This window comes from Martes martes (assembly GCF_963455335.1).
Source record: "Martes martes genome assembly, chromosome: 1".
In the NCBI taxonomy this organism is placed as follows: Eukaryota; Metazoa; Chordata; class Mammalia; order Carnivora; family Mustelidae; genus Martes; species Martes martes.
Window position 1 is genome coordinate 5,825,863 of NC_137888.1, and position 72,089 is coordinate 5,897,951.

Consider the following 72,089-nt stretch of genomic DNA (forward strand, 5'->3'; position numbering starts at 1 on the left):
TGTAAATATACAATCATGCCATCCGCACATGATAATAATTTGCCATTTCTTTTCGAGTGTTTATACCTCTTATTTCTTTCTCACATCTAATTTCATTGTCTAGCACCTCCAAAACAGTATTCACTAACAGAAGTAATAGTGGGCATCCTTATCTTAATCCTCCTAGCAACATCAGTTAATGTTTTACTATTAAGCATGAAGCTAGCTTTTAAGTTTGAGATGTGTATTTGTTTATCATGTTGGGGAAGCATTTATTTAGGGTACTTAGGGCATCTTAAGTTGGGTCAGGAGTCATGAAAACTTTGTCAGGAGTAATAGATACGGAGATAGGAATTAAGCATAGAAGCAGCCTGACCATTAACTTATTTAATCAATATTTATTGAACAACTACTATTTCCTGGGAACTCTTCTGGGCACTGAGCAGTAGACAAAACAGTCAAAAGACTGCAGTCATGAAACACACAATTCAGTGGGGCAGTCAGGCAGGAGATAAGCTAAATAACTATAATATATATTATATCATATGAGATGTGCTATAGGGAAAAATAAAGTGGGAAAGGAAACAGTAGTGTTGAAGTATACAGCAATCCATAAACAAATGAGTGTATATAAATTAATACTGATTCAAAATGTTTAACACTCTTCTGTATAAATGTTCATTTGTGAGATCTTGACATTTTCCTTTTGTGATATTCTAGGTTTTTTTAAATATATTCTTTCCTTAAAAAGAGACCAAAACATGTCAAAAAATACTGCCCTGGAAACCTCATAAATACTACAGTGTGAAGAACCCTCTGCTCAGAACATATCGTTGATCTTCATACATCTTAGGAACATTTGATAAAGGACAGCAGGTATGTATTAATTCATTTTAAAACACTTTAGCATATTTTTTTGGTCTGCTTTTGTGAAAAAGCAGAATTGAAGGCAATGACACAAAAGTATAGTTTCAGAATGATTCAAATGTATGTCTTGATCTTGAACATTCTTCTTTCTTTTTTTTTTAAGATTTTATTTATTTATTTGACACAGAGAGAGAGATCACAAGTAGGCAGAGAGGCAGGCAGAGAGAGAGAGGGAAGCAGGCTCCCTGCTGAGCGGAGAGCCTGATGCGGGGCTCGATCCCAGTACCCTGAGATCATGACCTGAGCTGAAGGCAGAGACTTAACTGACTGAGCCACCCAGGCACCCCAAACATTCTTCTTTCTAATTCTATAACTAAACGAACATGATACATGAATATATTGTTCTGCTGGGCAGCCATCCCTTTTTGCAGTGCGTTCCAGAAAAGCATATCATCAGCTGGATTACATTTTTTCAATTTAAACGGTGTTTTTAATTGTGGGTTGTATTCATGAGTCATAACAACAAAGAAACCACTGTAACCCTGTTATGATAGAAACAGTGCAATTATGCTTCAACGGTAATCAAACAGGCACTTTATACTGTAAACACTAGTCCGTGTTCAAAGTATAAATGTTGCCAAAACCTGAACTATACAACACCATAAACTGGTATATCAAAAACTAGTCTGCTCACTCCATAGTAAACACTAATAACATAATTACTAACTACTTATTTTTAAATTCTTGAAGGCAGAAGTTTGCTTTCTTCATAACCCCAGTGCTTGGTAGATACTAAATAAATGTTCTTTGGGGTGCCTGGGTGGCTCAGTTGGTTAAGCAGCTGCTTTCGGCTCACGTCGTGATCCCAGGGTCCTGGAATTGAGCCCCACCTCAGTGTCCCTGCTCAGCAGGGAGTCTGCTTCTCCCTTTCCCTCTGCCCCCCTCCCCCGCTCATGTTTTCTCTCTCTCTCTCCTCTCTCCAATAAGTAAAACTGGAAGGAAGGAAGGGAGGGAAAAGGAAAGAAAGCGGGAGGGAGGGCGGGACATCTGAGTCACACTCAAGGGGAGGGGATTACACAAGGACATGAATATCAGGAAGTGGGAATCAGTGGGAGCCACCTTGGAAACTACTGTCCACACCGAGTACATTTCAAAGACAGCCTCAGAACGGTCTGTGATGACCCCTTCTTCATCACTGGAGGCACTGGAATGCTCCAGTACTCCCTAGGGTGGAAAAGTGACCATGTGGAAGAATCACCTGATGGTTTCCCCCCGAATGAATGTCCACAGTTAGATGATCATTATCATGACAACAGGAAGGGTCCTGACAACCAGTGAAGTGGACTTCCAGTCTTCCAGATGTGCCTGACCACCCTTTCCTAAGCCAATACCATTCCAACTGAATCTAACGAGCTTGAAGTGAGTCTTAAGAGAAGGATTCAGGAATAGAACTGGTTTGGGAAATTAAAGCACAACTTCTTTGTTCTAACCTATAGTTCCTGCTTGTACTGTACAAGGCAGATGTCCACTGCCTGAGCCTGGGTGGCAAAAGGGTTTCCAGGTGGATGGATATTCCCTAGGCTTTCAGCAGGAGCCCTAAATGGACTTCTCTCATTCCCTGACTCTCTCTGCTTCTCCCCTTTATCTCTTCCCTCTCTCTCCTGATAACTTCTCCCTTCCCATTTTTCCCCTCAATATTTTCCTTACTTCCCTAGATAAATAATGAATAGAAGGGAACTTCCTCAGTCTGATAAAGAAAAACCTACAGTAACATCACACTTAATGGTGAAAGACGGGACCCTTTCCTTCTCAGATCCAAAACAAGACAAGGACATTAACTCTTACCAACACTTGTAACCAACATTTTACTGGAGATTCTGGCCAACTAATCAGGCAAGAAAAAGAAATAAAAGGATCCATGTTAGGAAAGGAGAATTCAACTCTCTTTACAGATAACATCATTATCTGTGATAGAATCTATAAAAAAGCTACTAGAACCAATAAGGTTACACAATGCAACATCAATATGCAAATATCAATTGTATTTCTGTGTACTAGCAGCAAATGGAAATTGAAATTAAAAGATAATACTACTTAACAATACCAGTATAATAGCAGCTATCATCCAAAATATGAAATATTGGGGCACCTGGGTGGCTCGGTTGGTTAAGCCTTTGCCTTCAGCTCAGGTCATAATCTCAGGGTCCTGGGATTGAGCCCCACAAGGGGTTCCCCAGTTGGTGGGAGTCTGCTTCTCCCTCTGCTTCTCCGCCCCACTCATGCTTGCTCTCTCTCTCTCTCTCAAATAAGTAAATAAAAATCTTTTAAAAATATGAAATATTTAGGGATAAATCTGAAATAAAAAGATATAAGAGATCTATGTACCAAAAATGACAAGACATTGCTGAGAGGAATTAAAGATGGCCTAACAAGCCAGAGGTATGGCTTGACCGTGGATAGAAGACTCAATTTTGTCAAGTTATTTGTTCTCTGTGAATTTATCTATCAACTCAACATGATCCCAGTGACAACCCCATTAGACTTTTTGAAAGAATTGACAAGCTGAATCTAACATCCCCATGGAAACTCAGAGGACCTGAATAAAATAGCCAAACAACTTGGAGAACAAAGGACAGAGTTGGAGGACAAATGCTCTCACATTTCAAGATCAATTATACAGCTGCAGCAACCAGAACAGTGTTGTACTGGTGTAAAGGTAGAGAACCAGAGGAGCAGAGCAGAAGAGAGAGCACAGAAATAGACCCGTGTACAGACATCTCAGTTATAAAGATGCAGATGCAGGTCGGTGGGAAAGGGCTGGTCTTTTCAAGAAATGGTGCTAGAACAATTGATACCCTTATTTAAAAAATAGGAACTTTCATCGATTTCTGATCCATCATAATTAACTCAAGATGGATCAAAGTAAAGCAAAACTATAAAATTTCTGGGAGAAAATCTTTGTGCCCTCCAGTTATGTAAAAATTTCTTAGCTGTAACACCAGAAGGATCGTTCATGAAAGAACAAATTGGCAGTTGGGCTTCGTCAAAATTAAAAACATCTTCAGAGACTTTTAACGGAATGAAAACACAAGCCACAGATTGAGAGAAAGTATTTGCAAATGTACATCTAATAAAAGACTTAATGTCCAGATTATAAAAGAGCTCCAAAAAGTTAACCATAAAAAAACAAGCAACGCAATCGAAAAACAGACAAAATATTTGAAGAGGCATTCCATCCATCCCTGAAAAAAAGAAGATGTTAGGATGGCAAATAAGCACATGAAAAGATGTTCAATATTATTTGTCATTTGGGAAATGAAAATGAAAATCACATGGGATATCACTAAACAGACCTATTAGGTTTTTAAAAAGAGTGACCATATCAAGTGTCAGCAGCGATGTGGAACAGCAGGAACTCTTAGACACTGCTGATGGGAGTGCAAAATGGTACAGCCACTTTGGAAAACAGTTTGGCAGTTTCTTAAGAAGTTAAACATACACCTACCATATGCTCCAGTCATTCCATTCCAGGGTATTCACGCCAAAGGAAAGAAATCCTACGTCCATATGTAAGACTTGTGTATTAATGTTCATAGCAATTTTATTTGTAATAGGTGAGCAATGAAGAGAGCAGAAAGGTCCATCAGCAGGTGATGAGTAAACAAACTGTGGTATAAGTCACATAATTGGATAGTATTCAGCACTTAAAAAAAAGAATGAACTCTTGATATACCTAGTAACTTGGATGAATCTCAAAATAATGATGCCAAGTTAAAGAATCCAAACCAAATAGAAGTGCACTGTATGATTCCATTTATATAAAACTGTGGAAAATGGAAACGTAGGGAGGCAAAATATAGTCGGTGGTTGTCTGAGGTAAGGGTGGGGAGCAGGGAGCATCTGGGGAGAGGAATGACACAGGGGCCGAGGGAAACTTCTGGAGACAGTGGACGTGTCGACTCTCTGGATGTTGGTGTTCATCTCCCAAGTATATGCACGTGTCTATAATGATCAATTCAGACACTTCAAATATGTGCAGTTTATCACATGTCATTTGCATACTGTGTTTCTATATATGCAATAAAAGAGGTTTAAAAAATTATATCCAAATGACTTATGATTTAGTTTTCTTTTTTATATTTCTTATGAAATATATATATTTAGTTTTCTTATGAAATATATGCTGTCAGTATGGCAACTATGTTGACCTATTGGATGCATTAAAAATGATCATTTAAATCATTTAATAAACTCGTTCAAGTGCTGGTACCATTGCTACTGAAATGCTTAATATGAAACCGTCTGGTCCCCATTTTTCTTATGATGTGTTTTTATCCAAGACTACTATTAATACTAAGAACAGTTATCTTTCTATTTATTATGGCAGAAGGAAGTACATCAAGTTTACCTAAAAGCTGATATTAATAACACTGAAATTAACAAGTCCTAGTAAATCCCTGGGCTGGCCAGGTCACATTGTGGCTTCACTAGGTTGGAAACACTCTGTCTCAAAAGAACATAGCACTATGTAAAGCATTTATGACAACTTTTAAGTTCAGTAAATTCTAAAACATCTTACAGATATGGATTGAAATCATAGTTTGTGTTTACATCAGGCCGACATAGGTAATCTCCTGACCTCAGGGCCCTTCACCTGATCAATGCAAAATCCCTTTTACTACATAAAGTATTTGTGTCTTTTTAATTATGAGGCAGTGTAGATCAATGAACCCAGTAATTAATCCGAAGTTACTTAATGTTTTTTATCAGTGAAATAGATTAGGTTGTAATAGTGACCAACAGTAGACTGACTGTGCCTCATACCATGTACTATAGGAATGTATTAAAGGGGCACCTGGGTGACTCAGTTGGTTAGGCATCTGCCTTCGGCTCAGGTCATCGTCCTGGGGTCCTGGGATCGAGCCCCATGTCGGGTTCCCTTCTCCTTGGGGAGCCTGCTTCTCCCTCTCCCTCTGCCTCTGCCTGCCGCACCCCTTGCTTATGTGCTCACTTGCTCTCTCTCTGTCAAATAAATAATCTTAAAAAAAAAAAAAAAGCAAAACTGACAGTACATCCACTAGATAATTGGTGACAACAAAGAATTTTCTATCCACCCATCCCACACACACACAAAAAGATTTCTCTATAATAAGACCACATTTTGCATCCCATGAAAACTATATCTATTGCATTAATGAGCAGGAAATATTAATAGACAATTTTGCTAATATGGCACCTTCTCATTGGGACATTTTTAATTGTCTGAGATTATTTTTTCAAGCGTGTTAAGGGAGCTACAATTCAGTCTCCAAGCCATAGAGACCTTGCAAAATAGAGACTCACAGGAGACTCTGTGCAGTGGAACAATTCAGCCATCAACAGAGGCTTATGGTTCTTTCAGTTCTAAATGAGGAGGGCAATAATGTCTTCAGATGCACCTTCTTTTTTACAGGTAACCTATAAAACCTTCCATTAGAGTACATTTTAATCTGGTAGAATTCTTTTTTTTTTTACCCTCAAAATGCAGTTCATTGAATAAAGCTGAGAAGAGCAGTAAACAGACAAAAAATGCGTCACCTAAATAAAAAAAATTCACATATTTACAAAGTTCAGTAACTGTTAAGTTTTCACATGCAGAAGTTAATGCACAGGAAATGTTATGCGGGGCTCGATCCCAGGACCCCGAGATCGTGACCTGAGCTGAAGACAGAGGCTTTAACCCGCTGAGCCACCCAGGCGCCCCTAATCTGGTAGAATTCTTTTAAGAGGTTATTTAGAGATATTAAGGCTTATTTGGCTCCAGTGGATTTCCATTAGAATTTTTTCCTTTTTTTTCCCTGTGATATCAGTGTTTATTAAACAAGGAGACCAGGATGGCTAGCTCTCTGCTACATCAGACATGGGACAATCAAAACTCATTTTAGCCCTTTGGAAGCATGTGATTCAGAGGGAATTTTTTTTTTTTTAATGTAGATGGAGTGGAATATAAGCACATTGTCAAACCTCAACATTCTAATCCAAGAATGGAAAAAAATACTCCAGTACCCTAACGTTCCATTCATCATCTCCCTGTTCCTGTCATGTTAGATTCTAAGTGAGTTGCACTGATTAACCTGAAAAATTAAGGGATGAGTGATAATTTTCAATATAGTCTCAGATTTGGGACTCAGCACTATAGGTAAAACAGGAAAAGCTGACTAGCGAGTTTTTCCCATAGGCCTGTCACAGGGTTTAAAATACCTGAACATTTTAAGGTTGCAGTGATACATAGGTTGGGTCAAATGATGTCCATTTGGGGTCACATAGCATGGCATAAGTGAAAAAACTTTCAAGGCCTACAGACCCGGATTCAAAACTCAGTTGTCCCAACTCTAGCTTTGTGACCTTGGACAGGTTATTTCTAGCCTCAGTGCGCTCATCTGTAAGATAGGGTTACTAGTACCCATTACACAGGACTGTCCTCATGATGAAGTAAGCTACTGTATGTAAGCTCTTACCTCTGTGCTTGGCATAGAGCCTACCGTAGGGATAGTGGTGATCATTATTCAAGCATTTACAAATACTGATCGTGTGGCAGCACTCTGCTGGGCCTGAAGTTACAACAGGAACAAGACAGTCTCTGTCTTCAGGGAGTTTTCAGTCAAATGGCTTTAGTCAAGCAGTTGTTCCCAGTAAAATAGTCGATGGGGAAATAGACTGACTCGTGTTTGCATCTCTCACATAAAGACACAGGGAGTGCCCTGGAGAATCCAAGCATTTGTCCCAGAATTACTTGTCCAAGAGGGAACTAGTATTCATTGATTGTGAACTACATGACGGGTACCGTGATGGGTAATTTACAAACACTGTCTCATTTCTCCCTATAATAACCCCATGGAATCAGTGCTGTTATCACATTGTGTAGATGGCCAAGATCACTTAACTGATTGACAGACTGAGGTTCGAACCCACGCTGGTATTCCTTTACGTTGTCACCTTCGACTGTCGCACTCCCACTCTTGTAGCTGTTGAACAATTTGTGACTGTAAATGAATCACAGTCTTGAATTAAGCCTGTATCCTATGATACTGGAATGGCTTTCTCAAAAGAGTGTTACAAGGAAGGAGGAGGGAATCTTTATAAGGCTTTAGAAGGAGAAGTCAGCCAAGAACAACTGGTCAAAAATTCTCACAGATTAGCTTCTTGCAATGATGTGGATTTATCAGGATGGATGGGGGGAGGAAAGTCATGAGCAACAAGGGGTGAGGAGGAACTCCTCCCAGGGACAAGGACAGGCAAGGCTATGAGGGCCAAAGGGGAACATTTTGGGGCCTTCAGGATCTCGTACACTAACATCTTGTTCTCTTCTTAACCATTTGCAAACATTGAAAAGTAAGGATCTTTGCCTGTGCCTCTGTCCACTGTTACACAGGAGAATGGGTCTGGAAAGATTGATTCTTTGCCTTAGGATGTGTGGTGTTTGCTGTTGTGATGCCTAATGAAAAAATTCCTGACCTTGAAGGGGGAAAACATGAACAACTGTTTCACCCGTCTGAGCGTGTCCCTTTCACATGGCCTGAGCCTGTCCCCTTCACATGGCCAGGAGTAGATGATGTGAACGCAGCTTGTGGGAAGTAAAAACACTCGTGAAAGATTAAGAACAGTACTAATGTTAGTAGGATTATTGGGGCTAAGATTTCTGTAGTGGGGAGATGGTGAACCGCCTCCTGTATTCCATGAGACAAGGAGAAAGTTTGAGAGTCAAGCCAAGGCAGAAAGAGGCAGAAACTGATTTACGGGAAAAAACCAAAAAACTCTTAGTAGAGAGGACGTTAGATCCCTATTGGGAAGGGTCTGATGGCAGCTAATTTCTCTTTTGCTTTCTTGATAAAACAGAAGAATTGGGGGTATTAAGTGAAAAGAAAGTAACCCTTGTTAAGCCCCTGGGAGCTGAGTTCCTTTGTTTCGAGTGCGCTGATCCAACATCCCATCGCGACATTACTGTGCCTTAGTGCAGCGACATTACAGAAGGGCACAGAGTCATCTGGTGTGTAACTAAAGCCAGCCTTCTGGAGGGCCCATGTTTGGGGTCCTTCGTGTTTGATTTCATATTGTCTCCATTTTAAATTCTCACTTCAGATAACGCAGGACTTGCTTATCAACAGTATCCAAAGTCTGTGTGCAAGGGCGCCAGGCTGCGTCAGTCAGTGGAGCGTGCTACTCTCGATCTCAGGGTTGTGAGTTCGAGCCTCACGTTGGGCATAGAGAAATTACTTAACAAAAAAAAAAAAAAGTTTGGGTATGTTGGAATCACTCTTTCTAAATTACCGTGGCTCAGGGCTATGTGAGAAACTACGTACAGCGGCTGTCCTGAGCGATCTTGGAGCTGGACTCATTGCACCTCAGAGAGCTAACTTTCCTGTGAAATTTGTGTTCTTGGGGAGTGTGCATTTAACTGTGGGCTGCCAGCTCTCCCAGGGCCCTTCAATCAGAAAGGAAGGAAGAAGTATTGCTGACCTTGTGGGGCACATGTAGGAGAGCTTGTGTGAAAGATACTGTCATCCAGCCTTGTTTGTCACACAAATGGCTCAGCTCAGTCAAGTTCAATACTACTGCCTAGGCTCTAAACCAAGACTTTAAAAATAAAGTGGAAGTAAAATGCAGTAATCTATTTTTCACTGAATGTTAATTAAGCAGGGTGCCAAGAACAAAGTGCCAAAGATTTATCTTAGCTACATGGACCCTGAAACAGTGTGTGAAAGTTGCTTTGGGGAGTAATTCACTGAACTAAAACTTTCATGACCTAAACATTCCTGAAGAACTACTGTGTTTAAATCACCTTGTACGGTACACAATTTGAATCACACCCACCCAAAATAAGAGAGACTCTGTCTAGGTCTTAATTAAATTAAGTTACTCAGCCATGGACTTCGGTTATAAGGACTTTGGACTATGTGGGATCTTTGGTCTCTGATGAGAAACTAGGATCACTTCATCAAATTTCATTTCCATCTTCAGTTTTTAAACACATTTCTTTGAAGTCTGCCTTACTTTATTCTTACTTAATTCCCAAGTAAGAGTTTCTTTTTTTACATTGAATAGTTAAGTTTGTAATAATTAGACAAACTCAGTTTTGATTTTTCCAAATCCATTATTTGTAAAAGTCCAGTCTTTATGTAGCTGCAAATATAGGCAGTTCGTTATTAAACAAATGTGAACTTTCCATTGGGTAGGTTGTCTTCAAAAAGCCTCCAATACTTGGATGATTTTTCCATGCAAATCAGCATGTTTTTCTGACTTCCTTCTGTCATCATGTAACATATAATCAGGGAAGCTATTTTCATGTTATAATAGTCTAAATAAAGCACAGAAAGGAATGCAAATTTTTTAAAATTAAAATATAAAAAAGCCTTATAATTATGGATCAAGTGTACATCCTTGGGACTCACCATTACTCTTAATTTTAGAATGAATGTGAGCTCTAGAGAAATACTAGGTTAATTAGTTGTATTCTATATTATATGTTTAACCTCAAAAGTGTAATTTCATCACTAATAAATAAAAGTGTGTGCATCTCTACAAGTATGTCTGGCTTTCCTCAGTGTTGCCCTTCATACCAGCCACCCACGCCTACCAAGTACTGTCATTTTCTTCAAGGCAAAAAAATTGTCAGCATTCTTAAAGAATGAGGATGTAATTCAGTAATTCATAAATTGTTGTCATTGTTGTTCTCTGATATGAACTTTATCTTCCATTACCTGTGAGTATAATCTCACCAAAGTTTGGTCTCAGGGGCCTTATATCTTATGTGGAGAAAATATAAAAGCCAAACTGAGATTTTTCCAGAAAATAACCTGAAAGGAATGTATTGTTTCCCTTTCCTAGTCCTCCATTTATAGTTAAGTATGATAAGGCATACGCTCATTTTAATGTCAGTAGCTATAAATCTAAAAATACTTTTCTTCTGTCAGGTTGTTTACTATGTCTCTGCCTGGTCCAGCAGAAACAGACATAGATGGGCAGCTCCCCGGTGCGGCATTAGGACCTGGTAGGCTGGCCGCTGAGTGCGGGGGCAGCCCAGGCACAGGTGACTGTCCCAGTGGCAGTCCCAGACACGCCTCCGATAGGAGTGTTGACTATAGCAGATCGCAGTGTTCCTGCAGAAGTTTAAGTTCTCGCTGTGATTACTCAGAAGACGTTCTCTCTGAATGTTCAGAAACTGCTCTTAATAGAAATTATTTAGAGAAGTCCGTGATAAAAGAGAAAAAGGACGAGAAGAAAAAATACGTCTCTAAAATCTCCCAATCTAAAGGTAAGAAGCAGCACTTTCCAAGTAAGACCAAGTTTCTGTTTCTAATGACATTTTTATTTAATGCTCTAGTATTTGAAGTAGACCACATTCCATTTTATTGTCCTCCCATATTTTAAATGTGTCTGTATAAGTGAACTTTTGTAGAAGGAATTAGGAAATAGAGAAATTAAGAATCATGACAAGACTTTAAGAATTAACTAATTCTTAATTAATTAAGAATCATAACAAAACTTTCAGGAAGTTAGGCTGAAAATGTAAATCCTAGCCCTCTTGCCCAACCTACCCTCCTGGAGCCCACTAGTGAGGCTGGTTCCATTTTTAGTTAACAGGTGGCCTCGTTACAGATACTTGGATCTCACTGGCTTCTTGCCTTTCATCTCAGCTGAAGAACCAATGTTTGAATTGCCAATGACATGTAAAAACCTGTTTCAACACCCCAAGAAGATGGGCTTCAAGTCCGGTGAGGCAAAGGTCATCCTTTGAAACAGGGGTGGTTCCAAAGGCTGTTAATAATGTCATTCCCTCGCAGACTGTCAGAGTACTGACACCATCCATTCCTAACTGTCCAAACTGGAAGGAGCCTTGTGATATCCCTAACCTCATTCCCTGCCTCCCTGCCTGGACCGTGATGACTCCCTTCCATTTTAGGCAATTCTGGGCTTATAAATACCCCTAATAGAGAAATAGCTGAAACTCTCTTCCACTGTGACCACCAGAACTGCCATCAGTCAACAACTGGAAAATACTTTAGCATGTAATACTATATGTGGAACACACCTACCATCACCTTTACCCCGTATCTCCTACCCCCAGCCTCCTGTGACCAGGTGTGCCTAGGACTCCCTGTGCTACTTCTGAATCGTCTTCAGGTCCCCTTCTTCTAAGCTGTAGGATAGCGATTCTTAATCTAAGACCCATGTCTGTGAGTCCCATGCAAATCTTTGCAATTTTTTGTGTGTCTATTTGCATTTGTAAATTTTTCTAGGGAGAAGGACCCAAGAGCTTCTACCAGATCCTCAAAAAGCTAAAAGCCCCTTTCCCAGAGAGGTGGGAGCCTTACACTCATGGGCAAGGCCCTCGGTAGGAGATGAAAGGTCCAGGTCCTCTCACCTAGGACTCTGTCAAAAGAAGTCTGTTTGTGGCATTTGGAAGAGATTATCACAACAGAACCCACCTCATGGGTAGACTCCATGGTTATAATCCCTTATCCACATTTGTAATTTACAAAACTCTGAAAATCAAACATTTCCTATATCTGTGGTACCCAAACTGATTCGGCAACAAAAACCTGATTTGGACTAACATGAGACTGATCTTTATTCATTTCACTTAGTGTGAAGAGTCCTATATTTCACAAGAATATTCTTTGCTTAAAGTCTGCTGTCCCCAACCCTACAGGGAGTACTATGGAAAAGACTGTACATGCACCAGAATAATAATAATTCAGAAACAGTCTGGCCCCAGGGTTTTATGACAGGGGTCATGGCTCTATACACTACATTTTATATCGATTCTGCACTTTTGTGGGGCTGCATGAAAGGCAGTTAACATTTATAAAACTATTTCTATAGGAACTGAACTTTGGGTTCTAAGTGCCTGATAATTTAACTTTTAAAAATTGTTTCCTCATTTATTCCACAATTATTTATTGAGTGTTTTATGTCAGATACCTTGTCATAAATTGGGGCCCTTCATTAAGAGTAGTTTTTTTTTAAGATTTTATTTATTTATTTGACAGACAGAGATCACAAGTAGGCAGAGAGGCAGGCAGAGAGAGAGAGAGGAAAGCAGACTCCCCACTGAGCAGAGAGCCCGATGTGGGGCTCGATCCCAGGACCCTGGGATCATGACCTGAGCCGAAGGCAGAGGCTTAACCCACTGAGCCACCCAGGTGCCCCTCATTAAGAGTAGTTTAATCATTAGGCCAAATCTGCCTCATTGTATGAAATGAGATAGAAATTGTAAGAGATACTTAACTCTAGCAAACAAACTGAGGGTTGCTGGAGGGGAGGTGGATGGGGGGATGGGGTAATTGGGTGATGGGCATTAAGGAGGGCACGTGATGGAATGAGCACTGGGTGTTGTATGCCACTGATGAATCACTAAATTCTACCCTGAAATTAATAATACGCTACATGTTAACTTAAAAACAAAAAAGAATGAAATTGTAAATTTTGTCATTCTTACATGTGTAGGTTAGTGTAACGAGATACAGAATCATTAAGGACTAAACCCTGTTTCAACTTTCCATAACCTTAATTAGTATACAAAATGCATAATATGTATAGAATGAATTTATTCTATATCATTCAAACACAAGTGGTATATTTACCTTCTGAAGGAAACAAGTCTGGTTCATCCTCCCCCAAAGACCCACTAAGGTAGGCAGAAAATGTAATCTCGGGCAGGTTTAGGGGGTGGAGGGAGGGTGGGTAGCCTTAGACAGATGAGAACACCAGAGAAGGGTTTCTGGTCCTTCATTCTCATCACTTATGTGCTCCTTGTCCAAGCACATTGGACATCTGGTCCTTCATTCTCATCACTTATGTGCTCCTTGTCCAAGCACATTGATCACTAAGAGGCTGATACTTTCTGTTTTCAAAGTACCCATACTCCGTATGCACACTTCCTCTTGGGGCCTTGGCCAGTGCTCCCAGGGCCACAGAGATTCATCCCAGGCACCCACTCCTTCTAATTCTGCCCTCCCATCATGTGAGCGTAGCATACGACAGTGACAGAAGTCTCCACTGCCCACAGAACCCACCATCCGTCATCCTTCTAGTCAGGGAAATCCTTCTCTCCACCAGGTCACACCACCCAAGAGTGTAAAATATTCTAAGCTGGGAGTCAGACTTCCAAGTAGGGCAGGTAGGACCTGACACCCCTGTTGTAATCCAGCCCGATCCACATTGTCTGGGTCTGGGGCTCCCCTAGCCAGCACCCAAGGCATTAAAGTGCCTGGCGTCCTAGTAGGGGTCCTAGAGTCAGCCCTCCGCTTTCCAATTTTCAGTGTACTCAAAAACCTATTCCAAAATACTCAAATATCCAACCAGAGCCCTTACAAAATCATTCCCAGTGGGAGGATAGTTGTAAAGACAGTCCATCGATTATTGATATGATGCGGATGCTATGATCATTGTCACCGTGTAGTCTGTCATAGTCACAATTAAAATGCTTTATCCCCGAAAGCACCCTCAGTTTCTGCTGGCTCACTTTCATCGCAGGGAGAACCCCCTTTCCGCCACCCATACCAAACATGTTAAGCTGAGTCTCAGATGAAGTGTCCACACTTGGGCCAATAGCTTAATGTTCGGACTCCAGTGACATTGGCCACTGAGTGCTTTCTCTCTCCGGGATGAAGACCATGGTTTTTTTTTAGATCCTAGAATCTAGTTTCAGTCTCTCTCAGAATGTAGATACAATAATACACACGCACACACACACACACACACACATGCAGTGTGCACATATATGTACATAAACGTCATGCAAATGCACGTACATATGGGACCTGGGTTCTCCGTCTCACCACTCACTAGCTGTGTGCCCACCAGTAAGTGACTTCACGAAGCATCGGTTTGTTCATCTTTAAAAGGGGATAATAACGCAATGACGTTATGTGTACATTTGACATACTCAGCGCAGTTATATAAGGTTGGTGCTTAGAAGTTGGGTGCAATATTATTTAGATACATTTTGTTTAAAATAGACTTCTGAATACAAGCCAACTAACTACTTCCTTTTAAGTCCAGTCCAAAGTAACAGGGAAAATTGTCTATTTTGGACTTACTGAGAGATGGAATATCCATACAATTCCTCTAAGAAGCTCAGTGGCTTTCTAAGGGTTTTTTTGAATATATGAGATCTTCATATGTAACACTGGACTCTAAGGTTATTCTCAAATTGCCTTATAACATATTATCAGAAGGGTTATATCAGAAAATCTACATAAAACATTTAGTTCAATGCTTAACACAGGGTAAGCCCTTAGTAAATGATATCTATTATTATGGCTTTTAGTATAGCTTTAATAATAGAAATAAGCATGAGTTTTCCAATCAAAGAAGACCTGGTTTTCAATCCATGCTGTGTGTCTTTGTGGTTATGGAACCTTGGACAAATGACTTACAGTCTTCAGCTGTTAAATAGACTCCTGCTGACCCTGAGGGAGGTATCCCGCATATGAAATCCCTGCCCTGGAGCATGGCTATTCATTACATGTGTTCTTTCCCCCTCTAGTTTGCCTGTATACGCGTGCACGAGTGCGGGGGTGGGGGCGGGGGGACACATATGTGCATATCTGCACCCGTATGCATATTACTAGTAACAAACTGGATTGTCTGCTTACACAGGCCAGAAGGAAATCTCAGTGGAAAAAAAGCACAGCTGGAGTGCACCACATTCACATTCCCGAAACAATATGATTACCCAAAGAAGAGACGCTATGACTCACCGCATGCTGTCAGCAAGGCTTCATAAGATTAAAGAGCTAAAAAACGAAGTAGGTGATATCCATCGTAAGTTGGAAGTCACAGTCCTAGAAAACCAGTTTTTGAAACAGCTTCAGCTTAGGCACTTGAAAGCTATAGGGAAATATGAGAATTCACAAAATAATCTACCTCAAATTATGGCAAAACATCAGAATGAAGTCAAAAATTTGAGGCAGCTACTTAGGAAATCCCAGGAAAAGGAAAGAAGTGCATCTAGGAAACTTCGAGAAGCTGACAGTGAGCTGCTCAAGACTAAAGATGCCTTGCAGGCCCTGCAGAAACTTTCTGAAGACAAAAACCTTGCAGAGAGAGAGGAACTTACTCAAAGATTGTCTGTTCTTACAACAAAAATGGAGGCAAATGACAAAAAAATACAGGTCTGTATTTCAGAGGCCTAGAAATTGTAATGTTCCAAAATGGACATGGAGAAGGTGTATGTGCATCACGCTTATGCCTGTGCAGTGAAGTATTACTAGCTGCTTTGCTGGCGGGCCACACCGGTGATGCTGTCTAAGGAGGGGGTCAGGGCCAGGGGCAAGGGGAGATGTTCCTTCTGTGGTCTAGAGAGCTCATTCTGTGGCCGGGCTCGTTTGTCTGGAAATGACCATTCTCTAAGCTTGTTGGTGTGCTGGAAAGGTTATTGGGTTGGTTTGGGTTGGGTTGCGTTGGGTGAAACCTCTTAGAAGCTAACCTTCTACTTTAAATTGTTTATTAAAAGCCTACTTTCCTAAAAGCCTGCCCCCTGCATCTTTCCCACCCCTCATATTCCCTGGTCAGTTGTCTTCTCACTACCGCAGACATCGTTGGTATGTTCGAAACAGAAGTGTTTCCCGGATAATGCTCCTGGGAACAGGGAGGGGAAAGGAACCACAATCATTGACATGAACGCACTGATCTTCCAGAAGGCACATGGTCATCAAAGGCTCGGGGACTGCACCATAAGGGATGATTTGGGGGAACCCTCTGATTCTACTGAGAATTCTGCCAATTTTATTTTAGTCCTTGGTCTCTATGGACAAACATAAATTTTTAAAATTTACTGTTTAATGCCTCATTATATGATGGTAAGAGGCCAATTTTTTTTACGAACTTGAAATAAGAACATATCGAGTTCATTTCATGTACTTTATCGGTAATTTCCTCTTTGGTAAAATCCTCTTCTACTTCGAAAGAGAATTTTCTCCCATAAAATGGGTGTGTGAACTCCAGAAAATGAGCAGCCTCATTTTCAGTAAGGTAATTCATAATCCAAAGTTCTATTATTTGACCTTCTAAGTAATATTGGACCCATCTTAGCACATGCCCATCAGGGAAAAATAAATGTATTTTTATCTACATATTTTTACATATATATGCTAAGTAGTTCATGTCTTATGTCTGTAACCAAAATCAAAAAGAATTCAAGAACTATCTTCTTATCAGATGCACTTGGTCATATGGGAAATTATGTTTGGTTGTAGGGCATTTGGTGGTTGGAGAAAATGTTTATGAGCCAACATGTAGTATTTTTTTTAATGTTAATAGTTTGGGGACTAGGGTTTTTAGGATTATTTCATCCTTCTAGCTTACCATGTCACCCACTTTTCTTTAATGAGAAAGTATTAATACTATAATGGGGGAAAAAAGAAAGAAAAGGCCTTTTGGCCAAGCCTCTGTCAAAGTCCAGACCAAAGAGTTCTGCAATAAAATTATCATGCTGGAGAGGATGGAGAGGAGGTGCCCACAGACCTGTGAGCCCTGAGTGCCGATGGCCGCGGTGCCGGCAGAGATCTCCTGGTCTTAGAATTCCTTCCTCCTTGAGGGGCTGGGGTGAGTCTCTGCAGGAGCTTCCAGGGTCAGTCAGCCGAGACTCGAGCCCTCACGCCTGCCCTCCAGCAGCTGAAGCTTGACAGAGCTCCTGAGTTCACTTGCCCCACTTAGCAGGTCTCCTCCATGTGAGCCCAGCCACTTGGGTTGAGTTTTAAAGATGGCATTGGTTGTATTTATTCATTTTCAAGAAATGTTCAAAGTTTGTTTGTATTTTCAAATCAAATTCCAGAGTGTAAAAAAAAAACATTAGGTTCAAAATATAGTGATTCTCTAGAGTTGGGATCTGGGGTTTTTTGGCTTTTATGTCTGTGTGTGTGGTTATATTTAGTTCTAATATATGACCCCTGTAGCAGCCATGCACTAAAATTGTGCTAAAAATTCACACTTCTCATTAATGCAATTAGTGTCATTACAATTGAAGTTTTTTTTTAAACAATACTACATTGGTGACAGAAGAGTTGAAATATATACTGTTTTCAGAGCTTGGAAAAACAACTGAGGTTGAACAATAGAGCCTTTAATCGGCAGCTGGCCATTGAGACCCGTAAGACGGTAACCGCTCAAGCAGCTACAAAGACCCTGCAAATGGAAATAAAACGCCTTCAACAAAAACTTAAGGTACTTCTTTTAAAGCAAAATGTAACAAAATTTGTGAAATTCTGCTTCCCAAAAATATCAGAACTATTTTTTAAATTATTTAACCTCAAGAAACAAAAAACAAACAAACAAACAAACAAACAAAAAAAGAATCTATTTCTCAAATTAGCTTTTTGTCCCTGCAATCATATGAACAGATAGAAGATCTGAAATCACTCGGACGAGTCCCCAGCCTGGTGCATGTGTGCTGTAGGAGAAGAATTAAACCTCTCAGCTATTCTTTAACAAAACTTCCTGTTAACATTCTCATTCCATCACATGAATTAATATTATTACGTTTTGCTATCATTTTAATGGAAGCCAAACTAAGTTTTTTTTTTTAATTACCTTTCATCATTAAAATATGGTGAGTAATTGTAGTGGCCCACAGATTTATTTTAAAGTCTCTCTTGGCAATGTTTGCAAACCAGTTCTGTTTCATCTGGAAAAATGAGATTGCCTTTTATGATTCATGGTCGTCCCTGGTAATGACCCAAGGAGAAAAGGAATAGAAACTTTAAAGATGTTTTAGTGTCCTGACTGCCTCAGTCACTTTGGCTGCATAACATATTACTCCACAATTTAGTGGTGTAAGAAATGAGAATACTAATTCTGTTCATGAATCCACAATTTGGGCAGGGCTTGCTGTTAAGAGCTCATCTCTGCCACTCTTGACATCAGGTAAGGTGGTTCAAAGATGGGGGCTGGAATTCTCTGAAGTCTCACACATATGTCTGCAGTTGGTGCCAACTGACAGCTGAGATCATAACTGGGGTGTTGGCCAGAACGACCCACATGTGGTGTGGGCTCCCTCACAACATGGCAACTAGGTTCCAAGGAGAAGAGTGCAGAGATACAGACAGAAAGAGAACCAGTCACATAGCATCTCTTCTACCTCATTCCCTTTGTCAAGGCAGTACAAGAGGAGGAGCAGTGGATTCGTGATGGGGAGTCACAAGGTTCTGGAAGAGCATGGGACCAGGAATGGGATCAGAAATATTGCTGAACCAATTTTAGGAAAGTGCAGTCTGCCATATTAACATAAATCATTAATACCTGAGTTTGGGAGAGCATGGCCCCAAAGATCAAAATTTCTCTTTCTGTACTTTGAAACTCATTTTCTTCTCTTTTCCTTTTTTTTTTTTTTTTAAGATTTTATTTATTTTTGCGCAGGAGAGAGAGGGAGATGGCGAGCATGAGCGGGGCAGTGGGGCAGAGGGAGTAGCAGACTCCCAGCCAAGCAGGGAGCCCAGTGTGGGACTCCATCCCAGGACTCTGGGATCATGACCTGAGCTGAAGGCAGACACTTAACCCACGGAGCCACCCAGGTGCCCAGAAATTCGTTTTCCAAGTCATCCAACAACAATTCTAGACTCTGCTCCATTTCTAAAAGTAAGGGGATAGAATGTCAGTCTTCCACTCCCAAATGAGGTACTGCACCTTCAGCCTACATCCGGGCTACAAGCTCACCCCTGTCAGGGTGGCATTGTCCATTAAGATATTGTTTCCTGGGGCACCTGGGTGGCTCAGTTGGTTGAGCGGCTGCCTTCGGCTCGGGTGGTGATACCCAGGTCCCGGGATCAAGCCCCACATCGGGCTCCCTGCTTGGCGGAGCCTGCTTCTCCCTCTCCCTCTGCCTGTCACTCTGCCTACTTGTGCTCTCTCAAAATCTGTCAAATAAAAAATAAATTCTTAAAAAAAAAAAGGTATTATTTCCTGTCTTTTGGAAGCCATCTATCCTGATCTTAATATGGTTCTTCACCATGACCCAACTTCCCATTGGACTTTGACCTGATAGCCTCTGAGCTTGTGAATAGTCTTTCCTATAAATATTCCCCAAACATTCCATGAGCGTTCCTAAATGTGGATTTTCCTTCTTATCGCTTCGCTTGATTAACTGATTGACCTCAACTACACAAGTGTCTTGGATGGCGTTCTGAGCCTGTCGTCTTTGATTCTGAGTCCAGCTCTGTGGAGGGCACCCCAGACTTGAACATTTGCTCCAAGCCTGAGGGAAGACTGTCCTTCCCACGACTTCCTTTTGCCCCCAGCCAGCCCTGCACCAGCCACCTGTCAGTCCGCCGTTCTTACCCACCTTCTTCCTGCTCTCTGCTGCTGAAGCACATACTCCACCCTCCAAGGAGCCGGACCAAATCAAAAGAAAAAACTGAATTTTCCAGACGATCAATGCTTGCCCCTCTGATCATTAAAAGCTTTCTTGTCTTAGCCAGTAGGGGTAAAAAAAAAAAAAAAAATTCTAAGATTTCTTCTACACAATATCCTTCTTAAACATAATATCCAGAATAAACTTGACCAATTTTTCATGGTAACAAACTGTCCCCATCACTGTTCTTTCTTGCTAAATGCACTGTTATCACAATGAGAAAAAAAGAAAAAGAGAAACATACGGTAACATTTTTGCTCCCAGAAACATAATTTCTGGAAAAAAGACTAACATTCTCCTATGTTATCCTCTGATAGCAGATTAATTTTATGATTAAAATAAATACAAACCCTGCCCTCTCCCGTTCAGATGTGCAAAAATACATAATGTTTTTTATTTTCTATAACTATACTTCCTCACGAGCCCCATTCCCACAAGCGGGAGGTGAAAACAGGGACAGATACGGGGATTAAACAAAAGCTTGTCTCCGTCTGTTCCAGTTAAAACCGGTCCTAGTTTAGGTCGTCTCTGAGGCTTGCAGCAGTTTTCCCCAACCCCGTCTCCCATTTCTCAGTGGAGATAGCATCTGTGGGGGGCGGTGCCCCCTTTCTGTTGGGAAAAGGAGAAAGAGGCCCCTGACCCTCTGGAACCTCTATACCTAGTTCTACTGAGAAGTGACTGGTCTTAACTAGCCAAGCCCACGGGATCTGCCTGGTGTCTACTGAATGGTGAAACTCACAGCCTCTTCTCCGCGGGTCAAATCTTGGTGATCTTCATTTGTTGTCTGTTGATGCCAGTGCCTTGAGAGCCATCGGTCACCTGATCCTTGGCTAGAGCATCGGTCCTAAAGCATGTGCTGTGGGATCACCTGGGTCGGTAACCTTGAGGACTGGGGAGCCGGTTCCCTAGCTCTCCACGCAGCTCCCCTCTGTGGGGTCCCACTCCTTGTGGAAGTGAGGGAACCACTATCTTCTCCCTTTGCCTGGACATTGCATTTCGCCCTTTCCACTTAGCACTTGGCAATGCCATGTTACTCTAGCTCCACGCTGATCTGGGGGCCTGATGAAGAGGTTTGAATTGCCTGGGCCATGCCAAGGCTTCCTGTGCTGAGAGTTTCCCAAACTCCAGAGTTGTTGCTTCACCCCCTTAATATCTCTGAGGGGCACAGGGAGACCAGAACCCCATCCAATCTCTCTCTCCCTCTCTCTCTCCCCACCATCTCTTCCCCAACCCTTCCCTCGGCCTCTTCCTCCAGGCTTTCCTGTCTAATCATGCAGTAGAAGACACCCTTCACTCAGATACTCCTTTGATTGTGGTTTTGGATAAACTCGGTGGTCTTGAGTCTAACGGGCTTGCCTCTTGATGCGTGTGTAAGAAGAGTGTTTGGTGCTTAATGAAACCTTCTTTCTTTTTTTTCCTCAACAAGCCAGGATTTCATACCTTTTGCTTTGCCAAGACTTTAAGAAGTCAGTACTTTCTGGGCACTTGGGTGGCTCCGTCGGCTGATTGTCCGACTCTTGGTTTTGGCTCAGGTCGTGATCTCAGGGTCATGAACAAAGAGTCTGCGTGGGATTCTCTCTCCTTCTGCCCCTCCTGCTTCTGCTTATGCTCACTCACATGCACCCTAAATTAAACAAATCAATCTTTAAAAAATAAAAATAATAAAATAAAAAGTCAATGTTGAGATTTAAACCTGAACAATAATGTCTTTGTTCTAGGCTTTACCCACCCTGCACGTACTGTCTAAATGCCGCCCTGTCTAGTAGAACTTCCTGTGATGGTGGGAATGTTCTGCCTGCACCACCAAACAGTGTGGTCACTAGCCACAAGCAGCTACTGAGCATTGGAAACATGGGTAACGGGACAGAGGACCGAATTGTTCATTTCATTTTAATTAGTTTAGATCACAACATGGCTAGTGGCTGTATTAGACCATGAGAAAAAAACCAGCAAACTTCACAGCACAGACCCCAGGGACAGAAAAAGTACAGTGAAGGAAGCTGCCTGGGGAGAGGGGGGTGGGGTTATGGACACTGGGGAGGGTATGTGCTATGGCGAGTGCTATGAAGTGTGTAAACCTGGCGATTCACAGACCTGTACCCCTGGGGCTAATAATACATTATATGTTAATTAAAAAATTTAAAAATTTAATTAAAAAAAAAAAAGAAAAAGTTGGCTCGCAAAGCCCTCAGCAATATTGTCTCCATCACAAATTCTGTTGCTCTGTTAAAAAGTACTTTTGGGGGGTGCCCGGATGGCTCAGATGGTTAAGTGTCTACCTTTGACTCAGGTCATGACCTCCGGGTCCTGGGATCGAGCCCTGTCAGGCTTATCCTGCTCAAGGAAATTCTGCTTCTCCCTCTTCCTCTGCTTCTCCCATCTGCTGGTGCTCTTGCTCTCTCTCAAATGAATTAATAAAATCATAAAAAAAAAAAAATACTTTTTGCTGTCAGGAATGATATAAAGGTTATGGCCGATTTCTGTTTCTGCTAGCCTCTGCAGATTTTATTCGAAGAATACTGAGTCCACTTAAATTGTTTTATAGAAGAAATCAAGGCTGAAAATAGCAAACATTTATAGAAAATTTGGTATTGTGGTTCTCTTTAGGAGAAGGATCGAGAACTTGAAATTAGAAACATCTATACTAGTCGGATACTTAAAAATTTACATGACAAAGAAGATTATCCAAAAGGTACACTTTAATTATTTTTGGTCCAAATCTATTTTTAAGGATGTAGTCATGTTTTTCTACTTTATATCATGCAAATAATGGATATTTTAAAAATTGTTTTACTAGGTATTGAAACATTTTGTGATTCTAGAAGAATAATGAGCTGTGGGATATGGTCGAAGCAGTAAGAGGGCAAAGACACGCCCTCCTGTCCTCCCAGCCTCTGCCAAGTCCCCGCATGTCCTTACTGCAGGCGGAGCAGGAGCCCCACTTTCCAGCTGGGAGCAAAATGTCTGCCAGACAGTGAACTAAGCACATCTGTTGGCCAGTGTGTGGGTTTTTAAAATCATCATTTAGGTACAATTTGCCTAAGTAAAATGCACCCATTTTAAGTGTGCATTTCGGCGGGCTTTGACAAAAGCTGATATGCGTGTGACCAGTACCCCAGTCAGTAGAGAATCTTCCCCCTCCTCCTGAGGCAAACACTGATTTCCTCTGTCAAAGCAGCTTCCTTCGCCCACTCTGGAACTTCCTGAGTGGAGTCATACGGCAGGTGCTCTTCTGTGTCTGGCTTCTTCTGTTCAGACTAATGCTTTTGAGACTCACCCATGTTGCTGCTGCCATCATTCGTTTGTACCTTTTCGTTGCTGAGTAGTATTTTCCCTTCAAGACAGGTCGTACTTATCCACCCCTCCCCCAAGATCTGACAGCATAAGACTGCTCAAAAGAGGTACAATAGGAACATTCACCCCTGGTTTGGTAGAAAAAGCCACTCCGTGCTTACTTTTTTGTTTTTTGTTGCTAGTGGTTTTTTTTTTAACTGAAATTCAATTAATTAACATATGGTGTATTATTAGTTTCCGAGGTAGAGTTCAGTGATTCATTAATCTTATATAACACCCAGTGCTCATTACATCCTAAGCCCTCCTTAATGCCCATTACCCAGTTACCCCTTCCCCCCCCACCCTCATCCCCTCCAGCAACCCTCAGTTGGTTTCTTATGATTGAGAGTACCTTATGATTTTTCTCCCTCTCTGATTTCATCTTGTTTTATCTTTCCCTCTCTTCCCCTATGACCCTCTGTCTTGTTTCTTAAATTCCACATGAGTGAGATATAATTGTCATTCTCTGATTGACTTATTTCACTTAGTATAATACCCTCTAGTTCCATCCAAGTCATTGCAAGTGGCAAGATTTCATTCTTTTGATGGCTGAGTAGTATTCCATTGTATATAAATACATCTTTTATCCATTTATATGTTGATGGAAATCTGGGCTTTTTCCATAGTTTGGCTATTGCGGACACTGCCGCTATAAACCTTTGGGTGCAGGTGCCCCTTCGGATCACTATATTAGTGTCTTTGGAATAAATACCTAGTAGTGTGATTGCTGGGTCATAGGGTAGCTCTATTTTCAACTTTTTGAGGAACCTCCATACTGTTTTCCAGAGTGGTCGCACCAGCTTGCCTTCCCACCAACAGTGTAGGAGGGTTCCCCTTTCTCCACAACCTCGCCAACACCTATTGTTTCCTGACTTGTTAATTGTAGCCATTCTGACTGGTGTATGGTGGTATCTCACCGTGGTTTTGACTTGTATTTCCCCGATGCCAAGCCATGTTGAGCATTTTTTCATGTGTCTGTTGGCCATTTGGATGTCTTCTTTGGAGAAATGTCTATTCATTGTCTTCTGCCCATTTCTTTATTTTTTTAATTTTTTATTTTTTATTAACATATAATGTATTATTAGCCCCAGGGGTACAGGTCTGTGAATCATCAGTTCTGCCCATTTCTTGATTGGATTATTTGTTCTTTGGATATTAAGTTTGGTAAGTTCTTTATAGATTTTGGATACTAGCCCTTTCTCTGATAAGACATTTGCAAATACTTTCTCCCTTTCTGTTCGTGTCTTTTGGTTTTGTCAACTGTTTCTTTTACTGTGCAAAAGCTTTTTAACTTGATAAAGTCCCAATAGTTCATTTTTGTTTTTGTTTCCCTTGCCTTTGGAGACATGTCTAGCAAGTTTCTGCACCCGAGTCACAAAGGTTGCTACCTGTGTCCTCCTCTGGGATTTTGATGAATTCCTGTCTCAAATTTAAGTCTTTCATCCATTTTGAGTCTATTTTTGGGTATGGTGTAAGGAAATGGTCCTTCTTATGTATGTGGTTGTCCAATTTTCCTAACACCATTTGTTGAAAAAACTGTCTTTTTTCCATTGGATATTCTTTCCCACTCTGTCAAGGATTAGTTGACTATAGTTAAGGGTCCATTTCTGGGTTCTCCAATCTGTTCCATTGACCTATGTGTCAGTTTTTGTGCCAGTACCATACTGTCTTGATGATTACAGCTTTCTGATACAGCTTCAAGTCCAGAATTGTGATGCCACCAGCTTTGGTCTTCTTTTTCAACATTCCTTTGGCCATTCAGGGTCTTTTCTGGTTCCATACAAATTTTATGATTATTTGTTCCAGCTCTGTGGAAAAAGTTGATGCTATTTTGATAGTGATTGCATTGAATGTGTAGCTTGCTCTAGGTAATATAGACATTTTAACAATATGTGTTGTTCTAATTCAGGAGCATGGAATGATTTTCCAGTTCTTTATGACTTCCTCAATTTTTTGCATGACTGTTCTATAGTTTTCTAAGTACATATCCTATGTCTACTTGGTTAGGTTTCTTCCGAGCTATCTTACAGTTTTTGGTGCAATTGTAAATGGGATCAACTCCTTAATTTCTCTTTCTTCTCTCTCATTGTTAGTGTATAGAAATGCAACTGATTTCTGTGCATTGATTTTATATCCTGCCACTTTGCTGAATTCCTGTATGAGTTCTAGCAATTTTGGGGTCAAGTGTTTTGGATTTTCTGTGTAGAGTATCATATCCTCTGTCTCTGCGCTTACTTTTAAAGGCAACAACCTCAAATTTCCTTGCCTTCCTTTGTTTGCTTCTGCTTTGTAATTCAGAATAACAGCCAGCAGAGATGATCATACCAACCATGGAGTCATTTAAATGGGACCACACTTTGAGGAAACTGTAGATTTAGTGGCAGGCTCCAGCGACAGTAATCATTCTAAGCTTTGGTAACTAAGGGCACTGCCACAGGAAGTCAGGAAGTCGCTGTGTCTCACCGCCTCTGGACCGTGGTCTGTGCAGGGAGGGTGCGTCCTCCAACAGGAGCGCCCTCCTAGCCTAAAGCCTCCATGTTTTGGAGTCTAACGCTGTGACACCCACAACCTTTGCAGCCCAAAATAAGACAAAACAGGTGAAATGGTAGGGGAAAAGGGAACTGACAAATGTTATCCATATATTGAAAAAAAGTTTTAAATGTCTGTACATTTCCTTACACTACAAACTTCAATGTTACTTTAGATCTAAAATCAATGTTGTTTCCACATGTGAAATGTTTCTGACATATAATGTACCTGTTCTATAGTTTCTTCAACTAAATCTGTACAAGCAGACAGAAGCTTTTCACTGACAAATATGAAACACCAGGAAACCCAAAAATCAGAAGACGTTCCATCTTTGACAGCTAAGGTACAACACATTTGAGTTCTTGCGGTGTCTGAACCTATCTTTGTGAAAACAGAGTATCAACAGTGTCTTATTCCCCACAAAAAGTATTTGTATTCATTGAACAAAAAACAATTTAAAATTATGTATACCCCCCAAAAATGTGTTTTTGCTGCTTTTCAAAATTATAGGGTAAAAAGACAACCGGAAACATTGGTCAAAAAGAAAAATCAACTGAAATAACCTGTGCAATTCCACAGTCTATCAGCAAAGTTCCAAACCAAGAGGATTCCAAGAGAAAATATGAAGGTAATTTTAACCACTTTCAAAAGTTTCCTTTACTCTTACTTGATTTAAGTTATGAATTATTCTGTGTGTGTGTGTGAGAGAGAGGGGGGGGGGAGGGAGGGAGGGAGAGAGAGTATACATAAGGGGCGCCTGAGTGGCTCAGTTTGTTAAGCCTCAGACTCTTGATTTGAGTTCAGGTCATAATCCCAGTGTCCTGGGCTCGAGCCCTGCACTGGCCTCCCCACAGAGCGAGGAGAACCTGCTTCTCCCTCTCGGCAGCTCCCCCTGCCTGTGCTCTCTCTCCGTCAAATAAATAATATCCTTATTAAAAAATTAATAAAAGTATACACAAAACATATACAATGTAAAGAACTATTAGAAATGAACACCTTCGTAGCCACTATCGTGCTTAAAAACTAGGACGTCAGCGTTCCCCCAGAACACCTGGGAGCGCTTCCGAACCACAGCCCCGCGCCCCTCGCCCGGCAGAAATAACCACCATCTCCCACTTTATGGACCTCGTTCTCTTCTTGTTCCTCACAACGCGCATCCCTAAGTTGTATGTTCAGTTTTGGCACACTGGGGAGCAAACCCAAACCCAGCCGAGTAAGCGGCAACGGCCCTGCTAACGAGGACTTTAGAAGACTCCAGGGAGAAGACGCACAGACTCCGGCTTCGGCTTCCCTGGATGTCCGCAGCCAAAGCAGGCTGCGGCGCACGACGGCGAGGGCGTCACCTTCGCCGGGCCGGGCAGGACCGGCCAAGGACGCTGGGCGCCCAGGAGGTCTGCGGGGCAGGGATCTCGGTGCCAGGCCTCGGGGCTTCAGCCTCCGCCGCCGGCCCGGGCCCCTCCCCCTGTGGTACGCAGCTGTGGCGCCGGCACCCGCCCTTCCCCGCAGGCTCCCGCCGCGCGGTTCTCTGCGAAGCCTTCCGGCTCCTAAGCCACGTCCTCCCCTTCGGTAACTGCGGGGGCGCGCGGAGAGCGCCCCGTCCCGCCAGCTGCTGGCGGACGCGGCGCGCAAGGCCCACGTGCGTGCTTCACCCGCCCGGCGTGACGCGGCCCTGGAACCTAGTAATTGGCCGGAAGGTCGAGGTCGGAGATCGTTTACCTTCAGAATTTCATTATCTTTTAAAGATGTTGTGTATTTAGACGGAGTGGACACGTGAGAGGGCGGGGGGCAGAGGGAGGGAGAGAGAACATCTCGGGCAGAGCCCCGCTGAGCCGGGATCATGACTGGGGGGAAGTCCGGAGGCCCAGCCTGAGCCGACGCTGCCACCCAGGCGGCCTCCCTCCGGAATTCCCAAGCCCCCGCCCGTGGCGTCCATGTTCAACTACTGCCCACGGGAACGTGCCCGCGCCCCACGGCCCCGCAACACAGCTGCTGCGGCAAGTCCCCGGAGCCGGGGGCCGCGGCGGAGCCGGCGGGCGTCAGGAGAGGCCGTGCGCGGCCACCGGGTCGGGGTGGCGCCTCCACGTTCCAACGACACGAGCTTGGCGGGGCTCGCTGCGCGCCGCCGCGTCTGGGGCAGGAGCTGACGACCCTGCGCTCGGTTCCTTCTGGGGTCCGCGGTCTGGGTCTCCACGGAGCGGCCAGTCCGCGTCGGTCATTGTGCCGGGGAGCTTATCCCTTCAACGACTGCTCTTGGAGCGCACGGTGTCCGGCTGCTCCGGGCACCGCGGATGCAGCAGTGACGACCAGGCGTCCTCCCTCGTGCGCTTCTGTTCCCGCGGGGAGGACAAACGCCCCGTGCAACAAGGTGTGCGGCGCCTCTGAGGGCGGTGACGCTGCCAAGAACGATGACACGGAGGGAAGGGCAGGGCGGCTACGGTGCGGCTGCGGGGAAGGAGCGACCGAGCGGACACCGGGACACCCGCGACGGGCACTCCCGGCCAAGAGCGTGGGCCCCGGAGACACTGCGCAGAGGGACTGAGTTTGAAAGTGAGCAGGACGCGCGTCTTCCGTGCGGGTTTCCGCGGAAGGTGCGCCCGTCTGTACCTGCAACAGCCGTTCCTCGTAAGAGGCGAGGCTGCGGGCAGGGCTTCCTGAGTGCTGGTAAGGAACGGAAAGGAAGGGTCACCTCCAGAGGACTTTTTCATTTAACATGGGATGGCGAACCTCCCTCCCCCGTCAGTCCATGCGTACCCACTCCGGTCCTTATAATAGCTGCCCCGAGTCCCATGGACTGTGCATGCCATTTCTTGAGCCGTGACCCCTTGACACACACATAGGATGTTTCCTTCTTACCAAACCATGCTGCAGTTCACATCCTTACACCTATTCTTGTATATTTTTATGAAGTTTGGTTCTAGAAGTGAAGTTGTTGGATCTAAGAATATGATAGATACAGGGGTACCTAGCTGGTGAGGTCAGTTGGGCATCTGACTCTTGGTTTCAGCTCATGATCTCAGGGTCCTGAGACTGAGCCCTGGGTCAGGCTCCACACAGCGGGGAGTCTGCTTGAGATTCTCTCTGTCCCTCAGGCTCTGCCCCTCCTCGCCACCCCCATGCAGCATATGCGCTCTTGCTCTTAAAAAAAAAAAAAAAAAAAGTTAAAAAAATTTTTTGATAGCTCAAACTGCCATCCAAAAAAAGCTTGTACCAATTGACACACTCACCAACGGGGAACAGAAGTTCCAATTTCCCCATATACTCCCCAAATCTAGAAACTATCTGCCAATTTGGATGGGGGAAAAGTATCATTGTTTTAACTGGCACCCTGTCGCCTAGCAGTGATGAGCGTCCACTGATAACTTCTTAGCAAATGCATGTTTCTTTTGGCTTTGTAATTCTTACTTGGTATGTTCTAGGAAAGTAGGACATTTCAAGCTTGTTACCAGCCCCTTTCCCTGGATTCTAGTGCTGAATGCGGGTTATGTTCGTGTGCCCGTCCGATGTCAGTAAGTGTGCTCAGCATGCCTTCTTGAAATAGAAATCTCATTAAAGACCACTAAGTAAACTATTTTTTGAATATAGATTTATCGAAGGAAGAGGAACATTTGGAAGTACAAGCACCTCTGGAGAGTACTGGAAGACAGAGAGAGAGAAAAGAAGATCAAGAAAAGAAAACCACGTTAGCGAAAGAAGAAGAAGAACTACCACCAAAAAGAATTCAAGTAGCTCATCCTGAACGGGAAGGCAAGCGGGAAGACGACCCAGGGAAAGAAGAGTTCAAAAGAAGTCTCCAAATAAACGACACGGACAAGATGCCTGATAAAAATGCTGCTGCAAATCTCAAGATACCCTTCAGACAGAGAAAGCATTACTCGTTCACAGAAGCCATTGAGAACCTGCATCACGGGCTTCCTGCCTCTGGCGGGCTGGTCAGCGCGGGTGTGACGAGAGGCGGCACAAGCACCAGCAAGCCTCGTGGTAACTCAGAAGGCCTGAAGCCAGAACGTTCTGTGAGTGGCTATGAACCCTCTTTTGGCAAGTCTTCCCGAACAAAAGCAAAAGAGACTTTCAGAGATAAAAAAAACAGTCTGATGGAAGAACTCTTTGGGTCAGGCTATGTCTTTCAACATGACCAGACCGGCACTGCTGCTGCTCAACAGGCTGACGAGACTCTGGAAAGTAAAAAGACGCACCATCTACCTCCCAGCCAGGCCTCCGCCAGCAACGCTTTCGGAGATTCTAAAGTAACTATGGTAAATTCCATTAAGTCGTCTTCACCTACAGAAGGAAAAAGAAAAATAATTATTTAAATATAATCAATATCCTAATACATTCTGGTATGATATTCTCGTTCTTATGTGCCCTCAATCTCATGTTAGTGTCTGCGTGTGTTTCTGTACTTGAACTGACTTTGGATAATTAAGGTGTTATTATAACCTAATTTTTAAAATCCAGTGTGTATTAGCCAGTGACACTTCAAATATAAAACTGTATCTTTTTTCCCTATAACTGAAACATGTCCATTATCTTTTGGAAGACTGACTGATTCCATGGCTTTAATATTCTGTGGGACTCCATGGCTCATTAGTCCAAGTCAGTCAGCCAAGGGTCACACATCTCACATACGTAGGAATGTTTGCAGCAATCGAATTGTGTTTTAACTAAAAAACATGGAAGCAGCTTTGAAAGAGAAGATTCTATTTAAAAAAAAAAAAAAAAGGCACAGTGATTACCAACAGTAGTTTTATGAAAATTATTTTTGAGTGTTCTCCAATTCAGCTAAACTGCCTTTGTGATGACTCTCTCGTTTACACCCGAGATTCACTATTTTTATTTCTATTTGTTACATACCTATACCATGTCCTTTTTCCGGTTAATCTTGCCATAAAAGAGCCCCTGGGCAGAAGAGTGTCCACTCCAGCGGGCTGCTCCACCCTACCACGCACTGACAGCATCTCTTATCGGAACTAGACAGGGGCTGCACTCCCAGCACTAATCATTTTACTTACCTTCATTTATTTTTAAGGGCAACTTGTTTACAATGTGGACCATGCTATTTCCAAAGAGGTTTATGGATTGGTGTGTAATATTAGCACCTTAAAAAACTGAGAATAGTAAAATAAAACTTTTAAAAGAAAGTGGAAAAACCATGGTGGGAAAACAATTGTATTTGAAACCAAAGAGGAGATAAACACTGTAAGGCCCTAAGCTTTGATCTTTATGAAAACCACAGAGGGGAACAGAGAAGGAAGGGGGAGGGGGAAGGAGGGAGGAGAGTCAGATGTCCCATAGGCTTCTAAGGGGAGATATGCAAATGCCTGTCAAATGACATAAATGCCTTGCCCTAAATTCTGAAGAAATGTACTAAAAGGATTTTTTAAAATGATATATAGAATAATAGTCCAGTGTTGCAATGTCTACTTGCTTTATAGCAGGTTTAGGATTTTTCCAGCGATCTTTTCTTAGGCCTACCCACAAGAACATTAAAAAAAAAAAAAAAAAAAAAAGAGCATAAGTCATAAGGGTCTGACTCTAGATCTCAGCTCGGGTCTTGATCTCAGAGTTTTGAGTTCAAGCCCCATGTCAGGCTCCACACTGAGCATAGAACCTACTTTAAAAAAGGAGAAAGATCTAGGCTGGCAATACCCCCAGGGCAGTAGAAATGCAAACTATCTCTGGAAAAACCTGTCCTTGACCCAGGCCTCAAGAAATTCCCACAAGACAGTTAAAAAAAAATAAAAATAAAAACAACAACAAAAAACACCCACATACATGCAGTCCAAAAAATGATAAGACACAGGAAAACAAGGTGTAAGAGAACCAACAGGCACAACAGATACCAGGTTCAGATCTGCAAAGGCTCTACATGTTGGAATTATTATATACAGAAAATAAACACGTTTAAAGAAATAAAAGAAGTTTCTGAAAATATGAATAAAAAGAACAAGAACTCAGCATATGTGACAAAACTTAAAAGACATACATATAATCATTTAATTTAAATTAACTCTATAGGGCGCCTGGGTGGCTCAGTGGGTTAAAGCCTTTGCCCTCGGCTTGGGTCATGGTCCCAGGGTCCTGGGATCAAGCCCCAGATCGGGCTCTACTCGGCAGGGAGCCTGCTTCCTCCTCTCTCTCTGCCTACTTGTGATCTCTGTCCATCAAATAAATAAATAAATAAGTCTTTAAAAAAATAAAAAATAAAAAAATAAATTAACTCTATGAATGGGCTTCACAGCAGATGAACCCAGAACTCAGAGAGCAAAAAGATCTGAAGAAAAAAGATCTGAAGAAACGATCAGCATCGAAGCAGAGAGAGCAGAGAAACGATGCGAGGGGAGGTTTACAGGCCCGCGCAGATGAAAAAGGCTGAACTAGTGTGTAATCCGAGCTTCCGAAGAGAGAAGAGAGGATAGAGCAGGGCTAAACGCCTAAAGAGAGAAAGGGTGAAAAATACTGACTCAGAAACTCCAATAAATTCCAACAAAATAAATAGAAATAGAAACAAAACAAAACTCACACCTGGCTAGGCATGAAGAAACTGCCAAGCAGTTTCTTGACAAAGGGAAAATCTTCAGACCAACCGCAGAAAAAGGCAGCGTATTGTCAAAGGAACCACTGTACCACTCATCGGTCATGACAGTAAGGCAGAAAACAGTGGGGCGCCAACAGGACAGCCATGACCTAGAACCGCACACCCTCCAACACTATTCCAGAAGGAGGAAGAGGCAGGACACGTTTTCAGAGCCTCACTAATGCGGAGATCAGCTAACCTTTTCTGTAAAGGGCCAGATAGTAATCACTAGGCTTCACAGGCCACCTACCCTCTGTAACACCTTCACGACACCACTGGAAGGTGGAAACAGCCGCAAGCGATACACAAACAGGCCTGGCCGCGTTCTAATACCACGAACCAAGTGCAGCCCACAGGCCAAGTCCAGCCCGCCGCCTCACTCCTGTTCGGACTGACAGACCTCAGGCAGACCTTGTTTGAGATAAAAGGTCTCTTGTGCGAGCAAGAGAGTGGTGCATGCGTAGTCCTAAACATCGTGGTTTCACACCATCTCTTGTCTCACAGAGAGGGAACACAAGGCGGAGGCATCACACGTATGATGACAAGTACCTTGCGGATGGGGGCGGGTAGGGCTGACGGTCAAGTGTTGACTCACGCTGCTGCAGAGCGGAGGAAAGCATGGACAAATTTTCTAGTGTTAAAACAAAAATTAAGTAACTTCAAAATTTAAGGGGGAGGGTGGGGGAGAAAGAAAAGGCAACCGTGAGAGAACAGAAAGTATGTACTGGCCACCGCCCGAACTCCCGGACAGAGCTCCGAAACCCCAGTAACTCCCCGTGGGGTTAGAACACTCGGAGCACCTTTTGTTCTGGGTATTTGGTCTCTGACCCCTTCCTGACACAGGGCTCTGGAAACCCTGCTAATTTCCTAGGTGATGGGCGTGTCTTTTGTTCTAATGAGGTGACTCCGGGTGGGCTCCTGGATAGGGGCTGGTCACCAGAAAGACCACACTGGGATTAGCAGGTTGGAACTTTCAGCCCCACCCCATACTCTTGAGAGGGGAGAGGGGCTGAAAATGGAGTCGATGACCCCCAGGTGCCCACCTGAGGAAGCCTCCATAAAATCCCAGCAGCATGGGGTTGGGAGAGATTCTGGGTTGAACACGCGGAGGTACCGGGAGAATGGCATCCCTGGAGATGGTGTGGAAGCTCCACGCCCTTTCCTACACACCTTGCCCTAAGGATCCCCTCCATGCGCTGGCTATCAGAATCATTTATCATATCCTTTTATCATAAACTGGTAAACAGAGGAACTGGCTTTCCTGAATTCTGTGAGTTGCTCTAGCAAATTAATCAAACCTGAGGAAGAGGTCATGGGAGCCTCTGATTTATAGCTAGTTGGTCAGAAGCACAGCCTGGACTTCCTGGTAATGGGTAGCCCAGCAAATAAAAATGCGCCAGTAAGACAAAGATGTGAGTAAGACAGCAGATAACTCTAACCCAATGGACACATACAAGAAGACAACTTCAAACTTGTATTTTTTATCACAAATGGAGCATTTGCAAAAATTTTATCCTAATATATTTTAAAGTTGAGAAGAAATGGATAAATCCTACACTAATTTTCCTAAATCAAGAAAAAATACAAAACTAATAACCTCATAATCACTAAAGAAATTGAAATCAGTAGTTAATCTTTCACTAAAAATAAGAGAAAACTCAGATTTTACCAGCAAATTCATCATATAGTCAAAGAATAAATAACTCAGACTTTAAAACTCGTCCAGAATATAGAAAAAGGAACATTCTCCAACTCATTCTTATGAGACTGGCATAACCCTGATAACAAAACCAGATGAGGAAAAAGACAATAATGTCCACACTCAACACTTCTATTCTACCCTGTACTGGAGTTTCTGGCCAGAGAAATCAGGCAAAAATGAAATAAAAGGCATTGATTAGAAAAGAAGAAGTAAAACTATCTCTATTCGCAGATGACATGATCTTGCATATAAAAAATCCTAAGGTAACCACTAAACTATTTATTGGAACCAATAAATGAGGTTGCAGAATATAAGATCAATACACAAAAATCAATTTCTATATAACAATTTCATTTAAAATAGCACCAAAAAGAATACTTACAAATAAATTTAACAAAAGAAATACAAAATATCATGAAAACTACAGGGCATTGTTGAAAGAAATTAAAGATCTAAATAGTTGGAAAGGTAGCCCATGTTCATGGACTGGAAGCCCTTATACTGTTAAGATGGCAATACTCCCCAAGCTGACAAATTCAACACAATCCCTAAAAAGAATCCCAACTAACTTCTTCGTAGAAACTGAGATACAAATTCTAAAATTCATATGAAATTGCAAGAGACACAGAACAGCCAAAACAATATTTAAGAAAAAACACAAAATTAGAGGATGCACATGTCCCAATTTTAAAACTTACTACAAAGCAACTGAAATCAAAATATTGTGGTATTGGTCTAAGTATAGACAGACAAAGAGGTGGACGGAATACACCTGAGACTCCAGAAATAAACCCATGTGTCTACAGTTCACTGATTTTTGACAAGGTTGCCAAGACCACTCAACAGGGAATACACAGTCTCAACAAATGGTGCTTAAACAACTGAAGATCCACATACAAAAGAATAAAGTTGAACTCTTACTTCACTCTCTATACAAAAATTAGTTCAAAGTAGATAAAAGACTTAAGTGTAAAAGTTAAAACTATAAACTCTTGAAGAAAACAAAGACATAAATCTCTGTGACTTTGGATTTGGCAATGGATTCTTAGATACGACACCAAAAGCACAAGCAACAACAAAAATATTGGCAAACGCTACACAATATTCATTCAACTTAAGAACGAACTCTCAGGCACGAGTCAGTACTGAGTGTTGAAAGAGGGATGCGTACTCTTTACATTCCAAATACGCAAGCAGAAAAGCTAACCCACACAAGAGAGCCCCAAGAGAGGTTGGCATCCAGGCTAGTGTGCAAACCAGCAACACATACAGCTTTGAATCTGCTGACACCACTAAAGGCCTCTGTCCTGAAGGACTTATAAGAGAAGAGCATCCTAGAAAATTCTTATAACTGTTCATTGGTTAACACCTCAACTACAAAGAAAATACACTCCCCGGAAAAGACTTACACGGCCCTCGTGGAAAGCCATTCTTTTCTAAGTTAAATATTCCTGGGTACTGACTTAAGACATGCTGGGAGGGGAATAAAAAAAACTAAGGGACAGTCTCTGGCCCAAAAGGCACTTGTAGCATCACTGAAAACCCTTTATCACACACACAAAAGCATCTAAAACATTACAGACAAAACTACACGACAGGAGACATCCCAAGTCAATACAAAACTGGTTGACAAATGAGTCAAACAGGTACTGTGTAAGATGTTCAGAGGAGGAGGGGAAGAAAAAAGAAATCACTGTCAGATCTAAGGTGATTAGAGAGGGCTTCACACATTGCAAGGGAGGCTCAGCACACACACAGACCGCAGGGGAGGCTCAGCACACACAGACTGCAGGGCAGGCTCAGCACATACACAGAAGATGGGGCAACACAATGGTCAAGGGTCAGAAGAGCGCCTTTCCACTGTACCCCTTTCTGTAGCTTTTGAATCCACTACTATGTTTATTACCTATTTAAAAACAAATAACATTTTTGAAAAACCACAATGTAAAACATGAAGGACACTTACACGTCCATTGTCTCGTCTTCGTCAACTGCTGCTACGTGTGGGAAGGTCCCCAGCTGTCAACTGTACGTCTTCTCCTCTAGCCTCAGAGAGCTTTGTCAAAACTCCTTGAGTGTTAACTGAAAGAATGGATCTTTAGGAGATCAAGAAGGGTCGCGGCAGGGAGACTGGACAGGGATTAGTGATCCAAGGATGTCCCTGGGTGGAGCCTGCATGGCAACCAACCGTCCACTGCACACCCCGCCCTTGATGCCAGCGGCTCACTCATGGTGGTAACGCAGGGTGTCGGGCGCCTGAACCCCACAGCTTCCTCATGCCACTGCCTTCGCCTCATCAGGCAGCCTTCCCAGCCTGTGTGGCCCACGTAAACCCTCTGATGCTTTTGCTATGAATGCTGCTGTGACCCCAGTTCCACATCCTTTCTTAAAGCTAAGTCAACCTGGGCTGGAGACATTTGAATGAAGAGCCTGACCCCCTATGAGGATGTGAACTACGTACCACAGCGCTCTGTCTCTTGTACAATTCGTGGAATTAAAAATGAGCTACTTAATAGATCGACAGGGAACTCAAGAATACAAACATGACCTTTGAAATACCAGGGATAGAATGTAGCTCTACGGGGCTGCAGCCAACCGAGTTAACAGTTAAAGTCCTCTGTCACTTGTCACAGTTACAAACATCATAGCAAGTAAGTGGCTGTATGGAAGGAAGAGCCACACAAGCCCTTGCAAAAATTTTAATTATAAAAGAGTGTTTTACATGGGGAAACCAGACTTACTGTGGTGATCATTTCACAGCGTATACAAATATCAAATCACTATGGTATAGTCCTGAAACCAATACAATGTTATATGTCAATTAGAATTCAAAAACAAAAACCAGTTAAAAAAAAAAAGTGTTTTAAAAAATGTATCCACTCAAATTAATTTTAATTTGTTAACTTTGTTCCATTCTACAGAGCATAAATATTAAGTGCTTATAAAACACACTTCATCTGAAATGCTTTAAATATAAAACACAATTCAAGCCTCAAACAATGCATTATGATCTCGTGACTACATTTACAAAACACAGTAATGAAAAGTTAACAACTTCAAATAAGTAGATAACACTATACAATGGCTCATCCCACGAATGATCCTTTAAACAGAGAGAAAAACCACACAAGCAATGTCAATTAGTGTTATTCTTTCAGTAGTACTATGGAAGACTTCAAATTCTGGTAGTGGTTTTAAAATTTAAATCACTTTCTAATCTGGATCAAAAATAGTATAAAGTCTTTAAGGTACTTAAGTTAGAAAACTTTGACTCTCCAGTTGGCAATGTGACCTTTGAAGTATGCCAACGGTGCACACCCCCAATAAGTGGATGCCCAGGCCCCATCTTGTAACAAACCCGGGACTTGCTGGCCAGGTCACACGTGCGAGAGCCTGGCCTTCCAGCTCGGTGACAAGTGTACAAAATCATGACTCTCGTATCTCACATAAAATCCAAGAACGCATTCAACAAAAAACTAACCTGTGTGCTTTAGATTTCTTAAAAAAAAAAAAAAAAAAAAGTATAAATCAGATTTTTAACCGTCTCAGTGGAAATCCATTCTCTAAAATGTCATAGTTGCATTCGTCTTCTCTCAGCTGAAAGGGTGAAGCACGATCGCCACAACCTTGTTACAGACTAAAATCCAACAGGTAATTCCAACTCCACCTGGAAATGGAGAAGCTCACCGTAAGAGAGCACACCTACAATCTGCCCGCATTTCTGGTACCTTTAATTTACAGGAGGTCAACCGTTTTGCAGCAGTGCTCGGCTAAGGAAAACTAGGTGTGTGTTTCCTCGATTCAGAGTCAGCAGACCTCCTACTGATGCACAGGGCTGCCTTCCTTCCTAAACAGGAACTCCGCAGGACAACTGCTAGAGGGATGTGCATTGTTATATACGATATTAACAAACAGTAAAACTGCCCCGTATGACTATTTGTTTTTCCTTCTTAAAAAACCATTATAAACAAAGCAGCATCTACCCATGCCTTTCTGGCCCAGCTGGTGACGGAGAGACAGGAAGTCAGGCAGCAGGAGTGGCCAATGGCTCTCTAGATGCCTGGAAGGGCGTCCTCGCGCTCTCCTACTCAGTGGCATGGAGAGCCCACAGGTGGGCAGTGGTGCCCACAAGGTTGGGTGAAAGCTGGGGGGAGAGGGGAGCAGGGTGGAGGGTGTGGTGAAACCAGGATATCTGAAGCAGTCACTCCTTTTCACTCAGTAATTCACCTCCAGCAACAGATCACAACCAAAGGCTGAGTAACATGCAGCATTATTCCTGACAGTAAGAAATTAGGACCTAAATACTATCTTCTAACAGGGGAATTAGTACATCATGATACATCCCAATGAACAGTAGCTATTCAAATTCCTTAAAAAGTTTACTGATACAGGAAAGGGTTTACAATATAAAGTAAAAAGGGGTCTAAAATTCTATGTGCCAGGGCGCCTGGGTGACTCAGTGGGTTAAGCCTCTGCCTTCAGCTCAAGTCATGATCTCAGGGTCCTGGGATTGAGCCCCGCATGGGGCTCTCTGCTCAGCAAGGAGCCTGCTTCCCCCTCTCTCTCTGCCTGCCTCTCTGCCTACTTGTGATTTCTGTCAAATAAGTAAATAAAATCTTTTAAAAAATAATAAATAAAATAAAATTGTATGTGCCAGATGATCTTAGTGGTATAAATAGGAAAAAAAAAGAGTGGAAAAATGTACCACAAAGTTAAAAGAGGTTAGCTATAGCTTATGAGATGTTTTTCTTTTTTTTTTTTAAGATTTTTTTTATTTATTTATTTGACAGACAGAGATCACAAGTAGGTAGAGAGGCAGGTGGAGAGAGAGGGAGAAGCAGGCTCCCTGCTGAGAAGAGAGCCTGATGTGGGGCTCGATCCCAGGACCTTGGGATCATGAACCGAGCCGAAGGCAGAGGCTTTAACCCACTGGGCCACCCAGGCGCCCCTTATGAGATGTTTTTAAATTTTTCTTATATCTCTAATCATTCTACAATATGTACTTTTTTTTTAAGATTTTTATTTATTTATTTATTATTCATTTATTTATTTAAAATAAAGATTTTATTTATTTGCCTCCACACACGATCGGAGGCAGAGGAAGAGGGAGAAACAGATGCCCCACTGAACAGAGAGCCTGATGCGGGGCTCGATCCCAAGACCCCGAGATCATGACCTGAGCTGAAGGCAGACACTTAACCCACTAAGCCACCCAGGCGTCCGATATGTACTACTTTTAACACCCAAAGCATATCATCACATTTCAAAAATAAAAGAATGGCCAATAGCAGTAAATGCTGCAGAGAGATCATGCGAAAGAAATGAAGAGGTCACAGAACCTAGAACCTAGAGATCAGGGTTTCAACAACCAGGGTATCAGACAAGGTACGGGCTGACATTCTGTAAGCAGACCTAGGGTGAACTCTAGCTCTGCTACTTAACATTTCGGAGACACTGGACAAGGTAACCAACTTCTCCAGACCTGTGTCTTCACTGTGAGCCTTGTGTAAGGCTCACAGGCTCAAGAGTGAATGGATGAGCATGGGTTCCTTCCCCCTGTACCCCACATGTCTATAGAGGCCTAGCCGTACACTTATGCTCTGGGTTCCAGAAAACTCTTACCTGCTACTCTAGTAGGAAATGCTACCAGGCGGTCCAGCGGTGTGATCCATTTGCTGGGCACCACGGCCACAGGAACAGAGTAATACTTCCAGATGAGCGACACCATCAGGGCAGCCTGCGGGGACAGTGCTGATGAGTGCGACAACCTGCTGGCCACATGCCCCCGGTAACCCAAGACAGAGGAGAAACCGGCCAACACACTGAGGAAATGCTCCAAGCTGATGACCTCAAGCCCCAGCAATGCAGTCCTTGCAGGACACAGACACATCCACACCGCCACCGATCTGCTGGCACCCCGAAACACAGTGTCTGATTAAAGACCAGTTCACAGGACATCTAGAACACACTGCTTCCAAGCAGGGTAGCCTTCTTATTGAATTGCCACTTTACTGTTTTAACCTGAATAATAAATATGCACTATTAAATTAGCTGATATTAGCTGATAAATTAACCACAGTCTCCTATAACAAAGGTATTCTTTTCTCACTGAGCATTTCTTTTAAGTAGCCAGCCTATGATAAATACACCTTATTAGTGACACCAGCAATCTCATGCCTCTAAGATTCTTGAAACATCAGTCTGTTCTCTCCCCCCACATCACCACACACACACACACACACACACACACACACAGTGCTGGCATCTGCGTGTGGACAGAGCCCTGTGAGTCTAAACAGTGGCAGCGAAGCAGAAGCATCCTCTCCGCTGTCTTCACCCATCCCGTGCCTTGGAGAAGCTGCTCAAATGAGCAGCCTTAAAAGGGGGAGTCTGGCTTCAATCCCGCCCCTGGGAAACCTAACCGGTGTCAAAGCGACAGGACCCCAGGGAGAGTGTACATCACTGCACCCAGACACCCTGGGCTTGCAGGGCTGACTCGAGGCCTTTGGTGCAGGGAGGACCACACGCAGCGCTGAAACCCAGAGTCCCTGACAGCAGCCGCAAGCGTGGACACAGCATGGCCACGACCTCAGGGGGAAGCAGCAGCAGGAGTAGCTCCCCAGGAACTCTCTTATCCCAGACAGGCCCGCTGAGGACCAACAGCACTGGACTCAGATGAGCGCGGCAGGTCCCCACCTAGACAGTGAGCAGCATTTTCCACGTCTGCGTGCCACGTAACAAGCAAGGACCCAAACCGACCATCTTAGCAAATACAAGACCTAAATAAGCTTCTCTCACTTCCCCACGGGCTCCCCAGGCTGCACTGGAGTAATGGCACCACCCAAGAGTCCCAGAGAAGCTACGTCAGCACCCACGCGCTAAAAAACCGCAGTGTTTCACAAGTCAGGAGACAGACTGTCCTGGAACCCTCATGCACTGGCGGGAACGCAAGCTGGTGCAGCCACTGTGCAAACAGTATGGAGGTTCCTCAAAAAGTTAAAAATAGAAATACCATATGACCCAGTCATTCCACTACCGGGTACTCACCCAAAGAAAACAAAAACAGTCACTGGAAAAGATCCACGCACACCTAAGTCTACTGCAGCATTATTTACGGTCGCCAAGACGGGGAAGCAGCCTGCGTCCATGATAGACGAACAGATAAAGATGAGGTGGTGTATTTATATATATTTACACACAGACACACACACGGAACACTACTCAGCCACCAAAAGGGATGAGATCTTGCTGTTTGTAACAACAGGGATGCATCTAGAAGGCCTACTGCTATGTGACACAAGCCAGAGGGAGACAAACACCGGACCACGTCACTCATATGTGGAATCTGAAACACGAAACGAATAAATAAAAAGCAGAACTATGAATACAGAGAACACACTGATGGCTCCAGAGGGAAGAGAAATAGAGGGATGGGGAAACAGATAAAGGGTATTAAGAGGTACAAAGTTCCAATTCCAAAGTAAGTAAGTCATGGAGATGAAGTATAGCAGAGGGAACGCAGTCAATAATATCGTAATCACGTTGCACGATAAGGGATGGTGATCACAGTTATCACGGTGAGCAACGAGCGACGTAGAGAATTACTGATTCATTATGTGGTACACCTGAAACTAATAGGACACTGTTAATTATACTTCAACTTAAAAACAAAGAGAGAGAGGGACGCCTGGGTGACTCAGTTGGTTGGGCAGCTGCCTTCGGCTCAGGTCATGATCCCAGCGTCCTGGGATCGAGTCCCACATCGGGCTCCTTGCTCGGCAGGGAGCCTGCTTCTCCCTCTGCCTGCCACTCTGTCTGCTTGTGCTCACTCTCGCTCCTCTCTCTCTCTCTCTCTGACAAATAAATAAATCTAAAAATCAAAAAAAAAAAAAAAAAAAAACAGAGAGAAAGGCTTTCCTTCAGTCTAACTGATAAATGCACAGCGTTCAGCTCCGTACTGGCAGGATCACGCAGCACAGCCACGGAAAGTGGAAAAAGCCTGAACTCTTGGACCTGGATCCTGGTGGCCGCAGTTCTGGGGGACAGTCCATAATCAACTTTAACGACCCCAGGTGACACAACAGGACACTTACTTGCAATACATAGAAGGCAACACTTATAACCCATTTGATCTTGGCCAACTGAGCTGTCCGAGCTTTCACTGAAAGGAAAAACAGGATGAAATCATTCTATCAGTCCTGAAAATAAAGGAAAATACTCAAGTACACAGAAATGTTATTCTCCTCCTACAAAATAGCTTCTAATCATGTTGTACATTTGTTCAGTATATTTAGAAAATAGAAAACAGAATTTCTTAAAAGCCACACATGATGCCATGCATTAAAATAGAATCACACACAGATTGTAAGATTTGAAGCTTTAATTTTGAACACCCTTAAAACTACCCGTCTACGTCAGAGATTCTTTTTATAGTGTACTTACCAACAGGACTACATTTGCTCCCCAGGTCTCCCTGTATACACTGTACGCTAACCCACATGCGGAAGCCTAGCTTGTCCTGGGTCTGGGGGGGGGCGGGGGAGCTCTGTATGTCTTACTAGCCTGGAGGCAGCTCTCTCACAGTGCGCATTCATTCCCAGCACACGGGTGGAAATGTCTTCATCACAGAAGACTGTTAGGAACAGTGTGTCTTCATCACAAAAGACTGTTAGGAACAGTGGCCAACACAGCGATGAACAAGACCTGACCGTGACCGTGTCAGTCTATTCTCAGATAAGGACACTCTGGGCACGTTTGAGAGCGTCCACAAAAGCCCTTGGGCATCCACTGTGACACCTGCTCTAGGCTTATCACGAAAAGTGTTGAGGGGCTTTTGGGTGGCTCAGTCAGTTAAGCGTTCCTCTCAGGTCATGATCCCAGGTTCCTGGAGCTGAGCCCTGCAAACTGCTCCCTGCTCAGCAGGGAGCCTGCTTCTCCCTCGGCCTCCCATTTCCCCTGCTTGTGCACCCGCTCTCTGACAAATAAATAAAATCTTTAAAAAAAAAAAAAAAGGGAAAGAAAAGTGTTGAATTTCAAAATGTCTACCTACAGAAACGAAAAAAAGCTAAGAGAACGTTAGTTGTTTCTGTGTTTAGGAAACAAAGGTCCACCGACAAATAAAGAGAAAGTAATCATGACTACGGAGTTTCTTCTGGACAAACTCAGAAGTTCCTCTCAACATTTAGAACATCTAAGAATCAAAGCACATGTTCTACCAATCTTCACAGAAAGACTTCTCTGTTCCTCAGCCCCCATGAAGTTTTCCGCACTACAGGGGAAACCAGTACCGTGAGTTTTAAGCTTATCCGTCATCTTGTTGATCTTTCTCTCCAGCCTGGCGTATCTGGCGAATTCATCCATCATGTTGACGGTGGAGAGCTCCTGCTTCATGTCCTGGATCTCTGCTCTCATCTGTGCCTCCTGCTCGGCATCCTTCTGCAGCAGCCTGGACATCTGGCAGAGTGGACAGCTGAGGTCAGTGCCTTCCCACAGGGGGACACCTGCCCCACCCCATCCTAGTGCTGCTGCTTCCAGCTGGGCAGGCTGCCCTTGACCCGCACAGCCAGCCTCTGTGGCCTAGTCCTGCTGTTGCCCTCTGGGACCACCACAGCCATAAACCGCCTCTGATGTGAATCACCGGTCAAATTATACTTTTCCTTTTGCAGACATGCCCATGGATCGCTCCAGCACAATGTCTGGATCTTTCACCATAATGACAAAATTATAAAATGAAAAATGATTATATAATTATAAAATGAAAACCAATTCCAGCCATGATTCAGGTAACAAGGACCACACATTCTCTTCCCTTCCTGAAGAATTTAGTCCTGAATTAGGTAGGCAGAGGAAGGGGACGGTGCTAGTGAGGAGGGAGTAACCCAAAAGGAAGACTTAATCCCAAGCACTGTCAGGAGGGCATTCCCACAGAGGGGCACCCTGGCAAGGGAGGATAGAGGCAAGCATGGTGATGTGAGCATCTCCAGAAAGGGCAGCCTGGCATAAGTGTCAGAGTACGAGGCATACAGGATAAGAGGAAAGCACCCAGCCAACCGCAGAGTCAGAGCCCAAGCGGGACCGGCAGGCATTGGGATGGGGAGGAGGAGGCAGCAGTGGGGATGAGAGATTAATTACAAGGGACTGATCAAATACAGTAAACAAACTGAAAATAATGGGAGCCCGTTTTCTCACTTTCAGAACTGGGGGTTAGAAATATGGATGAGGAAGAACCAGAATGAATACTGAAGTGTTGAATTAGAATCGGAGGCATGGGTGTGAACTCGTGGTTTTTGGTAGAGAAATATAGATGTAAATGTTTGTGAAGAGGCGCCTCCAACAGCCAGACCCCCACATGGACGTCCCCTGATGCCCCCCACCCTCCCATACAATTGCGGGGACACCGGCCAGCTGGAGCCAAGGACAGATGGCAGTGGCCACCAGGTGGCGCCCGGCAGCAGGCCAGGATGCCTCAGGAACGACGGACAGCAAGAGTTAAGGGGGTGGGGGGGGGGAGTGGGGATGCAGGGAACGGAGAAATCCTTCGGGACCCACCCCCAGCGAAGAATGAACGTCCCACAGGGTCAGATGCAATGCAGCGAGAACACAGCATCCCTTCTGTGACACCGGACAAAGGTGTTCGAAGAAGGCCATCCTGCCAACTCACTGCCCTTGCCGTATTCAGAAACGCCAGCCATATGAGTCAAGGAAATACCGGGAATCCTTCCAGACTGGAGAGATGCGGCAAGTATGTGCAATGCCCAGTGCTGACCGGGACCCTTTGCTACAAAGGACCTTGGCTGGAATGGTGCAGGTCAGAAGGAAGGTTCCTGATGGCTGAGTTGTGCATAAGGCACCTGTTTATACAGTAATGTGTCGGGGAATGCAGGGGCCCAGGTTAACAACTTGTTTTCAAGAAACAAAATCAGTTCTTTGTATTGTATGCATACCTTTTTGGCACGTTTGTTTCAAAATTCTAAAAAAACAGATTAACAAAAAAAACGAAAGGGGATAATGTATGTAAGTGTACTGGCACATAGCAAGTGCACAATAACTGGGTTTGTCCCTCGGCTTGGGGTCCCCTCTATACAATAGGGCAACTCTTCAGATAGAGCTGGGAGCCGCACCCCACCATGGGTGTCCCGGGGCGTCTGCATAAGTGTGGGTTCCCAGGACAGTCTCTGAGGTGGCAGCCTCTAGCACCTGCGCAATGAAGCCCTTCAATGAAGCGGGAAGCTGGCTTCTCCCCCCCCCGCCCCCCCCCCCGCTGCTGTTCCTGTTCTTGGTCTCTCTCTGTGTCAAATAAATAAATAAAATCTTTTTAAAAAACTTTTTTAAGATTTTATTTATTTATTTGACAGAGAGAGAGAGATCGCAAGTAGGCGGAGAGGCAGGCAGAGAGAGAAGGGGAAGCAGGCTCACCGCTGAGCAGAGAGCCCGATGTAGGGCTCAGTCCCAGGTCCCTGAGATTATGACCTGAGCCGAAGGCCAAGGCTTAACCCACTGAGCCACCCAGGCGCCCCAAAAAACATTTTTTTTAAGAAGACCAAAGATGTTTTACTCAGAACTAGAAGGTGAGTGAGGGTGGGAAAATGAGCTTGTGGAGGAGTTTAGAATCTTACCGTTAAATTAGACAACTGTATTGCTTGGGAGGGAAAATGATTAAATTAGGTCTGCAAGTACACAAAAATATCTGGAAGTATTTAAATTTGCAAACAGGTACCAATATTAATCCAACACCTCCTTCTAAGTGACAGTTAAAATGTGCTAGAATTATGAATTAAATAGTAAAATCTAAAGGGATTTGAATTTAAGTGTTCTGAATATTAATTTTTCAAACAAAAATAAACCTCTGACCTCCTTATGTATTCAAAGGCACCTTCCAGAACCTTAAACCTCTCACTTGACAGAAACAAATAAGCTGTGTGGGGTACAGCTTTTTCAGAGACCTGGAGATGGGTCCATAAAGAATCCTCAAGCAGAAAACGAGTTTTTCCAAAATTCTAATTAAGATGACAGGCAGTGGAAGAATCTAGGGAGAAAACAAGGGTAGAACCGATCCTCCTTGTCACCCTTGTCCCCCAGACGCTGGCTGCCAGCCTGCATGAGCTCATAGTGTCCTACCAGACACCCTCAGATCCTTCCTGCCCAAGTTCCAAACCCCTTTCCGAATAGACAAAATGTTACAGTTTGAACTTGGAGTCACACCCGGGAAGAGTCAAACCCCACTCCGCCACTCAATGGCTGGCATCTGGACTAGACCCATCTGAAAATTAATTGATGTATAATGACATTTAAGCACAGAGGTTCGTCCCTCCTGGGACACAGGGGGCACTAGGTGAATGACATGCTGGGGTGGCCTGCTTAGATGTGTTCCTAATACTGGCGACGCACTTTTCATCCCGAAAAGGGACCAAGGCTCCGGCGAAGCTATAGACCCACACGAGGACTCCGAGTTAGGAGCCCTCCTCACGGCACTAGTCCCCCGCACCTGGATGACCCCATCCACGAGGTCCCGAAGGCGCATGTGCACTCAACCCCACTGCCCCCTCAATTACCCCCACAACTAATATTCGGGGGCCATCCTCACGCCTGGTGGTCTCAGGAGGAACCCACCAGGTGACTGTTTTCAAAGAGGGGAGGGTCTCAGGAAGGCCCCTACAGCAGGAGGCAGGTCCTGCAGTGTCCTTCCCTGGCCTCCCTGGCCTCGGGAGCCTGGGCCCCTAGAGGGAGAGGGAGGCGGCCACTTTTTAGAGCAAAAAGTGAAGGCAATTTCAAAGTCATCAAATATGAAGGTGGTGGTCACCCCACAAACCAAACCCCAGAGGCAACCTGCACGGAGTCCACCCTCAGGGTCTGAAGGCGGGGGGGGGGGGGTGGGGTAGAAGAGGACGGGAGGAAGGGGCTGTTGACTCCAGCGCAGCGCCCACTCTCTCGGCCACGTCAATCCTCGGGCGCCTGAGTAGTGCGCCTCCCTACACCCCGCCTCCCACCAGCGTTACAGGGGCGCATGCGCAGTGCACACAGCTCGCCAGGACGCCCTCCGCCGCTGCCAGGCCTGGGGCGCCTGCGCGGGGCGCCTGCGCAGTGCACCTCCCTAGAGCCGTGCACAGCGGCGCCCCCAGGGGCATCTCTGTCTCCCTCGTTCTCTGCCTTTGGTTGAGGAAAGTCCTGGTTCACCTATTAAATGAGCTAGGCCTTCCCATCCATATGCCCTGTGACCAGCTTGAAGAGAATTAAGAACTCTCAGGAAAAGTCCAACCAAGTCAAAACCAGGACTGGGTGTCCTCATCCCGGCCCCCATCTCCACCCAGTATTGAGCTGAGGTCCCCTCCCAGGACCCTGCAAGGCTTTGCTAGACAGAAGACTTGTAATACCTAAGAGACTGACTCAAGGGCTTCAACCAGCCTACCTGACTAACGGGATGGTGCGCCCCCACCCCACCCCGCCCCCCATTCCTTCTGGCTGAGTGGAAAACGCTTCCGAAACACTGGCAAGAACGCTATATTGGACGTACGAGGACATGGCCCATTCCCAGTCAAGCTTGGTTTCTCCTCGGGGGTCTTCCCCACTTAGGTCCTCCAAAAGGGCCTGTAACAGGAAGCCTCTAATGGTCGTGAAAGAAGGGAGTTGGGGGAAATCAGAGGGGGAGATGAACCATGAGAGACTGTGGACTCTGAGAAACAATCTGAGGGTTTTGAAGGGGAGGGCGGGGAGGGGGGGGGAGTTGGGTGAGCCTGGTTATTATGGAGGGCATCTAATGCATGGAGCACTGGGTGTGGTGCATAAACAATGAATTCTGGTACACTGAAAAGGAATTTTAAAAATTAAAAATTAAAAAAAAAAGAAAGAAAAGGAAAAATAGCGCCTTACCCTACCCAGGAGCAGAGGGTTCCTTACGGCTTTACCCTGACCCTTACCACAAACCCAGTGACCAGGCGGTACAGATCTCTGCTCGGATAAGTATATGTGATGACCCTGACAACGAGCGTTAGAACCAAGGGGAGACAGGTTCAAGAAAGCTAACTGTGTTGAGGTTACAGAGGTCATACAACCTGTGGGAAGTAGCACAGAATGTGAACACAGTGCTTTTTCGTCTAAATGAGTAGCATCCAGGGACATAGCCTCATGTGCATCCAGACTGCAGCAATAACCCTTGGTGAGTATGTCCTAGCCGAGCACCAGCGTGGTAGAAGCTTGGTTAAGGAGCCGGATGATGATAGCTCTTACTTATAGCCACAGCCATACCCCAAACACACACTTCTCTCCCCCTGCCAAAAGGAAATTATGAGCAATTCATAGAGGAATACCATACTAACACAGTCTCTTTCAAAGAAGTCGTCAAACTATCACTCTTTGCAGATGTTATGATACTATATGTGGAAAACCCAAAAGACTCCACTCCAAATATGCTAGAACTCACACAGGAATTCAGTAAGTGTCAGGATATAAAATCAATGCACAGAAATCAGTTGCGTTTCTATACACCAACAACAAAACAGAAGAAAGAAATTAAGGAGCCAATCGCATTTACAATTGCACCTAAAAACATAAGATACCTAGGAATAAACCTAACCAAAGAGGCAAAGAATCTGTACTCAGAAAACTATAAAGTACTCATAAAAGAAAGTGAGGAAGACACAAAGAAATGGAAAAATTTCCATGCTCATGGATTGAAAGAACAAGTATTGTGAAAATGTCTATGCTACCTAAAGCAATCTACACGTTTAATGCAATCCCTATCAAAATACCATCCATTCTTTTCAAAGAAATGGAACAAATAATCCTAAAATGTATATGGAACTAGAAAAGACCTCGAATAGCCAGAGGAATGTTGAAAAAGAAAGCCAAAGTTGGTGTTATCACAATTCCAGACTTCAAGGTCTATTACAAAGCTGTCATCATCAAGACAGTATGGTACTGGCACAAAAACAGACACATAGATCAGTGGAACAGAATAGAGAGCCCAGAAATAGACCCTCAACTCTATGGTCAACTAATCTTCGACAAAGCAGGAAGGAATGTCCAATGGAAAAAAGACAGCCTCTTCAACAAATGGTGTTGGGAAAATTGGACAGCCACATGCAGAAAAATGAAACTAGACCATTTCCTTACACCACACACGAAAATAGACTCAAAATGGATGAAGGACCTCAATGGGAGACAGGAATCCATCAAAATCCTTGAGGACAACACAGGCAGCAACCTCTTCGACCTCAGCCACAGCAAATTCTTCCTAGAAACATCGCCAAAAGTAAGGGAAGCAAGGGCAAAAATGAACTACTGGGACTTCATCAAGATCAAAAGCTTTTGCACAGCAAAGGAAACAGTCAACAAAATCAAAAGGCAACTGACAGAATGGGAGAAGATATTTGCAAACGACATGTCAGATAAAGGGCTAGTATCCAAGATCTATAAAGAACTTATCAAACTCAACACCCAAAGAACAAATAATCCAGTGAAGAAATGGGCAGAAAACATGAACAGACATTTCTGCAAAGAAGACATCCAGATGGCCAACAGACACATGAAAAAATGCTCCACATCACTCGGCATCAGGGAAATACAAATCAAAACCACAGTGAGATATCACCTCACACCAGTCAGAATGGCTAAAATTAACAAGTCAGGAAACGACAGATGCTGGTGAAGATGAGCAGAAAGGGGAACCCTCCTACACTGTTGGTGGGAATGCAAGCTGGTGCGGCCACTCTGGAAAACAGCATGGAGGTTCCTCAAAAAGTTGAAAATAGAGCTACCCTATGACCCAGCTATCGCACTACTAGGTATTTACCCTAAAGATACAAATGTAGTGATCTGAAGGAGCATGTGCACCCGAATGTTTATAGCAGCAATGTCCACGATAGCCAAACTATGGAAAGAACCTAGATGTCCATCAACAGATGAATGGATAAAGAAGATGTGGTATATATATATATATATATGCAACCATCAAAAGAATGAAATCTTGCCATTTGCAATGACGTGGGTGGAACGAGAGGGTATTATGCTGAGCGAAATAAGTCAGTCTGAGAAAAACAATTATCATATGATCTCCCTGATATGAGGAAGTTGAGAGGCAAAGTGGGAGTTTGGGGGGTAGGGAAGGAAAAAAAGGAAACAAGATGGTATCAGGAGGGAGAAAAACCATAAGAGACTCTTAATCTCACAAAACAAACTGAGGGTTGCCAGGGGAAGGGGGGTAGGGAGAGGGTGGTGGGGTTATGGACATTGGGGACGGTATGTGCTATGGTGAATGCTGTGAAGTGTGTAAACCTGGCGATTCACAGACCTGTACCCCTGGGGCTAATAATACATTATATGTTAATAAAAAATTAAAAATTAAAAAAATAACTAACACAGCCTCTTTGAGCAACTTAGTTTCATATAGTTCCAATAAGAGGTGAAATGGGATGGGGTATACAAGAAGAATCAAGGTGAGAAAAAAGATGGGCAGGCAAACCACAGAACGGGAGAAAATATTTACAAATCATATACCCAGTAAGTAAACAACTCCTCACCCAACAACGACAACAAACCAAATACTCACTCACTCCCCACTCTGAGCCCACAGAGGATGCCCTTCCCTTACGGACAAGCACCTGATGCCCCATTAAAAAGGGGGCAAAGGACTTGAACGGATATTTTTCCAAAGAAGATATACAGATGGCCAATAAGTACATAAAGTGATGTTCAACATCACTAATCATTAGGAAAATGCAAATGCAATCAAACCCATAATAAAATGGCACCTTGCATCCATTGATGACTATTATAAAAACAAAACAAAAGAAGCCAGCAAGTGCTGGAACTTGTGGAAAAATCAGAACCTTGTACCTTGCTGGTGAGAATGCAAAATGGTGCAGCTGCTATGGAAAATGGTTGGGCAATTTCTCCAGAAGTTGAAAATAGAATTACCATATGATCCAGTAAACCCACTTTGGGTATTTACCCAAAAGTACCGAAAGCAGAGACTCGAACAGGTATTTGCACACTAGTGTTCCAGCAGCATTATTCACAATAGCCAAAAGGTGGAAACAATCCCATGTCCATCAGAAGGTGAAAGGATAAACAAAATGTTGTATACATACACAATGAAATATTATTCAGCCTCAAAAAGGAAGGAAATCCTAACACACGCTACAACCCGGAGGGCATTATGCTGAATGAAAGAAGCCAGGCATAAAAGGAAAAATACTGCATAATTTCACCTACATGAGATAATCAGAGTAGTCAAATTCATAGAGACAGAAAGTAGAACTATGGTTGCCAGGACTGAATTGAAAGAATAGAGACTTACTGTTTAATGGACAGAGTTCCAGTTTAGGAAGATGGAAAAGTTCTAGAGATGGATGGTGGTGATAGCTGCACAATAATGTGATGATTTAATGCCACTGAACTATATACCCCAAAATGGCTAAAATGGTAAATTCTAAGTTGTGTATTTTACCACAATTTTTTAAAAAAAGAGAAAAAAGATGGAGAAGCCAGTTTTTGAGGGTCTTTTATGAAATGCAAAGTACTTGGGACATCATCTTAAAAACCTAGCAGTGTCAAGGGGGAATGAAGGGTTAAGAGAGAATCCCCTATGCCTTACTTGGACAATGCAGGTAGTACAGTCCTTGAATAGAATCTTACATGAAACAGGTACTCCACGAATACTGAAAGAATAAAGAAAGAAAGGAGAAATCCTGCCTCGTCTTAAATAATCCCCCTTCACACACACACACACCACCACCACCACCACCACCACCACCGTAAATCAGGAGATAAGAGCAGAGAGAACTGCGTTTGCCCCAATAATGCCACAATGGCACGCACCCAGTCTTGGAGGTCTTTCAGGTCTGTAGACTCCCGCTGTGGGCATAAAGGGGGCGCCCTTAACCCACACACACCTCATCAAACCTGCCGCCAACCCTATTACCAAGCTCCAAGAGGCAGAGGGACAAAACCAGGAGAATCACAACCCAAGGATCAGTCTCCACCCCTGTGGTCACTAACTGGATGCACAGTGACCCTCTGAGTCAGACTCCTCCTTTGAGGTAAAGGGACATAGGATGACGTTCGCATTTTACAGCAGCCGTGACAACCGGGCACGAGATGCTGTACTCCTGCCTACGCAAAACGCACGAGAGAGCTGCTCCCCAGTGCCCTTTGCTCTCCTGAATACAGGAAGCGTGACACAGTGCCGAGATTCCGTCTACACAGGCTCTGACCGCAAGTGGGGGGCGGCTGCAGCCTGAGATCCTTCCACCTGGGACCTGGCACGGCTGGCACGGCTGGCACTCCGGCACTCCATGCGGGAAGGCCGCGGCCTCCAGGAAAGCATGGACTGCGCCAGGCGCTGGCCCCCAGCAGCGAAGGCTGCGCGATGCCTCCGCCGACCAAGAGATAACGGAAACCAGCGCGGCCGGCTGGCAGGGGGGCACTGCGAACTCCCAGTGTCAGGGCTGCTGCCACGGGAAAACGCGGCCAAGTGTCGCCAGGTCATTCTTTCTCCCTGAGAATCGAGAAGTCCGGATTTGGGGGGTAAAGCTTTGCAACTTTAGATGCTAGCAATTAGCTAAAAAAAAAAAAAAAAAAAAAAAATCTTAAAGCAGAACGGCCCAACCAGACACTTCTGCAGGCGCAACGCGGCCCTCGCGCGGCCAGTCTGAGACCCCCGTACCTACGCCAGGCTCGCCGGGGACCGCGGCGGCCACCCACCGGCCCCTGGAAGGCGAGGCAGCCACTTACGAAGGAGGAGAAGGACGGGAGGAGGATCCTGAGGACATTGCACCCAAACACGAAGCTGAGCACCAGCAGCCACGCCCAGCGGTCGGCCTCCGCGCCGCTCATCCCGGATGCTCCCGGAGGTGCCGGCTCTGCTAAAGTAACTCCATGGGGACCACGCCGGCGCCCACGCCGCGCGGGCGCCTGCGCAGTGAGGCCCGGGGGGGGGCCGTGCAGGCGCGCCTGCGCGCCTGCGCACTGTGCCACACTGGGCGTGGAGTCAGGACCGTCTTTTCCTCTCGGTCTTGGTGGACGCTTTCCGTCAGTCCTTAGCCTTTCCGGCTTCCGTAGCCTTTCGCACCCGCCCCACCACCCCCCTGGCCGCTGCTTTCCAAGCTCCGGTGGTTGGGCGGCCACCAGCTTTAGTTTTAGTTTAGCTGCGAGCCTTTCCTTATCATTACGAAATGCGTACTTTCTTTAAATTGACTCAGTTTTATTCCTAGATGAATTTATTTTAAAATAAGCCTCTCCATAAATGGAATTCTACTACTAATAAATGGAATACTACTACCGTAATTATAGTAGCAAGTGACTATAGTAGCAAGTGACTATTTTGTAGTTAAAGGTAAAATGTCGTAAGTTCACATTTCAAAACAAATCACTGAAATAAGTCTAAAGAATTTACAAATCTCCATACCTAAAAAATAAGCATTAAACAGAAGGTACTGTTTACATTCAAACCCACCTGTTTAGATGAATTGAGGTTTCAGGGCAAAATAATCCCGATTCAAGTTTGCATATAGTAGATAAAGCAAAAGATATTTAGCAGGAGGCGCCTGGGCCGCTCAGTGGTTAAGCCTCTGACTCTTGATTTGGCTCAGGTCAAGCTCTCAGGGTTGTGAGATCTGGACCCCACACTTAGTGTGGAGCCTGCTTAGGACTTTCTCTCCCTCGGCCCCTCCCCGCCGCCACCCCCCCCCCCCGAATGTGTGTGCGCTCAAGCCCGCTCTTTCTCTCTCTAAAAATAAAAAATAAATTAAAATTAAATAAAAGATGTTTAGCTGCCCCTTCTGCCAAGGTTGGATTTTGAGAACTAACTAATCAAATGAATCAAGGAACTGTGGTTCTACACTGTCCTCACAAAATGAGCAAACCAGGGGTGCCTGGGTGGCTCAGTGGGTTAAGACTCTGCCTTGGGCTCAGGTCATGGTCTCAGGGTCCTGGGATCGAGCCCCGCATCCAGCCCCGCACTGAGCTCTCTGCTTAGCAGGGAGCCTGCTTCCTCCTCTCTCTCTGCCTGCCCCTCTGCCTACTTGTGATCTCTCTGTGTCAAATAAGTAAATAAAATCTTTTTTTTAAAAAATGAGCAAACCTTTTCCAATCTCTAAAAGTAAGGAAGTTTTCTTCGAGCCCAAGTTAGGACAGTTGCCTGGGAAACATGCTCCTGACAGGAAAGAAAGTGTTCCAGAGAATGATCAGTTTTTATAGGTTTATATGCCTTTTTACATCTTGTGCAAGCTCAAAAGATTATAGATTAGCATATAGGCAGCAATCGTGAGTTTTATCACAGAGGAATGCAGGAAGCAGGAGCATTGATCAATTGCTTAGGGACAAGATGGTTCTGCTATAGGCTACTTAGTCACGAAGCAGATGTACAATGCATGAGTGGAAGGCCATAAATCAAGTTTTTGGATTAAACAAAGTTTATTTACAGTTGTGTTGACTGAGAAAGAAATCAGAAATGGCATTCCTTGTATACCAGGCCTTTAGAGTTTTTCTTTCATCATATCCCCTTTTTGATCAATAATCTTTAAACAGAAAGCATTTATGATTATTTTGCCCCTTGATGCCAGAGTAATTGCTTAGTTGCCCTGGGTCCATCATGTCCCTCAACACTAGGCACGATGTAAGTCACCTAGGAGTTGGGGGGGGGGGTGTTGTTCAACAGTATGGCCTTTAACAGGGAATACCACAGCCAGTATATATTTTTCAATCAGATCGAACTGTCATGCAAACATTGTATGTGTGCTTTGTAATGAATTTTTGCCTTTGCATTTTTGTAACATTCATAACGTAAATACAAAAATAGCAATAAAAATCCAAGTAATAATATTTGAAGACCTAATGGGTACTAGATACGGAATTAGAAAGAAAAGAATCCCCCCAAAAAATTCATTACAGGTATTTTATAATATTGAATTAACTTGAGTATCTATTTCCTTTATCTGTAGTTATTTGTGCCTTGTGATATGTTTGAGCTAACTGGTTGAAAATGTAATTAAATTTTCTGTGATTATATGTAACAATTTCTCTGGCCTGTAAGTTTCCATAGATAGTACATCTTGTGGTGGTTTTAATTCTATCTCCCAGAACATTTGGTCATCAGTATTAATATTAGAATAATTTTTGTTAGAATCAGGCCACAGTATTTGAGATAGAAAGTCAGTATTACACCATATAGGAGTAGAGTTATGATGAAAAGTACTCTAGTTACAAAATAAATCAAGGAGTATTACAGCGGTGGTTTTTTAAAAAATTATTTATTTGAGGGGCGCCTGGGTGGCTCAGTGGATTAAAGCCTCTCTTTTGGCTCAGGTCATGATCCCAGGGTCCTGGGATCCAGCCCCGCATCGGGCTCACTGCTCGGCAGGGAGCCTGCTTTCCCCTCTCTCTCTGCCTGCCTCTTTGCCTACTTGTGATCTCTGTCTGTCAAATAAATAAATAAAATCTTTAAAAAAAAAAATTATTTATTTGAGAGAGAGAGTGAACACAAGCAGGGGAAGTGTGAGGGGTAGAGGGAGAGGGAGAAGCAGACTCCCCACTGAGCCGGGAGCCCTACACGAGGCTCAATCCCAAGAGCTCAGGATCATCACCTGAGCTGCAGGTAGACACTTTACCAACTGAGCCACCCAGGCACTGCTACAGAGGTGTTTTGTAAACCTTCCCAACAGCATCTTCTTTTCCCATGTACCATACATTAGTTTGTATAGGCATAGCTGTTACAGGCCAAGTTGAAGCGAATTCAGGGCTCCATTGTTGTTTAGGGCCTAGCCATATATTTTTCCTGAATTCACAGATGTCAGAAGATATTGGAATCCAATAAGAATCATTGTCTAAGAAGGCCCATCTTCCTCCATGGGAAGAACTTTGGTGGTATTTATAATGGTTTCTATTCCCATTATGACAGTGAAATAAGTCTACTTAGCCATAAGTTTGATACCAATGCAGTAATTTAATATTTATGTATATTTATGTACAAGGGTCTTTGATGATTTTCTGCAGATTAAGAGAGCTGTACATTTTGGGTTTCTGCGGTTAATAAAGAAGGCCATTGACCCATAGTTACCTCAGAATCTTCTGGGATGAATGACAAATTTAGATTTAGGAGGTGGCTGAATTCACCAAGTCACTCCTAAAGTATCAGCTTTGGTAGATGCCCATTGTTTGTTCTTATTATGTCTTAGGTTACTCTGTCAGCAAAAACATAGTTTGTGAGTACATTGGATAATTTGGCATGTTGGACAAGCTGCAGCTAAGTTTCTCCCTTTGTACCTGGGGATCTTTCTTCATACATTATCATCTAAGTTTATGGAGACACAATGGTCAATCTGTTGAGTATTATATTTACTGCCGGTTGAAACTGTGTTAGGTAGCACTTCTTGAAAGGCTTTTCCTAGTAGAGGTACTTTATAAGCACCAGTGTAGCTAAAGGAACATTAGAGTAAGTCCAAGAGGTCATAAACATTTCATCTAAGTTCTCATCATAATAAAGTACTCAGGTAATATTCAAAGTTATATTAGTTAAATCTGCAAGTAGCCATGATATTTTATCAGGACATAATAAAGGGGAGGTGAAAGCAAACAAGTAGGTTTACAGTCTTCTAATATCACAATGTTTTAAGAAAAAAAGATTAGAAAGACAAGCCTGGTCCCAAATCTTGGGAAATCAGTGTACACCAATGTCAACTACTCCTCATCCTAGTTTGTAGCTCAGATGTCTCTGATGATCCTTCAGGGGCCCGCTAAATGATGAGGCACAAAGATTTTGTCTATTCATGAGCTGTTGTGGTGATTTCATGACATCATCTATTTTTTTCAGTTTGCAGGGCTTCAGGAAAAAGGATAGTTTTAATTCTCAAATGATTCCAAGTCAGAAAAGTAGGAGAAAAATCAAAGTGTTTGTTTGAAGAAATGGAGCCAGGCATTGGAGGACACTAAAAGAACCCAAAATTGAGTTGTTTGTAATGAATAGTATTAAAATCTCATATCTACAAAAATGTGTTATTGAAACATGTTCTTTCTACAATCGGTCTCATTTGTACCAAAGATAGCCAAATTATTACTAATTTCTTCACAAAATAAATCCAGTTCTAGTAAACTTTGCCTATTTATTTACCATGTAGGTAAATAAACATGGTAGTGATTTACCATGTAGGGTTTTTAAAATATGCTTTGATGGAAATTTTTTAAGATTTTTTATTTATTTGAGAGAGACTGAGCGAGAGAAAGAACATGAGCCAGGAGGGGAAGAGTGGGGGGAGAGAGGGAAGCAGACTCCCTGCTGAGCAGAGAACCCAGGACTCTGGGATCATGAGCCGAAGGCAGACATTTAACCAACTGAGCCACTCAGGTGCCCCTGGTACTTTTTATCAGGAATTTCAGATGGAACTTTTTTTAAATTTAATTTTATTTTTTCAGTGTTCCAAGATTCATTATTTATGCACCACACCCTGTGCTCCTTGCAATATGTGCCCTCCTTAATACCCACCACCATAGCCTCTCAAGGGCAGAAGCCAAACTAAATTCTTGCTGTCAGTGCCTGCAATGCTTATAGATTTAGGTGAATTCCTCTTCTTGAGGTCCCAAAAATAACCTGAGGTTCCTGCACCTGCCAGAAATTGACATCTTTACTCATCTGGTAAGGCTACTGGGAACTCTGTAAGCAAGATAGCAGACCAGCATTTCCAAGGGATTTTATTGGCCCCCAAAAGTCAACCTTAGTTCCTTAAAGCTGTCTGGTCATATCTGAGTCTATGCATGTTTTTCTCGAATATGATATTCCAGACAAAGTCTTGGTAAAATAACCAATGTTTCCAATGGTGTCTTGTTACAAGGAGAACAGATTCCTATTGAACTTATGCAAACAATAATAACTGCCCTGAAAGAAAGAATACTCACTGAGAGTTTCTGAATTTTGGAGGGTTTTAAATAGAAAGAAAAGATAAAAGTTTCAATTTGTTCACAAAGGTGTATTTTATCATATTTCTGTAAGTCATAGGTATCTTAAGAGGAAAGGATTCCTTAAATCTGGAAGAGTAGACTTTAAAGGACCAGTATTGTTTCTCCTGATCTCAGGGGTTTGATTTCAAGCTCCACATTTGGTCTCCATGCTGGATATGGAGCCAACTTAAAAATTTTTTTAAATAAAATAAAAGACCGGTAATGTTTTAAACAAGTCATAAAAATCATAATCATCTTCCTCAATTCATTCAATCCCATGTTATTCATTCTTGTTCTGTTTGAATGCAGTTTTCCCACTACTTCTGGAAATTCTTACTCAGCTTAGTTTTATGGTCTAAAAAACATCAGAAACCTGTGTTGGTCAAAAAGTCCTCTTTATGACTCTCATTAAAGATGAGACACATTTTCAAGAACATCAGAACCATAACTATAAATGGCAAAAAGACTCAAAATAGGGGCGCCCGGGTGGCTCAGTGGGTTAAAGCCTCTGCCTTCGGCTCCAGTCATGATCCCAGGGTCCTGGGATCGAGCCCCACATCGGGCTCTCTGCTCATCGGGGAGCTGCTTCCCGCCCCCCCCCCCCCGCCTACTTGTGATCTCTGTCTGTCAAATAAATAAATAAAATCTTTTAAAAAAGACTCAAAATAGGCATGGTTTAAGATCTGATGAGAGTTCATTATAATGCAGTTGACAAAGAAATCCATTTGTTTCAGTGACACACAACATTTCAATAATTAGAATGTCAAGTGGTGACCTTACGCCAGGACATATTAAAATTTTACGAATTTCATATAATTTCTAAAATAGTTACAGCATTTCAGGGTGCCCTGGTGGCTCTGTTGAGCATCCGACTCTTTTTGGTTCAGGTCATGATCTCGGGGTTGTGGCACTGAGCTCTGTGTCAGGCTCTATGCTCGGCAGGGAGTCTGCTTGAGATTCTCTCTCTTCCTCTTCCTCTGCCCCATTCACCCACTCACACACACTTTCTCTCTCTCAAAATAAATAAATCTTTAAAAATCTTTAAAATAAAATAAGTATCTTTAAAATAAAATAAAATCTTTAATAAAATAAAATAAAATAAAAATCTTTAAAAATAGTTATAGTACTTGCCCATACAATATAACCTAAGAAGGTTTATCGTCATCTGTTTAACAATGCTTCCTATATGACTTAACACAGCAAGTAAGCAAGCCTAATTAGTGAAAAGGATTTCATTTAGGATTCAAATTTTTGGGAAGTTCTGTTAAAAACTTCAGATGGTTTTAAAGCACATGGCTACATAGAATTACAGATCATTATAAAACTTAATATTTAACTATCTATTTAACCAACATGGCGATAAGAGATTCTAAAGGCAAATACAAGAGGCTACCGAGTCATTAGCCAAACTTAGCACCTTTTAATACTGAAAAGTCTTAACTTTCCTAAGTAATCAAAGACCTGATATAAACTTTGTTTATAATTTCTTATCAAGAGCAGACCAACAATCCAAGAAAACTTGGACTTTTTAATAGAGAAAAAGGCCAAATTTCAATCTTATATTAATGTACATTTAAAACTAATTCATTCCAATCTTAATTAACCCTAACCATGAATAAAATTTGTTTCAGAAGATTTCCCTTCACAAACCTACAACTTTCTTTTTCATTCAGATTTTTGTCCTAAGCCTTCTCTCTCTAAATAACCAGTCTCATTTTAGGACAAAATTATTTTCCTTCCCCTCAACAAAAATATGTTCCCATTCCTCATATCTTTCTTATCAAAAACACATCTTACTTTCCTTACAATACAGAGTTGTGTTTTTTTTTTATCATTTTCTAGCAGTCTCAAATACATTTATCAGAATTCTTAATGCTGGGGTGTCTGGGTGGCTCAGTCAGTTAAGCATCTGTCTTTGGCTCAGGTCATGATCCCGGGGTCCTCGGATCAATCCCCACATCAGGCTCCCTGCTCAGTGGAGAGTCTGCTTCTCTCCCTCCCTCTGCCTGCCTCCCCTCCTACTTGTGTGCTCTCTCACTCTCTTTCTTTGTCAAATAAATAAAGTATTTTTTAAAGAATTCTTAATGCTTAGAAACCTTAATTTCTAGTAAAGATTACGTAGTAACCACTTGTGAACTGTTACACCAGAATACTTTACACAAGAACTGTATGAATATGTTTCATGGTTTCTGACTAATGTGGTTTTTTAATACTACAACTTTCAGTAAAACACAAAACATGTTTACCAAACAGACCCAAGTATCCTGAGTTTGTCTGCAATAAGATGATAAAAGCAGACAAACCTACACTCAATAATCAATACTGTAGTATTCTATCTTGTTTGGCAAAGACCTAGATATCCAATGAATTCAACCCAATTTATCATTTAATTTAACAACACTTCAAAGTTTCGGGTTTCTAAAGATTTTGAAAGCTATAAACATTTTATTTACTTACCCTATCTGCTCTTAACAATTACCCAAGAAAAGTTCATGAGATAGACAAACCAGAGATGACATGAGCTTATTTGACCTTTAGTAGACCTTGTTAGAAGTGTTATGATTAATGCAGATATCTCTAAAAACATCTATTATATTTTTATTGTTATTTATTTATTTATTTTAAATTTAATTTTTTATGAACATATAATGTGTTTTTATCCCCAGGGGTACAGGTCTGTGAATCGCCAGGTTTACACACTTCACAGCATTCACCATAGCACATACCCTCCCCAATGTCCATAACCCCACCACCCTCTCCTGACCCCACTCCTCCCAGCAACCCTCAGTTTGTTTTGTGAGATTAAGAGTCTCTTATGGTTTGTCTCCCTCCCGATCCCATCTTGTTTCATTTATTCTTTTCCTACCCCCCAAACCCCCCATGTTGCATCTCCACTTCCTCATATCAGGGAGATCATATAGTTGTCTTTCTCCGATTGACTTATTTCACTAAGCATAATACCCTCTAGTTCCATCCATGTCATTGCAAATGGCAAGATTTCATTTCTTTTGATGGCTGCATAGTATTCCATTGTGTGTGTGTGTGTGTGTGTGTGTGTGTGTGTGTGTATACATACCACATCTTCTTTATCCATTCATCTGTAAATACATCTATTTTAATTAAACTGACAAACTACTTTTAATATTGAACATTTTTCAGATCACATAAACATAAAAAACATTTGGGTTAGTCTCTATCTTTCTGAGTTTTAGAATGTTCAGGTTTTGTTTTGTTTTTTGTTAAATAGCATATAATGTAGTATTGGTTTCAGAGGTAGAGGTCAGTAATTCATCAGTGCTATATAACACCCAGTGCTCACTACATCACGTACCCTCCTTAAAGTCCATCATCCAGTTATCCCATCCTGCCTTCTCTTCCAGCAACGCTTAGTTTGTTTCCTATGATTAAGAGTCTTTTATGGTTTATCTCTCTCTCTCTCTCTCTGATTTCATCTTCTATTTTTTCTTCTCTTACGTTATGATCCTCTGTCTTGCTTTTTAAATTCTACACATGAGTGAGATCATATGATAATTGTGTTTCTCTGATTGACTTATTTCAGTTAGCATAATATTCTCTAGTTCATCCAAGTCATTAAAAATGGCAAGATTTCATTCTTTTGATGGCTGAATAGTATTCCATTGTGTATGTATAAGATGTCTTTATCCATTCTTCTGTCAAAGGACATCTGGGCTCTTTCCATAGTTTGGCTATTGTGGACACTGCTGCTATGAACACTAGAGTATGTGTGCCCCTTCAGATCACTACATTTGTGTCTTTGGGATAAATACCTAGTAATGCAATTTCTAGGTCATAGAATAGATCTATTTTCAATTTTTTGAGGAAACTCCATACTGTTCTCCAGAGTGGAGACACCACCTTGCATTCCCATCAACAGTGTCAGAGGGTTCTCCTTTCTCCACATCTTTGCCAACCTCTGTCATTTCCTGACTTGTTAATTGTAGCCATTCTGACTGGTGTGAAGTGGTATGTCACTGTGGTTTTGACTTGTATTTCCCTGATGCCAAGTGATGTTGAGCATTTTTCATGTGTCTGTTGGCCATTTGGATATCTTCTTTGAAGAAATGTCTATTCACGTCTTCTGTCCATTTCTTGATTGGATTCTTTGTTCTTTGGATGTTGAGTTTGGTCAGTTCTTTATAGATTTTTGGATACTAGCCCTTTCTCTGATAAGACATTTGCAAATATTTTCTCCTATTCTGTTCATTGTCTTTTGGTTTTGTTGACTGCTTCCTTTACCATGCAAAAGCTTTTCATCTTGACAAAGTCCCAATAGTTCATTTTTGTCTTTGTTTCCCTTGTCTTTGGAGACATGTCTAGCAAGAAGTTGCTCCAGCCGAGTCACAGAGGATGCTCTCTGTATTCTCCTCTAGGATTTTGATGGATTCCTTTAGGCCTTCCACACTTAGGTCTTTCATCCATTTCATGTCTGTTTTGGGGTATGGTGTAAGGAAATGGTCCAGTTTCATTCTTAAGCATGTGGCTGTCCAATTTTCCCAACACCATTTGTTGAAGAGACTGTCTTTTTTTTCTTGACTATTCTTTCCAGCTCTGTCGAAGATTAGTTGACCATAGAGTTGAAGGTCCATTTCTGGGTTCTCTATTCTGTTCTATTGACCTATGTGTCTGTTTTTGTGCCAGTACCATACTGTCTTGATGATTACAGCTTTCTGATACAGCTTCAAGTCCAGAATTGTGATGCCACCAGCTTTGGTCTTCTTTTTCAACATTCCTTTGGCCATTCAGGGTCTTTTCTGGTTCCATACAAATTTTATGATTATTTGTTCCAGCTCTGTGGAAAAAGTTGATGCTATTTTGATAGTGATTGCACTGAATGTGTAGATCGCTCTAGGTAACATAGACATTTTAACAATATGTGTTCTTCTAATCCCGGAGCATGGGATGTCTTTCCATTTCTTTGTGACTTCCTCAAATTTTTGCATGAGTGTTCTATAGTTTTCTAAGTACAGATCCTTCACCTCTTTGGTTAGGTTTATTCCTAGGTATATTATAGTTTTTGGTGCAATTGTAAATGGGATTGACTCCTTAATTTCTCTGTCTTCTGTTTCATTTTTAGTGTATTGAAATGCTTTTCTATTTCTGTGCATCGATTTTATATCCTGACACTTTGTTGAATTCCTATTGGAGTTCTAGCAATTTGGATTTTCCACATAAAATATCATGTAAATTGTGAAGAGCGAGAATTTGACTTCTTTATTGATTGGGATGCATTTTATTTCTTTTTGTTTCTGATTGCTGAGGCTAGGATTTCTAGTTCTATGTTGAACAACAGTTGTGGGAATGGACATCCCTGCCATGTTCCTGACCTTAGAGGAAAAACTCTCAGTTTTTCCCCATTGAGAATGATATTCATTTTGGCCTTATCATATACAGCTTTTACGGTATTGAGGTATGTTCGCTCTATCCCTATATTGCAGAGTTTTAATCAAGAAAGGATGCTGTAGTTTGTCAAATGCTTTTTCTGCATCTATTGAGAGGATTGTGTGGTTCTTATCCTCTCTTTTATTTATGTGGTTTATCACATTGATTGATTTACAGATGTTGAAGCACCCTTGCATCCCAAGAGTAAATTCCACTTGGTCATGGGGTGAATAATCCTTTTAATGTACTAGTAGAACCTCTTGGCTAGTATTTTGGTAAGAATTTTTGCATCCATGTTCATCAGGGATATTGGTCTGTAATTCTCCTTTTTGATGCGGTCTTTCTCTGGTTTGGGGATCAAGGTAATGCTGGCCTCATAGAATGTTTTGGAAGTTTGGAAGTTTTCCTTACATTTCTATTTTTTGAAAAAGCTTCAGTAGAAAAGGTATTATTTCTTCTTTAAATGTTTGGTAGAATTCCCTTGGAAAGCCATCTGGCCCTGGACTCTTGTTTGTTGGGAGATTTTTTATTATTGTTTCAATTTCCTTGATGGTTATGGGTCTGTTCAGGCTTTCTGTTCCTTTCTGTTCCCATTTTTGTAGTTTATATATCTCTAGGAATGCATCAATTTCTTCCAGATTGCCTAATTTGTTGGCATATAGTTGTTCATAATATGTTCTTATACTTGTTTGTATTTCTTCAGTGTTGGTTATGATCTCTCTTCTTTCATTCATAATTTTATTTATTGGGTCCTTTCTCTTTTCTTTTTGGAAATCTGGCCAGGACTTTATCAATCTTATTCTTTCAAAGAACCAGCTCCTAGTTTCATTGATCTGTTCTACTTTTCTTTTGGTTTCTGTTTCATTGATTTCTGCTCTAGTCTTTATTATTTCTCTTCTCCTGCTGAGTTTAGGCTTTATTTGCTGTTGTTTCTCCAGCCCCTTTAGGTGTAAGGCTAGGTTGTGTATTTGAGACCTTTTTTATTTCTTGAGAAAGGCTTGTGTTGCTATATACTTCCCTCTTAGAACCACCTTTGCTTCATCCCAAAGGTTTAAAATAGTTGTGTTTTCACGTTCATTTGTTTCCATGAATTTTCTTTTTCTTTTTTTTTTTTTTAGGAATTTTTAAAAAGATTTTATTTATTTATTTGACAGAGATCACAAGTAGGCAGAGAGGCAGGCAGAGAGAGAGAGGGGAGGAAGCAGGCTCCCTGCTGAGAAGAGAGCCCGATGTGGGGCTTGATCTCAGGACCCTGGGATCATGACCTGAGCCGAAGGCAGAGGCTTAACCCACTGAGCCACCCAGGCGCCCCTTCCATGAATTTTCTAAATTCCTCTTTAATTTCCTGGTTGACCCATTCATTCTTTAATAAGATGGTCTTTAGCTTCCATGTATTTGAATTCTTTCTAAATTTCCTCTTGTGTTTGAGTTCCCATTTCAAAGCATTACGGTCCAAAAATAGGCAGGGGATGATTCCCAATCTTTTGGTACCAGTGGAGACCTCATTTGTGACCCCATGTGATCTATTCTGGAGGATGTTCCATGTGCATGCAAGAAAAATATGTATTCTCTTGCTTCAGAATGGAATGTTCTGAATATACCTGTGAAGTCTATCTGGTCCAGTGTCATTCAAAGCCCTATTTCCTTGTTGATCTTCTGTTTAGATGATCTGTCTATTGCAGTGAGTGGGATGTTAAAGCTTCCTACTATTATCTTATTATTATCGATGTGTTTCCTAAATTTTATTAATTGTCTTATATAATTGACTGCTCCTGTGTTGGAGCATAAATATTTACAATTATTAGATCTTCTTGTTGGATAGACCCTTTAATTATGATATAGTGTCATTCTTCATCTCTTATTACAGTCTTTGGTTTAAAATCTAATTTGTCGGAGCACCTGGGTGGCTCAGTGGGTTAAAGCCTCTCCCTTCGGCTCAGATCATGATCCCAGGGTCCTGAGATCAAGCCCCACATTGGGCTCTCTGCTCAGCAGAGAGCCTGCTTCCACCTCTCTCTCTCTCTCTGCCTGCCTCTCTGCCTACTTGTGATCTCTGCCTGTCAAAAAAAAAAAAAAATCTAATTTGTCTGGGACACATGGGTGGCTCAGTTGGTTAAGCATCTGCCTCAGCTCAGGTCATGATCCCAGGGTTCTGGGATCAAGTCCCACATCAGGATTCCTGCTCAGAAGGAAGCCTGTTTCTCCCTATCCCCCCACCCCACGTCTCTGTCTCTCATGAATAAATAAATAAATAAATAAATAATCTTCTAAAAAATAAATCTATTTTGTCTGATATAAGGATTGCCTCCCCAGCCTTTTTTTGATGTCCATCAGCATGATAAATGATTTCCACTCCCTCACTTTTAAAATGGAGGTGTCTTTGGATCTAAAATGAGAACAGATAGCATATCAATAGGTCTTCCTTTTTTAAGCAGTCTGATACCATGTGTCTTTTGATTGGGGCATTTAGCCCATTTACATTCAGAGTAACTACTGACAGATGAATTTAGTGCCATTGTATTACCTATAAAGTCACAGTTTCTGTATATTGATTCTGTTCCTTTCTGGTATATGTTACTTTAGGGCTCTCTGTTTGCTTGAAGGATCCCTTTTAATATTTCTTGTAGGGCTGGTTTGGTCATCACAAATTCTTTTTGGTTTTGTTTGTCCTGGAAGCTTATTATCTCCCCTTCTGTTTTGAATGATAGCCTTAGTTTCTGTTTGCCCTGGAAGCTTTTTACCTCTCCTTCTATTTTGAATGACATTCTAACTGGATAAAATATTCTTGGCTGCATATTTTCTCTCATTTAGCACCCCAAATATATCATGCCACTCCTTTCTGGCCTACCAGGACTCTGCATAGGTCTGCTGCCAATCTAATGTTTCTACCCTTGTAGGTTATGGACCTCTTGTTCTGAGCTGCTTTCAGGATTTTCTCTTTGTCTCCGAGATTTGCAAGTTTCACTACTGTATGTCAGGGTGTTGACCTATTTTGATTGATTTTGAGGGGGTTCTTCTATGTCGCTTGGACTTGGATGCCTGTTTCCTTCCCCAGATTGGGGAAGTTCTCCACTATAATTTACTCCAACATACCTTCTGGCTCTCCCTCTCTCTTTCCTCTTCTTCTAGGATCCCAATTATTCTAATATTATTTTGCTTTATTGTGTCATTATCTCTGGAATTCTCCCTCCATGATCCAGTAATTATGTCTCTTTTTCTCAGCTTTTTTATTCTTCATCATTTTGTCTTCTATACCACTAATTCTCTCTTTTGCCTCATTTATCTTAGCAGTTAGAGTCTCCATTTTTTATTGCATCTCATTAGTAGCCTTTTTTATTTCAACTCAATTAGATCTTAGTTCTTTTATTTCTCCAGGAAGGGATTCTCTAGTGTCTTCTATGCTTTTGTCAAGCCCAGCTAGTATCTCTATAATTATTATTATGAACTCTAGTTCCAACATCTTAATTATGTACATCCATACTGATTATGTCCCTGGCAGTCAGTACTGCCTCTTGTTCTCTTTTTTTGTGGTGAATTTTTCTGTCTTGTCATTCTGTCCAGAGAAGAACAGATGAACAAGAGAACAAAATACTAAAATGACAACATGACCCAGAGAAATATATACTAAACAAATCAGAAAAGACACAAAACTGGGGGGAAATTTTTTTTTTACTAATATATAATGTATTACTTATTTCAGGCATACAGGTTTGTGATTCACAGTCTTATATAATACCCAGTGCTCATTACAACTCATACCTTTGCTAACGTCCATCACCCAATTACCCCATCTCACCACCTCCCTCAGCTCCAGCAATCCTCAGTTTGCTTTCTAAGATTAAGAGTCTCTTACGGTTTTTCTCCCTTTCTGGTTTGATCTTATTTCATGAAAAAAATTTTTTTTCTCAAAGAGAACGTAATCAGATAGATAAACCGAATAGAGTAATATGCTGGATCCTGTGTGTATTTTGGTATGTTTCTTAGAAAACTAGATCCCAAAATTTAGGGAATGAAAAACTTATAAATGTACAGAACTAAAACTAAATACAATGAAAAAGTAGAATGTAACTGTAAAAATGAAAAAAGACAAAAGAAAAAAAAAGGAATATAAATAGGTGAAAAGAGCAGAGCAATACATGATATCCTGCATGTATTTCCATATTTGTTAAAAGTCTCTATATCTCAAAATTTTAAGGAAAGAAAAACTTATATATATGCAAAAATAAAGTTAAATACATTGATAGAATGTAATTGCAAAGATGAAAATTTAAAAAGACTTTTAACAGAACAACCAAAAAAAAAAAAAAAAAAAGGAAGAAGAGGAAAGAAAAAAAAAACCCACTAGAGAATATGATCAGACAGGTGAAGAGAATATAGCCATACACTAGATTCTGGGTGTATTTTGGTCTGTTAGAAGAAACTGCATCCCAAAAGTGTAAAGAAAGAAAAGCTTTTATATGTGTGTGTGTGTGTGTGTGTATACACACAAAAATAAAATTAAATACAATGAAGGGATAGAATGTAACTGTAAAAATAAAAATTAAAAAATTTTTAAAAAGAGTTGATAAAATAAGGAATTGGTTGAAAAAGGAAAGAGGGGGGGAATTTAAATTGTGGGGGAAAAAACCATGAACTCTATATGTTACATTCCTCTAGCACTGGAATTTTGCTGTTCACTATTATTGGTAAACTTGGTCTTGGCTTGATGTCCTTGCTGATCTTCTGGGGGAGGGGCTTGTTGCTCTGATTCTCAAGTGCCTTTGCCCTGGACAGAGTTGCACCATTCTTGTCCAGGGCCAGGCTAACTAAACTGCCCCGGATTGCTCTATGTGGTTTTTGTTCCTTGAAGGCTTTCTGTGCTGCTTTAGAGGATGAGAATGTAAACACTGGCCTCCTAATCTCTGGCCCTGGAGCCAAACCTGGGGACCCCACTTCTCAGTGCACCCTCAGGGAAAAGCAGTCAATCACTCCTGCCTCCTTGGGCTCTGTCCACACTCAATGCTCACCCAGCCCATGATTGAACACTTCTCTCCCAGGCACGCGACCCCACTTGGAGTCTCCAAACCCTACAGACTCCTGTGGTGCACTCCTGTGTTGCTCCTCCTGGGGAGTAAGGGGGGCCTCGCTGGTTCTGCCATTCATTGAGCTCTGCTTGGAGAGTAGTTGCCCAACTGAGCCGCGGTTCAGGGTTTAGGACAACCCCAAGCAGAGCTCTCTCTCCTGGGCTTGCTGATTGCAGTCAGCTTCCCCACTCCAATGCCTGGGAACTCTGCTAGACTCAGGCACCCTGGTGTTCCTGTGATCCCAAGGATCCAGGGACCACACTGTCCCACATAGGATTCCACTCCAACTTTGCTGCCTGAGTGCCTTCCAGGCAGGGACATACCTCACAAAGCCAACTTGTAAAAGTTCTGATTTTGTGCTCTGCTGCTCTATCAGTTTCCAGTAGCCGGCTCATGGAGGGTCCCTCTCCGTGCAGTTTATCTTCCCATATATCACCTCAGATTCACTTCTCTGCATCTCCTACCTTGCAGAAAGTGGTTGCTTTTCTATTTGTAGACTTATAGCTATTCTTTTCTTCTATCTCAGGCTGAGTTTGTAGGTGTTCAGAATGATTTAATAGTTATCTAGCTGAACTCCTGGGGCCAGACCAAACTAAGGTCTCCGACTCTTCTGCCATCTTGGACTCTCCCCTACTAAGGATGTCCAATTCTTTTTTTTTTTTTTTTAAGATTTTATTTATTTGTCGGAGAGAGTGAGCACAGGCAGACAGAGAGGAAGGCAGAGGCAGAGGGAGAAGCAGGCTCCCTGCTGAACAAGGAGCCTGATATGGGACTCGATCCCAGGACCCCGAGATCATGACCTGAGCCAAAGGCAGCTGCTTAACCAACTGAGCCACCCAGGCGTCCCGAGGATGTCCAATTCTTATAAACACTTGTCTTTAAGCCAATTAAATACAGCTCTTTTACAAATTAATTTTAGCAATACCATCCAGAGGTAGAAAAAAATCACATTTATAATACACATGGACACATATACACAAACAAGATGCAAACAAATTCTAGCCTTTGTTACTTTAATATTTGTGGAGAGGATATTAATGACCCAATTTCCAAATATCTCTCTTTTATTAAGACAAATTGAATTGCAAGATAGCATTATAATGATGGATCTGTGAATTAGTCATTTCCCATTTTCCAATATAACAACATAACATAGCTTGTCCAAAGATGCCAAAAGCTATAGCAACAAATAAACCAAATGAGGCCCAGAATACTTCTGTGAGTGTTGGTTCATCTTGAAAGCCAAGGGCTTCACTGACTCAACCAAATAGCTTCCTACGTTCTGGTTGCTTAGTCTTATAGCCCACTTCCTCTAATTCTGTTCATAAGAAAACTAATTTTGGGTGGGTTGGGGGCACTCCCAGCTGACTTAGTTGGTAGAGCATGCAACTCTTTTTTTTTTTTTTAACTGTGTTATCTTAGTCACCATAAAATACATCATTAGTTTTTGATGCAGTGTTCCAAGATTCATTGTTTGTGTACAACACCCAGTGCTCCATGCAATACATGCCCTCCACAATACCCACCACCAGTCTGACCCATCCCACCAATGCTCTCCCCTCTAAAACCCTCAGTTTGTTTCTCAGAGTCCACAGTCTCTCACGGTTCATCTCCCCCTCTGATTTCTCCCAATTCACTTTTCCTTTCCTTCTCCTAATGTCCTCCATGTTATTCCTTATGTTCCACAAGCAAGTGAAACCATATGATAATTGACTTTCTCTGCTTGACTTATTTAACTCAGCATAATCTCCTCCAGTCCCATCCATGTTGGTGCAAAATTGGGATATTCATCCTTTCTGATGGCTGAGTAATATTCCATTGTATATATGGACCACATCTTCTTTATCCATTCATCTATTGAAGGACATCTCAGTTCTCTCCACAGTTTGGCTATTGTGGACATTGCTGTTATGAACATTGGGGTACATATGGCCCTTCTTTTCACTACATCTCTATCTTTGGGGTAAATAGCCAGTAGTGCAATTGCTGGGTCATAGGGTAGCTCTATTTTTAATTTTCACCAAGAGAATGGTACTGGCACAAAAACATAGTATGGAACTATTGATCTATGGGTGTAAATTCAAGCCCCACATTGGGTGTAGAGATTGCTTAAAATAAAATAAAATCTTTAAAAAAAAACTAATTTAAACACGTCAAAAGGACTCCATTTGGGCCATCTGAGACAGATTATCCTTAGTTAAATTTACCACTGAGGTACCTGGGTGGCTCAGTCAGCTGGGTGTCCAAATTTTGATCTTAGCCCAGGTCTTGGTCTCAGGGTCTTGATCTCAGGTTGTAAGGTCAACCCTATGTAGTTAAAAAAAAAAAAAAATCTTCCCACTTGAGTAAGCACTTTCAAGTAGAGGCTCTATATGTGTCTTACCAGAGTTCCTGTGGGTGGTTGTTGGTTTTCTGGGGGCTGCTTGGCTTTTAAAGCACAATTCCCTACTCATTTGGTTTCCATTCTGGCATAAGGCTTGAGCAAAATCTAAGGCTGTTGAGTGTGATGGATCAAGAGGGTAGTGCTTGCGTGTGTGTCACTTCCAATCAGCCATAATACACTCTCTTATGTGTCTCAGTTTCTCCCTGTGAGCTCTAAGACCATTGAGGGGCTGGGATGCCTGGGTGGTTCAGTCAGTTAAGACTCTTGATCTCGGCTCAGATCTTGATCTCAGGGTTGTGGGTTCGAGCCCCATACCGGGCTCCATGCTGGGTGTGGAGACTACTTAAAAAAAAAAAAAAAAGACCATTGAGTGGGGCTCAAACACTGGGTGATCAATCCTTGTGTGTGTGTCCCCAGATGAGCCAATCACTAATTACCTTATGAGATGGGAAATCCCTATGGGACCCCTACACATCTCTAGGAATACCCTCAGACACTTCCACTGGGCTTTCTGTCACTTGAAAACACCTTTAGGCCAGAAGGAGCAAGTGTCCCTTTTCTTTGGAGCTGAGTGATCCAGTCTCTCATATTTCTAGCTAGAAAATTTACTCAAACCTTATATTAATAACATCAATTAGTATAATGTCAAATTAAAACAACCTACCCATAACAACAACCTCTCTAGATTATCCCACCTGGATAACACTATTGGTGAGCCTTAACAGCTTGAATAAAAGTCAGGACTATTAAGTTGATGTTGTCTGGATATCAACAGAACTCACCAGATACAACTGTGAGGTGCTCAGAAGCCAGAGGGGCCCCTGCTGATACCAAGCATCAGGCCCGGAGGACCCTCAGGTGTTTTCTCAGGCCAACTGCTCTGATATCCTGCCCACTCTGCCAAGAAACGCTGATGCTTTTCTCTCAAAGAGAAGAAAGGTTTC

At 42.5% G+C, this 72,089-nt stretch overlaps 2 protein-coding genes across 3 annotated transcripts; one reads left to right on the forward strand and one right to left on the reverse strand.

Annotated features, from left to right (window-relative positions):
* Positions 1–10,806: 10,806 nt before the first annotated feature.
* Positions 10,807–31,490, forward strand: LCA5L (lebercilin LCA5 like; the record flags this gene model as incomplete). Its single annotated transcript, XM_080808317.1, has 8 exons — positions 10,807–11,137; positions 11,460–11,597; positions 15,490–16,004; positions 17,917–18,054; positions 22,844–22,928; positions 26,338–26,441; positions 26,609–26,726; positions 29,681–31,490. The coding sequence occupies 8 exons, from the start codon at positions 10,807–10,809 to the stop codon at positions 30,406–30,408; spliced, it is 2,157 nt and encodes a 718-aa protein (XP_080664443.1). The 3' UTR covers positions 30,409–31,490.
* Positions 31,491–37,031: 5,541 nt separating this feature from the next.
* On the reverse strand, positions 37,032–53,453 carry GET1 (guided entry of tail-anchored proteins factor 1). 2 transcript variants are annotated; one of them, XR_013967114.1, is made up of 6 exons: positions 53,104–53,453; positions 43,662–43,827; positions 42,468–42,535; positions 39,997–40,111; positions 37,856–38,041; positions 37,098–37,167 (listed from the first exon to the last, which is right to left on the reverse strand). XR_013967114.1 is itself a non-coding variant. In XM_080808347.1 (5 exons), the coding sequence occupies exons 1-5, from the start codon at positions 53,203–53,205 to the stop codon at positions 37,968–37,970; spliced, it is 525 nt and encodes a 174-aa protein (XP_080664473.1). In that variant the 5' UTR covers positions 53,206–53,453; the 3' UTR covers positions 37,032–37,967. The 2 variants fall into 2 exon arrangements, 1 of the variants encoding a protein (XP_080664473.1); XM_080808347.1 differs by having other exon boundaries at positions 37,032–38,041.
* Positions 53,454–72,089: the final 18,636 nt, after the last annotated feature.

What these genes read in the sequence shown, in the direction of transcription:
- GET1 (XM_080808347.1), bottom strand. Translation starts at nt 53,205, where the DNA reads ATGAGCGGCGCGGAGGCCGACCGCTGGGCGTGGCTGCTGGTGCTCAGC. An exon ending in TCCCGTCCTTCTCCTCCTTC is followed by an intron (nt 43,828 to 53,103) that starts GTAAGTGGCTGC and finishes CCACTCTGCCAG; the next exon opens with ATGTCCAGGCTGCTGCAGAA. An exon ending in GGATAAGCTTAAAACTCACG is followed by an intron (nt 42,536 to 43,661) that starts GTACTGGTTTCC and finishes TTTTCCTTTCAG; the next exon opens with TGAAAGCTCGGACAGCTCAG.